We start from the raw sequence: 72089 nt of genomic DNA, 5'->3' as shown, positions 1-72089 counted from the left end.
AAAGCCTGGAATGTCACCAAAATAACAGAGCCGTAGCATCCTACTGTTTTGCTACCCTGCCATGGGGCTGCCAAGCGTACCAATCCGACCTTAAGGGCTGATAACAGACGCAGTGCAGTCTGCTGATTGGTTCAAAGAAGTGTCACTTACCGTGCATCAGGGGCGATAAAGGACAAACACGAGACCCGCCATGTTCAAACATCACGTTGATTAAGGGAGAGTAAATTCAAGGCTGTTTTTGTTTTCTGCTAATGTCAGCGCGTAGCTCCGTCCCATGGAACAGGCACGCGGCAAGAAGTCCATTATTGCTCTTTGTTCTTCTTCAGTCTGAGTGACGTTAATGTGTTCCCACTTCTCTCAGTGATTACTGTGATAATGTGAATATGAAAGCCATGGACTTATAACAAAGTTTTTAAAAATCACAGAATTGTCCTTTAATAAACTCCACTATCCAGTATACGACACGGATATGACCAACCGGCTTACAACGCGCTTACCAAGGAAGGATGTGGTTGGCTGGTGAAATACAAGCAAGATCAGGGTTCTGATCAGTCCGGACTGGACTGAACCAAACCGGAAACAGAGCTTTAGAATCAGAGGCAAGGCATGGCAACTACTTGGGGCCTGTAGGCGAGTAGGGGGCTTTAATTTTAAAGCACAGCAGTGGCTCAAAATGTTCACATTTTGCATTGACAGTCAGTAGGAAACCTCCCCGAGGGGACCTCATAAGACTGTACTCACTGCTGTTGCACTTCTAAGTGTCGCAATATTCCTGAGAAAACTAAAGTTTGTCAATAAGGTCCCCATAGATGTGAAATTATTTATAACATCACAGAGATAAACGATGGTTGGAGGGGCCCACTGTGTGTTCTTGCTTGGGTCCCCAGAAGTAAAACAACACAAGCAACCATTTGTCAACTCATCCCAGAGGAGGCTGTGGCTCAGTGGCAGAGTTAGCTCTCAACCTGAAGGTCAGGGGTTCAATCCCCAGCTCCTGCAGCCACATGATGAAGTGTCCTTGAGTAAGACACTTAACCCCAAGTTGCTCCTGCTGCTTCATCTGCAGCTTATGAATGTGTATGAATGGATGAGTACCTACTGATGGACTCTTTACACAGCAGCCTCTACCATCAGTGTGTGAATGTGTAGGTGTGACCTGCGGAGGAAAAGCATTTTGTGTAGTCAGAAGATTAGAAAGACTCTATACAAGGCAAGCTCAAATTTAGTTACCATTTGCCCCCCAAAAATCTCAAAATAAAGTCTTTGTTTTGTCTTTTAGCAGACATACTCAGTTTGGTCTTCACAGGACAAAAAACACACGATCATTAAACCCAAACAGGTTTGCTGCTCAGAGTCATTTCAAGCATCCCTCTGTTTTTTTTTTCCATCCTCCATGACTTTTGTTGTCTCCCTGGGGCAGGAGATGTCACAGACAGAATAAACACCTGTCAGTCAAACTCGACACTGAGACGAGTGGCTGACATTGAGAGTCCATCGAGTGTCCTCCAAAACTGAGCGAAGCAGGTGGCCCGGCAGCCTGTCCTGTCTGCAGAGCTGACCAGGTGGCTTTGTCATGGGGCTGTCTCCTGTTGCCCCGTCCTCTCAGTACTGTACGGCACGTCGAGTGGCACACTGACATATTGCCGGGCAGTTTGGACATGGAGTGATGTGTTTGTGATGACAGTTCAGGTCGGCTCCAATGTGCCAGCAGTGGTAATTGGCCAGATGGTGACCTCTGGTTGAACCTGTCTGCATGCTCATTAGTCTCACTGAGCCCTCCCCTGTGTTTTAAACACACACTCTCATCCCTGCACTGCTCCCACTCAACCACTAGATGGCAACGTTTACCACTTATAACTGATGAGCTGCGGAAAAGCTTCTTGATATTTCTGCTGCTGGTTTTTAAGTCTTTCATATTTCACAGGCACAATTAGGACACCTTTTTTTCATGCATGTGACATCTTGATATTTAGAGTTTATAACTTTAAATGAAGATGCATAAACCTCCTTGTGTCTCTTCTGTGACATCAGATCAGGCCGCCTCGACGCATGAGAAAGAGTGAATATGAGAAGATTGATAAAGAAAGGATTAAGAATGAACAGAGCACGGAGAGAAAGAAAAGGCTGTGATTGGAAAGGTTGAAAGGGCTGAGTCATTATCTCATTGTTTGACCTCTGTGTACCCTCCGCAGAGAGGGAGACAGGGAGAGAAAGGAGAGAGAAAAGGAGCGAGAAGGAGATCACCATAGATGGAGATAGATGGAGCGACAGCGAGGTGAAAGAGGAGCGGATAGTGCGGCCGTCTCTATGAGCAGATGTCGTTTGAGGGCAGCGAGAGGGCAGCGCGGCCTGCCTTTGTGCCGAGCTTCTCCCTGTAGAGATAATGAAGGGTGGAGCTGAGGGAAGGATGTGCAGTCATCACTCACTGTCTGTGTGCCATCAGAGCTCAGGCCTGTGTCATCCGTCACCATTCAGCTCCTCTGGCCCCCGCCGGCCCCGCCACTGTCATCATGGTCATTATCTCAGCCTGTGACACACACACACACACACACACACACACACACACACACACACACACACACACACACACACACACACACACACACACACAGAGGAATACATGAATGCAGGTGCAAACATATATGTGCACAAGCTTTGCAAATACACTCAGAGTCGGGCAGGATATTGTTTTCATTGTTTATTCTTCAGTTAAGAATTTTCAACACAGAAATAACAAACAACCTCTTTAAGGGTCACTTTGCATCACATATTCTTAAAACCCTTTTTAAATCAAATTCAAGGAATTAGTCTCGACGTGTTTGGTGCAAAAGCTCGTGAACAGCAGTGCATCGACTGATAAGGGAATTCAAACATTTGCACAGGTGCTTTGGCATTTTTGTGCATTTCTCCAGGAGTCAGCTCTCCCAAAAAGTAAAAATAGAAGAAAGTAGGAAAATATTAAAATTGTAATTAGTATGCAAGAAATATAAACTGTACACATTTGTTAAACTCTTGAAGGAGACACTGTGCAATAAATAAAATAAAACGCTTATTGTCCTGCGAGCTTTTCACATCGATTATCGCACACAGATCTTTTCTTTTTTTCAAATTTTATAATTGCACTTTTTAAAAAATGTAAATACTGCACGTTGTTTTTTTTGTTTTTGAGTTGCTGAGGGGTGGGCTGTCGTTATATTTAAAGTTAAAAAAGTAAAAAAAAAAGGTGTAATGGATGCTGTTGTCAGCCTTCTTAAGGGGGCGGGGGGGCTGGGGGGCAGGGTCATGGGCCTGTTGTGGATGACTCTGTGACTTAATGTGACGAGTCGTTTCTCCACTTCAACGAGTCGAAAACAAACGACAGTCCCCACCAAGCCGAACACCAGCTGTTCTGAAATCAGCTGATACTGAGGTTATGAACGGATATCATAGTGTTGTTCTTGATGACGACCTCATGTTGATGCTTCCTCTAAGAAGAAGCAGCAGAGGATTGTTCTTTTTGAGGAAACGAAAATCTTTGAATGTTTCTTCCGTGACAGAAAGCTGCAGGATGATGTATAAACACTCACATTAGACTGAAGAAGAGAGTTTCTTTTCTAAATGAAAACATTTTTCAACATAAATTAAACTTTTGAAAAAGAAATGGAAAAGGCTGATGCACTCGTCTTTATAAGAACGGTTAAAATGCCTTTTATTAAATGGGCATGACCTAAAGATGTCTGTTGTCCTCAACCTCTTCGTAAGAGAACCGTCTTTTTTATACTATTATAGTTCCAAGAAGCCCTCCTGTTCCTCGACTTTTCTTCGTAAGTTCCCTTTTTATGAGTCATTAATAGTGTAGTGGTCAAGACCACAGCAACTGAGACCAAGACCTGCTGTACCTGAGACCAGAGGGCTCCGAGACCGATTCAGAACTCTCACTGGTGGTCTTGATATAAAAATTAGAGGTGGGGAAAAATATAGATTTATGTAAAAAAAAAAAAAAGATATTCTGGGGTGCTGGTGGTGCAGTGGTTAGTGCGCGCGCCCCATGTATGGAGGCTATAGTTCTCCAAGTGGGCAGCCCAGGTTCAAATCCAACCTGTGTCTCCTTTCCTGCATGTAATTCCTCACTCTCTCTCTTACTCTCTCTCTCTGATTTCAATATCTGTTCACTGTCCTGTCTCTCCAATGAAGGCAGAAAATGTCCCAAAAAAATCAAATAGATTTTTTTTGTTTGGGGGGGGGGGGGGGCTAGTCACTCCCTGCTAAGTGCTAAGGCTAGCTCTTCAACTCAGTAGAATGACAAATGGGGCAGAAGTATGAATTAATTCATAAATAGACTTTAAATCCAGAATGGTTTTGATTAGAAAATCGATTCTGAATTGAATCGTGAGACACCCAAAGGTTCCCAGCTCTAATAAAAATGCTTTCAATTCCGAAACGGGACCTTAAAAAAGTGGTCTTGAGCCCAAGACCACTTTCGAGTACTACAACACTAGACATTAAGCGTATCTGACCACGCCCCTTATTCACAATTATGCAGAATAAACTTTCTAGGAGCTACAGAGTTCTAGCTTAGGTCAGGTCCTTTGTTTGACTGATCTAAAGATCGCTCCTGAAAACCTCTAAATATGAACTCTCATGCTCATTGGACGACGTCTATTGACTTCACCGCAATGACAAACAAGGGGTTAATTTTATGCAACGTATGACCACTGACCACGCTGCTGTTTGTGTTGACTTGGAGTCAATTAGGTCGCTGGTTTATTACGTTTAGCTAACGTAAAAACTAACAAGCGTTTAACTAACTCACTGTCATTCAGTGGAGAATTTTCCTATAGCTCCATCTTTCTTCCATTTCCTCCTCCTCAATACTCTGAACAGTTCAGCTCTCTTAACGGCTAATAGCTTTGATCTTGACCGGGATCTGGTCTCAAATTTAAGGGGAAATTCTGAGAAAACCCGTTAGCTTGTATTCAGCCTCTCTCTCTCTATGTTTTTTCTTTTTCAGTCTGAGTGACGTTAATGTGTCCCCACTTCTCTCAGTGATTACTGTGATGACATCAATGTGAATATGAAAGCCATGGATTTATAACAAAGTTTTAAAAAATCACAGAATTGTCCTTTAATAAACTCCAATGTCAGTTTTATTCGGAGCCAAAGTCAGTCATCACTCATTCTTCAACACCACACAATCCCAGCCCTCTCATTTCCTCATTTCCTGTCCATTCCTGTGAAGTCGTGCATCCGTGCATGTGTACATGTATAGAAGTGCGTGTGTGTGTGTGTGTGTGTGTGTGTGTGTGTGTGTGTGTGTGTGTGTGTGTGTGTGTGTGTGTGTGTGTGTGTGTGTGTGTGTGTGTGTGTGTGTGTGTGTGTGTGTGTGTGTGTGCAGCCTCTGAACGGAGGATCATGTGGTGAAGAGATGGATGGCTCGGAGCCCGCTGCTGTCTCCTCTAATTGTAAAATATTAGTTACATTAGACTCTGGCTTGTGATTAATGGAACTTATTTGGAGGTTGCCCTCTCCTGGACCTCCCCTCTCCTCTGGTGGGAGGGAAGAAAGAACAGCAGAAAGAGGGGGGTGGGGGTGGGGGGAGGCGATAAGAGGTGGGGGGGGGGGGGGGGGGGGGGGGGGGGGGGGGGGGGGGGGGGGTGGTTGGGGGGGGGACAAGCAGGGCAACAAGAGTCTGATGTTGACACGAGACCTTTTGGCTTTTTATTAACAGACGTTATGAACGCTGCAGGATTGTTTACATCGTCTGCGTTTACATGGATTTCAGCAGAGGGACGGAAACCTGCTCTGATGGGAGTGTTAAATAAGCACGGCAGTTTGGGTTTAAAGAAAGCTGCAGTCAGTGAAAAATAAAATACAATATTACATACGATGCAATGGCTATGGTACGATATGTGACGGTACAATACGTTCTGATATGATATGATACGATACAAAACAGCACGATGAATGAATGAGACGATATGAAACATGCGCGCGGTAACGTCTTAGGTCGCTGAGGTCAACACGTTTCAAGTTACTGTGCATATCAGTGGCGACCTCAGTGACTATCATAATTAAATCATATGTCCCAATCCTGCACACTGTCTTATGTGAATTATTATTATTATTATTATAATAATAGTTATGCAAATAAATATTTTGTTCTGGAGCACTGTGACAAACAAGACATGTTTCATACAGTCCATGCACCCCAAGCTGCCTCGATAGGATGACTCTCTCTCTCTGTCTCTCCCTCTCACACACACACACACACACACACTCCGTGGCATCCTGATGATACTCAGATGTGCCAGGCCTCTCTTTGACTGGTGTGTGTGTGTGTGTGTGTGTGTGTGTGTGTGTGTGTGTGTGTGTGTGTGTGTGTGTGTGTGTGTGTGTGTGTGTGTGTGTGTCCTTTACGGCCATCAGGTTATTATACAGCGACAGATGGAGCATTACCTTTTATTGCTCACACCTTCTGTGAATTTTCCCACTTTTCCCCCCAAAAAACACCTTTTTTATGTAGATGTGAGAGCGAGTGTTCGGCTGCCTACAGCTGTCTCCACTCTGATGAGGAGCAAACACAGAGGAAGAGACAAGGAGGTGTGTGTGTTGTGTGTGTGTGTGTGTGTGTGTGTGTGTGTGTGTGTGGGGGGGGGGGGGGTGTTTAAGGCAGAGACAGCCCTCCTCAGTTTTTGGGAAGTGATGTTGAATGACATCAGCACATAATGGTTTACTGTAAGCATGAATCACAGACAAACACACAAAGTGTCGGACAGAGGGAAAGAAAGAGACAGTCATTATGAGGTAACATGTCAGAAATAGCAGCAATGAGCGAGGGCACACACACACACACACACACAAACACACACACACACACACACACACACACACACACACACACACAGAAACACACACACACACACACACACACACACACAGAAACACACACACACACACACACACACACACAGAAACACACACACACACACACACACACACACACACACACACACACACACACACACACACACAGAAACACACACAGGTAAATGAGTCAAACAGCGTATTCGGTTTTGATCTTTGAACACCTTCAGGGTTTGTTGTTATAATGATTCCTATTGAGGTCAGATAAACTTGTGGAAATGATTAGCGGTGTGTGTTTGTCTCTTAAAGGTACAGTCTGTGCTGTGTGTCTGTGTGTGTGTGTATGTGTGCCTTTGTGTGTGTGTGTGTGTGTTTGTAGAGGAGTTATGAAGCGGGACAGGCAGGAAGTTTTGGCATGCCTCGCCTCCCAGCTGCAGACGTCTGTCATTCCTCAGCTCAGCACTTGCGTGTGTGTTTATTTGTCTGTGTGTGTGTGTGCGCGCGCGTGTGTGTTATGAGCAGGAAATGTGTTACAATGAATGAGAACTTTCAGGCCTGACACGTTGTTATAGGAAGGCCTGAAGTGTTGCAGTGTTTGTTGAAGGTGGAGTGTTAGAAAGTGTTAAATGTTGTAATGAGGCCACATCAGTGTAAAAGTTTTCATGTTTCATATGAAGGAGAAAAAGGGAACTTGTTTGATTCCCCATGAATGTGCAGTGTGTGTGTGTGTATGTGTGTGTATGTGTGTGTGTGTGTGTGTGTGTGTGTTTTCCTCTCAGGCTCAACTGTAACTCCTCACCTGTGAACATCTGGTCTCAAATCCCGGGAAAGTGAAAAGTTGCACGTCTTCCTCAGAGCTTAAAATAACTCTGCTCTGATTTTAACAAAGCTTTTCATGAACAGAAACTTAAACGGGAACAACTCAGGGAGTTTTTACTTTTAGAGCCAGAGACAGCAACTTTAGACGAGTGCTAAAATACATTTATTAAATCTTTATCACGGAGAGGATTAATGTCTCTTTGAGGATTCAGAAAACCAGATTTCTGAGAGAAGTGAACGTTCTTCTTATGCAGTGCTTTGCAGTTATTAACACCTGTGTGTGTGTGTGTGTGTGTGTGTAGCATGTGTAAAAAAAATTAAAAAAACGGGACTCAAATAAGCTAGAATACCTGATACAGAAAAGTGGATTTCCAAACCTGGATCTTTCTGATCCACATTAAACCGAGGCCTTGGTGTTCAAAGCCTTCAGACTGCACCTTCATCAAGTCTCTCTTCTTCTCTGTCTCCTCTCGTTCTCCAGCTCAGAAGCCCTTCCAGTGCAGGTACTGCCCCTACAGCGCCTCCCAGAAGGGAAACCTGAAGACCCACGTCCTCTGCGTCCACCGTAAGCCCTTCGACAACTCCCTCTACCCCGACCGCCGCCTCCGCCGCTCGCACGCGCCCCCGAGGCCCTCCAGACTGCCTCCGAGCATCACGGGAGATAATCGAGCGGCGACGGCGGCGGTGGGGAGAGACCTGGGGAGAGACCAGATTGGCATGACATCACTCTGCGGGACTTGATGTTGTCATGGCAACAGCAGACACAGACAGTTACGATTATTGTTTTAGCTTGACCTCGACGGGGTTAGGATGATTGAGATTGTTAAAAAGATAAACAAAAAAAAAAAACCTTGATGTACATTCCAGTGTTTACTTGAAGAGCCTCAGTGCGTATTTATCTGTAGCCAAGACGCTGCCTATCATAATAATAAAGTCCATGTGATGTGAAAGTGAAGAGAGGCCGTGCTGCTGCTGTTCATTTGGTCAAACCTTTTCCCTCACGGTGTTTACATGCATCCATCAGAGTGAGCCCCGCCTGCCCACAGCTCTTGTTCTGTCATCCAGTAAACACCCCGTGTTACATTTTTGTAAATATCACTCCCTTTTCCTTCCAGTCCACGAGTCTTGTCTATCTGTCAGGATGCGGTGCCAGATGTTCGGGCTTTAATCGCGGCAGATGTAATGAAGTAGAATGCTGCACATCGGAGCTTCCATTTGTTCTGGATTCCACTCCAGGGAGAAAGGCTCTCTCACATATAATTATTGCCCATTAACTCCTCTGCTTCATGCCCTCGTGCTGGAACAATGCTCAATTAAGGGGAACAGAGGAAATGGAAAAACTGCAGAGATTCATTGATAGTACATTCAAATCCCTTTTTTTTTTTTGCTTTCATGTTTGTAAATTGAGTGCAAACACTCATGTATGCACAAACCGTATCTGCACGCCAGGCCCCGGTCTACGCAGCTATACAGTAGCATGCGTCTGCTGCCATGCTCGGTCGTTTTAGCATGACGTGAGCCTCCCGTGCCAAAAGTCTGCCTGCACACCCAGAGATCACCTTGGGCAGCTGTGTGCCTGTTCAGCCGGGGCCTGGTAGCCACAGTGATGTGACTTTGACTGACAGCCGGCCTGACAACTCCATTCATGCGCCACCTGCTTGCTGTCAATCAGAGCGGCCATCCTGGGGCTATTGACGGAGCTGTCAGCCTGTGTGAGATGTGTCTGTCAAAGCCCACCCACTCTGCCACTCTGTCTCCTGCCTGGGCAGTCTGACATTCGTTTACTGTCCCCCTGCCACCCTCTCTTTCCCCTTCCATCTCCTCCTCTTTCTTCCTCTCGCTGTCTGTCCGTCTCCTGTCTGTTTTCCCTCAGAGGCGCGGCAGCCCCTTAATCCCAGATCCAATCACAGATTCTTTGGGCAAACATTCGTCATCCTCGAACCCTCTGGTTTTAGTGATGGAGTGCTTCACAAACACCTGATATTCATGTGGGTTTTATCTATCGCAGCGTCTTGTTTTTTTTCGTGTAAAGTCGGAGATACACCTGCTGTTTTAACGTTCACAACCTGCTGTGTCATGAACAGAATTCTATATATACCTGACTACGCACTACGCGATCAGCGCCTTTTGCAGCAGCCGAATGTCTGAGATGCATGAAACAAACATGGCGACACTCGAGGAGGTCACTATTAAGTTAATTTTGATCATCATTAACCAACAGTTACATCATATCAGCTCAGGCGACTGATGAGCGGTTGACAGAACACGACCCGAAACCGTCTGCACACTGATTCTCCCAATTTTTTTACTCTGTGCAAAGACGTAAAATTCCCGGTGTTTGGGTTGAACAAGTGACCATGGCAACTGGCAGCCTTCCACGTTGACTTCTAAAATGGAACTCGACAGGCGTGTATGTCGCTGTGAAGTGACAGTGGCACGTCGTACAGATGTGGATATTTGAACGCTGAGCTTGTCTCCAAAACTTTCTTCAATTGCTGCTCCTGCTGCTGCGTCGACTCATCACTGCCCCTACTGGTCATGCGCATACTGCATCATGCGTCCGCGTCGCGTTCATTTTTGAGGGCATGCGCAGCCGACTCGCCAAACAGACTCGTGCACGTGTACGCGTAGTGAAAAGCCGCCGGCGCTAAAATGCCACTGTCACCAATCTTTCCTCTCCTCTCTTTTTTTTCCTCCTCTGCCCACTCACCCTTCATCTCTCTACCTGACAGGTGCCTGCAGCTGACTGGCTAATCAGAGGCCTGTCATACCTGTCAATAGGTTTTCAGAGCCTGTGCCAAGCCAGATCAGGCCGGACCAGACCATCCCGTGACTGGATCAAGGTCAGGACGCGGAGTTTCTTTGAAAAGAGGAAGAAATGCTCAGGAATACTCGCAGCTTTGTGGAAACTCTGTCACTTGTAGCCCTCCACCAGCCCTCTGGATATGGATCATCCCTGGGGCCTCATCCTGTCAAACCTCCTAATTAAGCGCACTTTCCTTTAAAGCAGGGCCCTTAATTAATGCGGGGAAGTTTGTTAATTACGACTAATGGTGATGAATGTTTTAGTTAACGTCTCACTACCAAAGTCAATGTCATATTTCAGATTTCTGCCGCTGTTTTAGGCCTCATCTTTTAGAGTAGCACCCTGTGTCTTTGCACCGTCCCCGGTGTTGTTTGAACTCCTCGTGCCATCGTCTGATCTCAAAAAGAAGTTTGCATGCTATCGAGCTCCGTCATGCCTTCACAGACGGATTGGCCTGACAGGAGAATAAAATACACATAAGCAAAATGTCTGTTTTATCCACCTGAGCGTTGTCTGACCTTGACCTTTTTATGAGAATGACATCCTGTCTACCTGCAGTAAATCAATCCTCATCCTCTGACACCTATAAATAACCTTCCTCTGGAGAAAAGCCAGACATGTCATGTCCAAGATGGTCGGGGCGGGGTTTATTTAACCTCTTTACATTGAGATTACGTCTTTTTTAATGGATTTGAAGAATATGACTCTAGAAGAATGCTAATTGGCTCTTAGCGCTTTTACTCTCCTCCCATCGTAAAAATTCTCTCTGTCATCTTATTTGGCCGTGTTTTCTCTTTCTTCATGCCCCTGCCCTCGTTGTTATCCTCACCATCCTCCCTGTCTTCAGGTGCTTAGCTGCAGACCGTGTTTGAGGTCTCTCTCTCAGCCTCGTTGGGGGAGGCGGGCCATGTACGGCTAATCAGCCTGAATAAGTAAAGGAAACAGTTTGACAGGCCAGGTAATGAGAAGTAATGAATCACTAATCACAGTCTCTCACAACCCTCGGAGCAAAGATGAAAAATTAAAGGTAATTAGCTTGCACAGTTGTGAAAACAATATTTAAGACTGTTGGCATCACATGGCACCGACTTAACAGATTTTCTCCGCCGACAACATACATCAACGCGGCGCTGAAGTCCTAATATCAAGCTGTTATTGGAAAAGCTTTCTGGATGTAATTTTAGTGACTGATCTGATCAGGGTATACAAGTCTGCCTCCTCTTTTTCTCTCGCAGGCAATCTCGCCAGAACGCAGGCATGAGAAATGTTGCACTTAGTTTCTCTCAGAGGATTTCCTTCCACAGAAAAAAAAGGGAACATGCCAGAAACATGCTTCAGAGACTCAGCTTTGAATGTGTGTGAGATAACATTCATTCTCTGCACACAGACACACACACACACACACACACACACACACACACACACACACACACACACACACACAAACACACACACACACAAAATGAGTGTAAATCAGCTCATGGTGGTTTTAACACTCCAAAACTCTCGAAATGATCCGGCTGAGCTGCACATATGAACTCAAACAGATGAATTTTTCCGTCTGAATTTACCTGATATTTTTCTGCCCACCCACAGGTATTTTTTTTTTCGTACAGTCGGAGTGAGCTGATGTGAGAACGGAGCAGGAAATATCCAGGATAATCCCCTGCCAGCATGCAGACAAGGGTGATGCAATTTTATCCTGCACGACCGTTGATCAAATGTACGCGTCACAGGTGTGATCTCTGTGCACACATTGAACCTGCTTCATTATGTTTTTTGGTGTCAAACTCTTGTTGCATGGTCCGCCACTTCCTCGTCGTCGTTTTTATGCCCTGCCTCCTGAGACACCGCCCCCTCCAGTTTTCAGCTGTGAGGTGCATGTGTGCAGGCAACTCAGGAAGATTTCAGAGGCAGTCTGTCCTGAAATGTTCTAACTGAAACGAGTGCATGTGTGAAAAAATCTTCAGTAACTGTATTGATTAGGGCTCACAGCCAAATATATGTTTGCGGTTCAGTATTTGCCTCTGTTACCGTGGAGACCACCTGGGGGGAAGTGCAGTGTCTGTAGTGTGTGGGAGGAGGAATCTTAGATCTTAGATTTCAGTAAAAGTATCAGTTCAATAGTGTAGAAAAATGTAAAGTAAAAGGACAACAGTCTCTATTGGCGGTCTCTAATTACTCATGGAGGCCAGTAAATATATATATACCATTTATCACAGAAAGTCAAAGCTGATTAAAGTGCAATGACTTTAATTAAGGCATGCATCCATGGAAGTCTTTTTTCTGCAGCATCTTTTTTTTTTACCTCATGCCTCCTGAGACCCCCGGGCCTCTGGTGCTAGACATTTTCATGACTTTTTCAAGGAGTGTATTTGTAAAAAACGGCCTCACAGACGTGTGGTCAGAGGTGAGAACCGTCTGCAGCTCTCCGCCTGCTCTCTGAGGCTGACAGCAGAGTGAGGGCTGCTTTGACAGAGCCCGTGTTTGACAAGTCTGCGTGAGACTCAAAGTACAGGATCCAGACATGGGCTGTCAGTCAAAGCCGGCACATCTCCCAGCTGAGACGTGCCAGTTTAGTCACAGTTACAAAGGAACTAATATGCGTTAACTGGAGCAAGGCACACATATGGGCCTGGTAGAGCCCCGTGTCCCGAGGCAGGGATTGAATGGATGCCAAAGAACATAAGCTCAAGATATAAAAAGAATTACAAGGGGACAAATAAAACATGGGGATTATGTCTGTGTGAGAAATGGAGGCATTGTAATTCTGCATGTGTGCCGGCTCGCCTCTCCTGTGTCAGCATCCTGCGCCTGTGGGGGGCGGCCCCGCAGTCCTGCACCTGTGCTGCTGGATCCAGGAGCTTTAGAGGAGGATAGAGAGGAGGCTGTGTACCAGGGAGAGGAAAGTGGGGCAGGACAGACTGATTGAGGGTGTTAGAGACAGAAATCAGGCCTCTGAATGCTGCCAAATCAGAAGCCAGCCCCCGTGCTTTGAGCTTCAGGCGCACACCTAGGAGTGTAACCCCCCCCCCATATCGTACAATACACATGTTTAGTCAAATACCAGGGACAGAAAGTGACTACATCCAAGCCCACAGCTACTCCCCTGCTCAGCCGCTCGTGTCGCGTTATCGCCCAGAGTTCATTTGAGTTTTGAGCCTCCTTTCTCTCTCTCTCTTTCTCTCTCTCTTTCTCTCTCTCTTTCTCTCTCTCTTTTCTCTCTACGTTCCGACCTGTCTCACATAACAAACAATTGCACAAAACTCCATTAAATTCACTTCATGGGGATGTGATGGTGCCTCAAGTTAAAGGCTGTAATTGAAAAGCATTTGACAAACCACGCACTGCAAAGCGACAAAAGACAAGCTGCGATTCTCACTTGAGTTATTCACTGGAAATGATTATCATCATTTTATTATGCGCCCGACACCCTACTCGCTTGAATAGTACGTCTCCTAAACACTGAGTCTGGGATACATGCACGCTAACGATCTGCAGATGGATGGACACACAGATAATGATTTTCTTTTTCACTTCATGAGTCAGAATGTAATGTGACCACTGGAACCTACACCAAGTTAGACCATCAGAATTGGAAAATGTCTCCTTATTGGACAGGTATGTGTAGGAACCATAGACTGTAAAAACATAGACGATCGATCAATGAACAAACAAAGAGGTGGAGCTGAGGGCAGGCCTTAAGCATCATTGCGTGCTTTTTCACTGTACAGTTCATGCACAAGCACAACAGGTGCACAACATGGACAGCCTCCATTATCGAGTCTGTATCTGACTAAAATGACTCAAAAGAAGCCACAAAGTCAGAAATGCAGCTGTCATGTTCTATGTGTTGTTCTCTGATGGGCAGACGCATACTCCACCACCCGTCCCTTTTTTTTTAAGTAAGCATGCTTCATGATAACATAAAGCCATGCACGTCTTGTAGTACAACGTTATTCCAAGAGGTAACCGTGCTCAGGCCCAGTTAGTCCTGGTTAGTTAGTGTGATATCTCCAATATTGATCCTAGTTTGAGCACGTTTCTGCTCGTGGAGCTTATTAGAAACATGCAGAGGCTTTTTAGGTCGGGTACAATCACTTCTATCTGAACCACTTCTCTTGACCGCTTCCATCACTACAACACCTGTTGGTTTGACCTGATAACTGCTCTCATATCTGGCAAACTGAGGGGCATCCAAAACGGCTGTGTGGGGGTGTCTTAAAACCGCCTACCTTCTCTGGTCCAAACAAATCCAGAGCATTCAGGAGCAGAATCTAAAGTTAGAAGGAGGACATACTGACTGCTGTATTGTTGTCAGAGAAGCCAGCACTTCAACACAGCATGTTTCCTTAATGTCTGATCATATAGTAAGGTACCTTTATCATTTCACTCACTACACATCTTACTGATTGGACCTTTAATATTTACAATTTGAACTGTTCTCCTGAGCGGAATGAATCACTCTTAACACATCTCACAGCGCAGGAAAATCTCTCTCATCTTCATGTTAAAAAACATAGAAAAATATGGACTTTGTAGCTTGGTCAGTTTTGGTGCCCCGCTTTAGTTTGCTCCTTTAATACGTACGCCTAGAAGAGGATAACAAGCTCATCAAATGTAAAAGTTTGTGCTGGCCGATAGATATAAATACACGTTGAATATGATATAACAATACATAAAGAACCAAAACACTGACAGACAGGGAGAGAACAGTGCAATGGAGAGGAGTGCAAAGGATAAAAATGGGCTGTCCTGATGAATTAAAAGCTAAAGAAGAGCTACTTTTGGATATTTTTTATATCTGATGACACATAAGCAGAGCTCCCTGAATGCCACTTTGACAACTTACTGTTCTGCACTGAAGCGCGGTGTAACCAGTCAAAGCTCAGAAGTGGAAAGCCTCCCTGGGAAGATGCTCCCGTCCATTGATTTGAAGTGACAGCCACATCCTTGACAAACACACCTGTCATTGTTCAAGTCACATCACATTTTCAGTCTCGGAGACAGTGAAGGTGTGCAGGTGTGTGTGTTTGTGTGCGTTTATGCACATGTGAGCTCCAGTGCCCATCGGAAAGTTTCTTCCTCTTCTTTTATTTTTTGTTTTTCTCGGTGGAGAGATATGCCCACTCTGCTCCAGCTGCTGTGCAGGAACGCAGCCAGATTCTTTCATTGGCTCCTTCAGACGATGTTTATGAAACAAGACATCTGGTGTATTTGTTCCTAAATGCTCGCCACAAACGGATTCAATGTGCCAGAAGCTGCTGACCATCACTCTGTGTGTGTAAGTCAGTGTCGCTGAGCTGGTCAGAGAGTCTGCCTGTGTGTGCAGCGACGGTGTGGTAAGTTTTTTTTGTGAAGAGGGGGGGGGGGGGCTGCTTGTGGGGACGGAGAGAGGGGGAGGGTGATGAGCTGCTGCAATAATAAGCAGATTTTAATGATTTACTATAAATCAGCAGCCGAGGCCTCTGCTTGGGGAGACTGAGGGGGATGACAGCTCCTGACTCACACACCTCGCAAATGCCTTGCTGATGATGTGTGTGCGCTTCAGATCATCAATCACAGAGCACACACACACACACACACACACACACACACACAGACATCATCACACTTTTACAAAAACATGCTTTCAACACACGTAGGCAGGTGCACATGGCACACACACACACACACGTACGGCCACACACATGTTTTGTGTCTCTAACGTCTCCTCTGCGGTGGCAGGGGACAAATCAATCACGGGTACAGAAGTTCAAGGGGGTAAGAGATTGTCTGGTCCGTTTTTCCCTACGCTATTGATCCCATTTTACTGGCATCATCGCCAAGCTGTCTCACAAACCCCCGGCACGGCGATGGATTGAAAGTGGATGATTGAGAGAGGAGGTAGGGTGACATTCACTGTAATCTCAGCCCCCACCCACACCTCCACCTCCACCCCGCCCCTCTCCTAACACACTAATCCAATGACATTGAGAGTTGGTATTGTCGCAGGAGTTTTTTGGAGCAGATAGAATCAGGCCCATCAGCTTAAATCTCTCACAGTGAAGGAAAAACACTTGGCACAGATTAAAAGAGTTTCTTTTTGTTTTCATGTCTCTTTGCATCCCTGCTCCAGCCGTCACACTGTACCTCTGAGTGTCTGAAGGTGTTGTGTCATCTCCTGCTCCATGAATTTGACGGAGAAAGACAACGGAGAGAGAACACGTCCTCCTGACAGCTTGCCCCGCAGTGAGTGGGAGACGAGAAAAGAGAGACACACAGCATTTCTCAAAAATCACAAAACGAGGCTCAAATGGGAAATATTGATGCAAGCTCAATTTCCTCATAAGCACTACAAATGTTTCCTTATCTCTTGTGTATAAACAAACGAGGGGGATGTTTTCCAGAACATGATGGAGAGTCTAAAAAAATAAAAACATAGAAGAGACAGATCCAAAGATAAACACATTTCACATAAATATCATTTCTTCAGAATGCTTTAACAATTTTTTGAGTCTGTTTCCAGAGGAGTATGGTGGCCCAGAAAGTCAACTGCAGGTGTTCAAACAAAGCAGCAACGCCAGCTGTTGAAAAATGAAGCTGATGCTGAAGTATAAAATCCTGCAGTTCCTCGAGTGTCAACTAGAGGCTGCCTGCAGAAGCACAGGAAGTCACATACACACCCGTTCAAAAAAGCCTGTTTTTACAGCAGAGATTAACATGTTTACAGCCTGGTTCAAAAAAACAAACAGGTCTGATTAGCTCATGTCTTGATCGACACACACTGTACAGAGGTGAATGTTTTGATGACTCATCAGTTTTGATTTGATGAAGGATAAGAGTTATTCACAATAAGGCGTGTAGCTGACCTGATTGACAGGTGGGCGTGGTGTAACGGTTTGTCAGGAGTCTTAAAACCCGCCTCAGCTCCAGCTCTCAGCCTGTCGTTAGATTGACTGAAAGTTAGGCTGAGACAGCATTTCCAGCATGGAGACCACCATCGATGGGACTCCAGCGCCCCCTGCAGGAGCAGACGGGTGCCACCGCAGACACCGTAGAACAGTAATGTGTCCAACCTGCCAGCAGATTAAGAGAATTGAGACTCAGATATCTCAGATTCGATATCAGATCTGATTTTCTTCCATGAAACGTTAAAAGTGAGAATCTTTCATTGAACCTGTCAATCATTTTTATTGGAGCTGTTTGCATCGAAAAGTTAATAATCCATTCTGCAACATTAAATTAGAGCGAACATTTCATGCAGCAGGAAGTTTCACAATGTTTTCCCATAATGCCAATCAAGCCGAAATCACTCAGCTTCAGAGTTACAAAGCGGACTTGAAGCTGTGATGAAGCTCGGATCAGTCTCTGCATTATTGGTATCAGTATATCAGCGTCAGGCTGTTTATCACATTATATCTACATTATGATGATGCACAAGTTTAATTACAGACGGATGGATGCTTCATTCATCTCTCCTGCTGCTGACGTCTTGATTAAAAACGTTTAAAGGATTATCTACGAGACTCCTATTTGTGTCCTTGTGTTTGTCTTTTCAACTTTCATCCACTCGCCTGATTTATCCCTCCTGTCTATAAATAAGACGACGGGCTCCATGTGATGGATTAGCCTGTTGACATTGTACCAACTGCAGGTAAACAATTACTATTCATGCTTCATCGTCGCTGAATCTATAGCAGGATGCTGCCACTTAGCACAGGGGCAAAAGGTTAGGGCTAAGCTATTGTTCTGCACCTGGTTCAAATGTCGTTCACTCACGATCTCCTGCAATAACAGAAAAAATGAAGTTTCAGGAGAAAAGCAGCAAAGGATTGAGCTGTGTCTGGAAGTGAGTGTGTTGTTCTTGTGAAAATAATTTTTATCAGGAATTTTATGAAATAGATGAATCATTGAATAAACAGCAGGCTTGAATTACATCAATGCAACATGTGTCTCTTTCTGAATAGCCACAGTTCAGTAGGCAGTACTATTCAGTAGGGAGGTTCAGTATACTGAACTCTTGTGGTCATTCAGTATGCATTTTTTGGGTCCACCTCAGTATACTGAACATTTCAGTATGAATACCAACTTCCGGGTTTTATGCAGTATGGATCGGATGCGTGCTTTCAGGAAATGAATTGTATATTACCACCCACAATGCTGTGCGAAATTAAACGTAAATCGTCACTTCACGTCACTTCTCCAAATCAAAACAAACGAGCGTGGATTAGTTGAATCAATTTTTAATCTAGAGTTAAAGTCCCGTCTGAAATCACTACTTTAAATTAACAACAGAAAATAAAACAAATGTCTGCATTATTATAAAACCTTTCTCCCTCTATTTAAATAATGATTTCACTATTTAAATATGTCTTTATTGGTTTATTTTACTTTATATTCTGTATATTACTGTCCTTCATTTGTACTTTCCTTTATGGAGGCTACTGTATGTTATTTAGTTATTTAATCTGCCTTTTACTTGATTTACATTGTGATATTGTTTTTTGTTTACCTGACTGTATATGCGCATTACTCTTCTTGAATAAAACTAAACAGAAAAACAAACAAAAAAAACAGGTGAATGCGGCCGGTTTGGGAAACGTAAATGACGTCACTTCCATACTTAATGAATCAGACGAAGTAGGAACAAATATCTGCCTACTGTGCGCGCCTACTGAATAGTAGGTACTAAACAGTATACAGCACGGATAGTAGGAACTGACTACTGACAGATTGAGTAGGTACTTGGCAATTCGGATACGGCATGTGTCTGCAGAGACCCTGTTCTCTGACTGGATTTTACTGTTCTGGTTTGTTCTGGTTGACTTGGGACGTTTCTGGGCGGGGAGCTGGTGTGTTTCCTCCAGCCAATGACAGCGTAGCAGGTGAGTTAAGGAGTAAATATGACGGATGTGGACGTAGCAGCAAAGAAGAGAAAATATAATCACAGTGAGGAAAAACACCAAGCGGATAAAGCTCATTCTAAAACGAGGGTGAACCTTGTGTTGGCTTTTACACGTGGACGTGGAGTTGGTCTACTTCCTGTTGGACAGGCAGGTGACTCCTACAGCAAAGACTCAAATGTTCAACATGTCAGCGTCATGCCTTAGCTTTATTTTGGTAATGACCTTTAATGTGGCGGGGAAGGAGGAAGTTTGTTTTTTGGGTTCTGACACACTAGTGCATTAGTGTGACATCTACAGGATCAAAAGTAACATATTATACCTTTAAGATCAACCAAATCAAAGGATTTTAAGGCTTGTTAAATGTAGTCCATATGTAGTCCATGTCTGTGGATGTTACCGTGGTTACTGTGCAAGATCTTTTTTACGCTGTGAAACACACCCGAGGTTTACGACCACATCCAGCCACTCTCACACGTCACTCATTGTTTATTCAGACTTCAGTGTTGCTCCAACCCTCTGCCCCTGTGGGCCGGATCAGTCTGCGGCCATTATGCTGATATGAGCGGTGAGTCACTGGGAAAAGAAAGAGGGGGTTAATGTGTGTGCGTGTGTGTGTGTGTGTGTGTGTTGTGTATATGTAGTAGGCCTACATCTGTCACAGTGTGATTACAGTGCTCTGACTTTATGAAACAGCCTCTGTATCAACAATTATTCTCGTCCCCGAGGCCACAGAGTGAAAGGCCTTTTTCAGACCACGCTGTGGAGAAGAGGATTAGAGAGAGGACTATGAAGACGTGTGTCAGAGGAAAGACGTCGTACACTTCTGCACTCAAACCGTCTCTGCCTCTCAAACACGATCAGTCTGCTCATAAGATGAAAACAAGACTGCTTTTGTTTCTTTTTGTTTCGGCTTCATAAATCAAAGACAAACGTTGTTGTTTGTAGAGTCAAACAAAATGAGGGTGAAACAAACCACGCCCATATTTGGTCATATCCTGACACTGTCTGTTGTCTTTACCATAGAATTTAAATATTAATGGACGAAGCCTGAGTGATGTCAACCGTCTGCTCCTGCAGGGGGCGCTGGAGTCCCATCGATGGCGGTCTCCATGCTGGAAATGCTGACTCAGCCTAACTTTCAGTCAACCTAATGACAGACTGAGAGCTGGAGCTGATGCGGGTTTTAAGCCTCCAGACAAACCGTTACACCGCTAATCAGACCTATTTGGTTTTATTTAACCAGGCAGTAACTTTGTTATTTTTTAATTTCCTGTGCTTCTATCGTCCAGCCTGTAGTGGACACTTTCGCATAAGCTTCATTCTTTAACAACTCTTCACCAATGGAGGTTGCCGCCTTGTATTTACACCTGAATTTTGCTCCTCCTCAAAAGATCAGTCTTTATTTTAACTACTTTTATATTCATGCTAATTCTTTCCATCATTGTACTTCAAATAAAGAAAGTCCAAGAACTCAGACAGAATTACAAAAAACAACTGGTTTAATTGTCAGATTGTAAATAAACTCACGGTTTTACCAGATTATGTTTCATCAGTTATTTCCATGGAAAAGTCTTTTTTTTCCATGGAACCATTGTGTGCATGTTAAGCTGCAGTGAAAAAAGAATTAACCAGGAAATTAGTCATCAGTAACTGTAACAGACTCTGAGTAATAACTAAACATTTTATTTCATTTTCCACATTACTCCCGGGGTAATTCCAAATCTCTCTGACTGCTTTGTCTGCTTGTTTTTCTAACCCCAGTCAACTTCTCTTTTTTCAATCAATCAAACTTTATTTGTGTAGCGCCAATTCATAACAAGTGTTATCTCGAGACACTTTACTAAAAGCAGGTAAAAGACCTTACTCATTGTTATATTACAAAGACCCAGTGTTAATCCATCATGAGCACTGAGCAACAACATTTAGCAAAAGTTACAGTGGCAAGAAAAAATGTCCTTTTCAGAGGCAGACATCTTGGGCAAATCCAGGCTCATGACGAACACCCATATGCTGAAACTTGAAAATGGGATAGGGGGATATGGGATAAGATGCAGGAAGAGGGATAGGGAAACAAGGAGGGGAAGGGGAGGTTGATTTTTCAGGCAGGCCGTCCACCAACGATCCTGAGGAACCTTAGAGAGCTCAGGAGCTCCCAGGTAAAGATGTGGTTAGTAACTGAGATTTACAGAATACATGTTTCTGGTTTAATCCAGCGTTCCTGTTTAAAGTTGTTCTATCTGCCAAATACATTCCAATTAAACAACATCTGAGTATGTTTAAATCTTAATATCTGTATTTTCTCTTGCTATAAAACGTTTGAAATGTCTTATGACTCATCCTGCACTCAGTGACGATCCAATCAAATTAATCCCAGCGTTATGTCCCGCCTTCTGTCTTGTGATTGGTTCCAGGGTTTCCTCTTGTGTCTGAACAAACTAACGGCTGAAAATAACTTCTGTTCACTGTCCACAAACACAAACTCTAATGTTTGTACAATATGACAAAGCATCATGATAAGGTGATATTGTTTGTATAATTTTGTGTTTTTTATACTAATTGTATAAGTGGTATATAAATGAAATGATATGAGTAGAGTACCCAGGCGTACCTCAAAATCTTAAGAAAAGTAAGGAGTGAGAAATAAGAAAAGGAAAATGTAATTATTTGAATTCCCCTGGTTGAGTAAAATATGTTTTATGGAGTCTTCCTTTAAGCTGATTTATTCAAATTGACATTATATAATCCTGGACCTAAAAATGATGATTTGTCATCATAAAGAAATCATTTCATCTTCTCCACGGACCTGAAACAATCTCAAACATTCCCGTTTAAACCGACCATCTCAAATCAGAGCCTGCAGTGAGCTGGAACAAAGCGTCAAAGATGGCGGCTCAGATGAGAGTGAAGCCTGGACGCCGTCCATGCAGGTGTTTGTGTGCAGACATGTTAACAGACAGTGACAGCAGCAGGCTGCTGTTTGGACTCAGCTGTGATGGAGGGACAAGCTGCGGCCCGTGGTTCATCTGCTGAGACATTACTGGGACATCTCAGTGTGAGGAGGCGTGAGGCCGTGTCACCTGACACTGCTCTGCTGTGACAGGCTGCAGCACCTTCACCGAGGAGCTGTGTAGACCTCAAGTACAAACACCATCAGTGTCTCTGACTCCGGTTTCCTGCAGCTTCATGTGTGTCTCTATGTCTGAAATTATAGAGAATATCTATGGCTCTTTTAAACACTTAGAAATTCAATGTCCAGTTTTTATCTGTGTTCCAAGAGCTGGAGCTGAGGCGGGTTTTAGGCCTCTTGACAAACCGTTACACCGCGCCCGCCTGTCAATCACATCAGCTACACGCCTTATTGTGAATAACTCTTCATCAAATCAAAACGGATGAGTCATCAAAAAATTCACAGTGTGAACTGTTCGAGACATGAAGCTAATCAGACCTGTTTGTTTTTTTGAACCAGGCTGTAAACATGTTAATCTCTGCTGTAAAAACAAGCTTTTTTGAATGGGTGTATATTTGACTTCCTGTTCTTCTGCAGCCAGCCTCTAGTGGACACTTGAGGAACTGCAGGATTTTTTCGCACTTCTGCATCGGCTTCCTAACTCACCACCAGAGGTTTCCGCTTGGGACTTACCTGTTTGCTGGCAGTCAGGTCCACATGAAAGGTCAGAAGCAGGATTTGTGAGACAGCTGTTCATGCTGTAAATATTGATTGTGGTGTAGTAGACCACAGGGACAACATGTGATTGTTAAAGTGAGCTGTAAACCCTTTAAGAGTTGTGTTTGCTTTAAACATTAACCTGCAGCAGCCTGCATGTATGTATAGAGTTTGGTGCTTCCAGGTATTGTACATCTGTTTCCTTTCGTCATGAAAGACGAATGAGCTGATTTACTGTATGTGCATTGTTACCTTCTGACAGCTTCTCTGCATGTTTTTGTGTGTCACAGTACAGTATGAACCCAGAGTGTGTGTATCGACACGTGTCTATAAACACAATAGATTGTCCAGAGAGTCTCACGAGGGATCAGTTTCACGCTCCTCCTCTTCCTCCTCCTCTAACCCTCAGGAATGGAAGACATTTCTTGAGAGAACAAACCTTTAATTGTCTGCCCTGTCGACATGTAAGGGAAGTGATGCGTTATATTATATCATCACTCTGCCTGACGTCCCCTGAATGACCCCAGAATCAACGGTTCACTAAATGGACCTTTTGTTGCTCACATTTTAATCTCCGTCTTCAGACTAAATATGGACGTGAAGACCTCTGAAATACCGTCTGTTTAAGTCTCTTCCTGTGGCTTTTAAAGTGACACCACAGCTATCTGATGAGGATTGACACAGACTCCAGCAGCAGTCTGCTCCGGAGGGCCCGGTCGATAGAGAACATCCACCATTGGGGTCGAGCCTTAAACTCTCTGTGCTTTATCTCTATTGTTCCTCCTCTCTGCAGCAGCACCAGAGGGGGGAGCTGAGAGGGACTGCAGCTGAGTGTCCATACTGACTGAATTACCCTTCACCCTGTGAGGGTGCATGTTTGGGTCAGTTACTATCGACAGGCCTCTGCCAAGCTCTGGAGTAGCTGCAGGGAAGAAGGGAGGTATTGTTGTCTTTTTTGTGTGCAGCTATTATCGGGGTAAATGTTTCTGCAGTCAAACAAAACACACAAAAACTACAACTGAGAGACAAAGGAGGTTAAGTTAACTGACAAATAAAAGAGCTTTCATTTTAAGTTTCTTTATTCATGTTCTGTGTTTAACTAGTTCTCAACTATATGGCTTGAAATTGAGTAACGAACAGTGGTAGACAGTCATGAAGTAAATTTATGGCCCGATCGATATGGATTTTTTGGGGCCAATACCGATTTCACGATACCGATATATCGGCCAATATCTTTCTTCAATCTATGTTCAAGCTGTAGAGATAGATATACACATGTATTACACATTTGTGGAAAAGATATATTATGAAGACAAGATGGTCTCTCAACTGGAAAGTAAGTTAGCATGCACGTGCGTCATCTCCTGACACTCTGGAGAGTGATAATGCTTGTTGTAATCCATATAGCGCCCTCTGCTGGTGAAAGAGAGCTGCTAGTGTTATACAATGAAAATCAAATGAAATGATATTTGACTAGTGAATTAATCTAGCAATATCTGCAATAAAAAATAACCGATAGCAATAGTTATTTGATACGCTAATATCAGACGACACCATTGGCTGGTCGATTCATCGGTCAGGTTTTAGTTTACAAGAGTTCTGCACCTACATGTTTTGAGTATCTGTTCTTGAGGGAACTTATGACTCTGTCTCTGAATAACAGAGTGTAAAACCAGAACTTCCCCACATCTCTCAAATCAGGACGTTCATTCAGTGGTGGTTATGATGGATACGATTCTTTACCTGAGTACTCGAGGTTGTATCTTCAGCCCAAGTTTGAAATGTGAATGTTTTCTCCCTCTGTGTCATCAGCTCATTTGGTATTTTTGGTTTTCCTGTTTTTGTTCTTTTTGTTTTGAAGCAGCAGATCTGTGAATCTTTAACATGTAAATAATGTTTTCTAAATCAACATAATGTGGCAGAATGTACTGTATGTGTGTTCTTGACTGCACTCATGCTTTTTGGAAAAACAACAGGTAGCTTAAATACTTCAGTATTTCTAAAAGCAAACTTTCAACTATCTCTCTTTTTTTTTACCTCGCCTATGAACTCACAAGAACGCGTCTCTGCATACGTTTGAATCTAGACATTAAAGGGGGATGGTTCCTGTTCATACTATGAAATATGATCCCTCAGGCGCCACTGGCTGTGTGCACAGCCAAGACATTCATCGACCTCCTACCGACACATCTCCCATGCTAAATAGTAGCATAGATTTTTAAACAAAAATTAGAGCTGTGCAGGAGCAGGACATGAATGAACCCAAAAACAATGTCTGCATGAGCCTATTCTCTGGTGGTGTTGATGGTGTAGGGGGGGAGGTACCCATTCTACCCAGTGACTGACAACTAAATAAGCTGTGGAATTACTGTTTCTCCTTTGAACATGTTTCCTTACTCAAGCTGGGCCCGTATTGGATAACTAATTAGGCAAAGAAAGTAAAGTGTGAAATCCTGCATCTCTGAAAGGTTTGGGGGGGGGGGGGACAATGCATTCTCAGACAAGCGGCTGTTTGGTGGACCTTATTGATTCTGAGCAGAGGCAGAGATCAATGAAAAGAAACAGACTGAGACAAAGAGTGGCATTTAAGGGTGGAAAAAGCTGACATTTTCTCCATCACTGTCACAGCCGCGGCCATAAAGCAGCTGCAAATATTAAAACATTTCTCATCCGTGCGGGAGTATTGGCAGCAGAAATTGTTTTCTCCGCGGTGTGATACTCAGGCTGAACTCCCAGTAGATTCCCCGGGGACTGCAGATTGGTGCCGGTGACATATCGGCACCAGCGTTTACACACACCTGCCACTCATTCCCAAACAGCCCGGGAGCAGGGCTGCAGAGGGCAGATAGCAGACGAGGAGGCTGACGCTTGGACCGCTGTCAAGGTGGGTAGGTGTGGTGGAATTCATCACTGATAACACACTTATGTTTGCAGGCCGCATAGAGAGCCTCTATTAGTCATCACTGCCCCCCCCCCATCCAGGGGCGTTGCCATGATTTCTGGGCCAAATTAAAAGATCTCACTGGCCTCCTTCACCGCATCCTCAGCCATCCACTCCGTCGTTGCACAAATGACCTATCATGCTAAATCCTCTTCACCATGTTTCGCTAACTCTAATATGTATCCCTAGTCTGTCTACAAAACCCCCAATGATGAGAAAAGTTCATCCTCTCCGTCTTTTATCCTACTGCATGTTTCAGAAAATGTGTGCTCAAACAGGCCGTTTGGAGATTTTCCCTTCATGACATCACAGAGGGCAGTAACCCCTCCCCCAGGTGGGTGACACTCCCACAGCTAGGTGTTTGTTCTGCCCTCTGAGTCTGTCTTCCGTAAACAATAGGGCATGGAGCGAGAAAGACCGAGACACCCAAGAGAGAAACAAAAACCACATATATTGATACACACACACACACACACACACACACACACACACACACACACACACACACACACACACACACACACACACACACACACACTATAAAGCCCATGTTCCACTCGGTGTACTGGTTCTACAGAACATGTGTAATAATAAGCACATCACATTTCTTATCCGTGTTTATGTGCACTTGCGCCCATGCAGCAGCATCAGAGCACAGCACAGGCATTTGTGCAAAATATAATGTGTGTTTATGCGTTTGCTGTAACCACATTGTGTGTAATTATGAGTGTGTGTCCCGTCCTTCGAGTGCACTCCCCGAGTCTGAACTCTGAGTGACACGGGTACTGCAGGGTCATGTGTCTATTTGTGGGATAAATGATATTATGCTGCACTAAGAGAATTACAAAGAGGATGTCCCTTGGAGTCACCAGCTCAGCCATCAGTCATAGTTACTTTGTGTGTCTCCGAAGCCCCTCTGTCTGCACTCATGCACTGGTCTGGAACGGGTGTTTAATGGATCCTCGACCACATCCCGTCATTATGAGCTCATGATGTGAGTCTCATGACAGAGAGAGAGGGAGCGAGAGAACAATGCAGAGTGTAATTAAGAGAAAGAGATAGAGAAAAAGCACTGTACCTTTGTTTTTCTTCTTCGTCTGTTTGCAGCATCACCTCCACCTTATCTCCCTTTTTATCTTTTTCTATATGCATCCCTCTAAATCATCTCCTTTCTGTCTTAAGCCTCCCTGACTTGAAACTTTTCCTTCACCTCCCTCCCTCCCTGCCTCCCTCCCTCCTCGGCGCTCCCTTGGTGGTATTTGATAGCAGTAAAGCAGGAAGCAGGAGAGCAAACAGCAGGTGAACCCACTCTAATACTCAGCTGTGCCATCTGCTGCAGTCACATGACTGAGCTGCGAACCCGCTCGAACGCCGTGATGCCCCATCATACCTGACACATCGATCAATCACCACGAAAAGAGCGAGAGCAAGAGAACGAGGGAGGTAGAGTGAGAATAAATAGGAAACAAAAGCCACAAACACTGAACGTGAACAAAACGCAGCCAATTATGACTCAATACATTACACCGTTTGACTTGTAATTTTTGCATTTATCCAGAGATCATTGAGAACAGGTCGTGTCTGCTGCATCAGTTGTTCTCAGTATTTGATCAGGTGTTTCTGAGATAGATCTCAGGACTAGGAAGCACCAGTGTTTAAGCAGATGAGAAGTGCATAAAACTGCAGTTCCTTGAGTGTCCACTAGAGGCTGGTTCTTATAGCGAGTCAATCCCAATAGAGCCCCATATTCAAGTGTCCAACTTTACAGCAAAAAGGAAACATGTCTGGTACAAAAACAATTTAAGTTTCTAAATAGTTTCTCCAGCGCCCCCTGCAGGAACAGACGGGTGACGTCACTCAGGCTTTGTCCAGTCTATGTCATTAACAGAATCTGGTACATTTACTTGTTAATGTATTGTGCACAGGTGTTTTTAGCTTTTGCTGACCCCTCACTCCCCTCCAGCTCCATCCTCCTCCACATATGGTCACTACTGGCTTCAGAAAACCAACATGGCGGCAGAATGTCAAACTCAAAAGCCTCATATACACAGTCAAGACGCCAATTGTTGACATCATCCTGGCTACTTCTTACTGATAAATTAGACTTACACAGCTACCACTCCTACTGCTACTTCTGTAACTTATAAAGTCTGTTATTCGACCAGTGCTTCACCTCTGTACTCTGCTTGTCAGCATGTGTGTCCAATAGGACTTCAAGCGGTTTGTTGGCCGTTACCAATGTTGTTTCCTCCTGCCTTGATCCTTGCCTCTGTTGTACTCACTCCCAGACATCGCTTTGGACAAAAGTGTCTGCTTAATGAAATTGCTGCAATGTGCCGATGCAACACATGGACAATAAAAGTAGCAACGATAAAACCACAAGTCTTTTTATTTCCCTCAATAAGAAAACAAATGAAGAGAAAACCAACAAACGTCTGTTTTAATCCAGAGGTCTCAGATCGGGTGTGAAGAACACATTCAATTACAGCAACAGCGGCCAAAGGAAATGATTTGAGTCAAAACCGTCCCTACCACAATTAAGCTGTGTTAATTATGTATTTCATTAAGTAAGTGAATTAGAAGCAATGCTGATGAAATCATAGCGGGGTTTGCCGGAGGCCAGGCTGCAGAGAACAGACTGATATCTCTGTGTCATTCTTACTCTGCTCCATTCTACCTGAAATAACCCCATAAATACTGAACACCTTTAGTGGCATATCTACGCCGTCCTCATTCACACAATCACCTGGCCTGTGTATCTGCATAGCGCCTCAGTGTAGGATCATACAGAGTAATTGTGCCATAGATACTCCTGACATCCACATGCTGTTTGCAGGTCGTCCTGAACCGACGAAGTCTCCCCGTTTCATCTGAGCCGGTTCATTACCATTCAGGTGCAAAAAGGAGATAAAGCAAAATGCAGATCGCTTTTTCTGTCTCCCCCTCTCTCTCTCTCTCACTCACATGCACTCTTTCATTCTGTCTCTCTCTTCGGCTCTCTGTGTTCTCTGATGTTTTATTTGATATCCCACAATAAAGCCTCTCTTTGAACTGCCATCAATTGTGTATGGATTTTTCCTCTGAGGAGAAACAGAGAGCTGTCTGAAAGGGCTCCAGTCCCGCAGGCTGCCTTCATATTGATGCAGAGGAGTATTGCCATCTTCATTGCTGGATCAATCACTCACGTCACTGTTGTTTTATGGCTGGGGCCACTTCACAGAAAGAAGCCTGACAACATCACCGCAGAGGTTTGCAAAACGATACAGCTCTGATAGTTGAGGAGGGTGGAGGGGGGGGGGGGGGGGGGGGGGGGGGGGCTGAGGAGGCAGGAGGGGTTGAATTTAGATTCAGTAACTGTCACACACATGCTCCTGCACATATCTCTCCTCCCCACAGCTGTGGGAGCCTCTGGTTTGGTGCTCAGTGTGGGTAAGTCAAACAGAAAGCATTGACGAGACCGCGGGACGCCATCAGAGCTTTTGTGTCACCCTGCGGATGTGAGAGCTCAGAGATGTCCCTCCACTTCCACTTCTGGTCTCTGTGTTCACTCGCAGCACATTTTTGTGGCAACTGCTCAACTCCATCATTTAACATTTACGTCCTTGTAGCTACAAAGTCTGAAATTACCAACACGTGAAGATGCTCACGGGAAAATGAGGACTCCACCATTTGATCTCTACATTAATCCTTATTTCTATTCAAAGATTCTTCTTTTTACACAGTTTATGATCCCAGCACCACTTAAAGGTCCAATCAGTAAGATGTGTAGTGAGTGAAATGATAAAGTGACCTTACTATATAATCAGACATTAAGGAAACATGCTATGTTGAAGTGCTGGCTTCTCTGACAAAAATGCAGCAGTCAGTATGTCCTCCTTCTAACTTTAGATTCTGCTCCTGAATGCTCTGGATTTGTTTGGACCAGAGGATCAAACTAGGATCAATATTGGAGATGCTTTTGAAAAATGGAGAGAGGTAAGAATGAGAAACACAAGATGCAGAGATACAAAGAAAAGTGTCCGATGTTGAGGCTAACTCCCTACCTTCCTTGGTTAGCAAACCCAGTCTGGATTCTGCCATGATACAAGTTTTTAGTAACTTGCTACAGCCTTTTCCCTGCAATGCACGTCACTGGATGTTGGAGGCGGGGCTTGTGAGAACGGCATTTAAGGAGGGGTGTGGTTTGTTGGGTGGTATAAATTAATTAAAACTGGACTAAACCAATGTTATATGTATTTTTGTTGAGTACTTGCATTACTGCAAATATTTCCAACAGTTATCAAAGCCAGAGAAATCTGTAATTTTAGAGTTGTAACGGGACGTGTCTTGTCGTGGAGGCTTCTATGACAGCTACGACATGGAAACACCGGATGTTATGTCAAAGACCGCTGCATAAAGAAGCGTGAGCTGCTCCTGAAAGCTGCCGTATTGTTGCTGAATGTGCTGCTGTGATAAAAACATCATTATACTCTGATACATTAGATTGTCTGTAAACATATTCTCTTCCTCAGGTCGGGTTCACCCGGTCGTCATGACTACAGTCAACTCAGAGTAAGATTTCTTCAAGGGAGGGGAGTAGGCAGAAAGAATAACTTCCATGATTCCCCGCTATAGCACCGGCGTCATCTTTTGTTATTATTTTGATTGAGAGCCCCATGGTGGCCGAATTTATGTACGTTTAAGTCAATTTTTAAATCCAACAGGCCACCTGAAGATAACATCTTAAAAACAGGCCTTTTACAAGTTATTGATCCAGTTAATGTCGGTCTCAACAAATTGTGACGAGCTCTGGTTGTCCTTGGTTCTGTCCCGGCTCTGCCCGGCTCGGCTCTGCCCGGCCTCTTTCTGCAGGTGAAGTCTGGTGTCGGAGCAGCGGCAGAGTTCAGGGTCCCTCCATCCGTCATCGCACTCCCTCTGAACTCTGCCTGACCTTCCCCTCTGCTCTGGAGGACAAGTTGGCCGTGTGCACTCTGGCATCTCCATGTTCACCTTAAAGAGACAGAGCACGGGTTTTCTTTTTCTGAATGAACCTCAGGCGGAAAGTTCTTCTTTCAGCACCTGTTCGGTATCAGATCTGACCCTGAGAGGAAAAAGAAGGCTGCGAGGGGTTGGATTAGACGTAAAGTCAGAAAAGAAGTGGATGTGTTCATGTGTGGTGAATGGCCCTTTAATTCCCTCCCATGACAGAAGGCAATGGCAGCCTGGAGGAGGGTCAGGACACCAGTTGGCATGAATAGACACATTTTTGTCTCGTCTCCAACTTTCTCTGCTCCATGCCTCCACTGACTGTAACATCTCATTTTTTCCCCCCAAAGCTGAAAGTCTCAACAGCCTCTCTCTTGTCATGGGGAGGCGGGCGGGCAGCTCTCTGTCTCTTCACTCACAGATGAATAGAAAACATTGTGCCAAAAGCCTCCGAACGCCAAGCTGTTTTCGATTGCATATAAAACAGAGAATTTGAGAACATGTTTGAAAATGACAGGCTGATTGGCTGTGGTCATTTCAGGCTGTGTGGGCCTCGTTTTTTCCTGTGTTTCATCAGTGGGTGCATTCATCCATTCAGGATAGATTGAAGCAGTAGCCTTTAATAAAGTCACCAGGCTTGAAAATATATGAATAAAATGACATCCACTGCCTTGGATGGATCAAATTGACTTATCCTGGTAATAGCCCAAGGATAATGTGTGTGTGTGTGTGCGAGGGAGAGTGAGTGTGTGTGTGTGTTTGGAGAGAGAGAGAGAGAGAGCAGAAGCAGAGATGGATATAGTGGTAAGACAGAGGCTGGAAAGACAAGAATATCAGGGAAATAAAACAAAGCTGACCTGCGGGGACAGAATTCGATGAAAACCTGGCGCTGGACACACGACTTTGAATCTTATTTGTATCGGTGGAAGTGACCCGTCTCTGGCGCGAGTGTTATTAGTGATGCTGGGAAGGAGAAAAACAAAGCCATTAAAGGAGAGAGCAGGGGAAGAAGAGTGACAAACTTGATCCTAACAAAGTTAAAGGGTTATTCAACACAAAACATCAAAATTATGAGTCCAATTTCTCCAATTTCGCAGCAATTTGATGGTGCTGAGCCCCCAGAGGACGACCAAATCCAATGACACACTGGAGGAGGCGTAAAGAGTTGAACAAAGGGAGCAATGATAGCAAAGAAACTTTTATTTTTCAGTCAATTGCTAGAAAAAAAATCGCTCTGCCCCTTTTTCCACACTTGTCTGGCAGATGAGCGTTGAATCAGGACGTTGACGGAGTGGTCGTGAACCACGATAATGACAGTCAGAAGCGATGGCCGTACAAGGAGACACATGTCTGTTCCCTGCTCTTCAAACGTCGGGCTTAAACTCCTGCTATGTGTGAATAAAGAGGACAGGAAGTGGCAGTTTGGCAGCTCCAACCAGGAGTGTCACTCTCAATTGCGTCCCCTGCCAGCTTCAGACACATCGCACGGCCGGAGAGGTCACGGGTCTGACTCCTCTTTTCTCTCTCTCTCCCTCTCTTGCCCTCACCCCTCTTTGCTCTGTTTTGCAGGACATTTCATTTCAATGCCACCTACGCAACGCACAACAGTCAAGGAGAAGACAGAATGATGTACGGAAGACACAAGCCGGAGCGACGGCGCCACATTTTTTCGAGCGCTCCGATAAAACATGAGGCTTGTCTTGTCAGATTACCCTGACACCCTGTGTCAAACTGGCTGCCACGTCTGTGTGAAGCAGAGAAGCAGATGTCCTGAGTTTGCCTTCCTCCTCTGGACAGAGCTGTCAAGATCCTCGGGTGAAGGACGCCGAAGACAGCAGCGACAGAAAGAATGAGTTGTCCGAGCTTGAGCTTGTTTCTCTGTCAGACACAAGTTCTGTGGTGACAAACGGTACGCTCTGAGTTGGATTTTTTGAGACAGGATTTATTCATCTTAACAAACAGCTCAGTGCTCCGGTTTTAAAAACAGGCCGATGTAAGGAATCTGCTCATAGTTACTACCAACTCATTGACTTGTATTAAAATCCTTAAACATCAGCAAAACACCGTTGATGTTATTGGAATAATAGGGCTGCACCGTGCGGTTCCAGAGGCAAAAACCCTGTTCATTTTCTCCATGGATTCAATTATTAGCCATGATGTCATAACCATCACAGACAGAGGTGCTGATAGTCAACAAGGCAGGCAACTGCAGGCCTGTAGGGGGTCCTCGAAGGCCGACAAACTTTACACCACAGCAGTGGCTCAAAATGTGCAAATTTTCCAATGACAGTAGGAACCTCCCTATGGGGGCCCCATCTGACAGCACTCACTCGCATTGCTCTGCTTAGCATAGCATGCATTGCTGTTTTTGAAAAAACCAAAGACCAAAGAAAGAGTAACAAAAAGGAAGAGGAGTAAGCGTTGGAACACTTGTGGTGATAAACGCTGTTTGGAGGGCCCCCCAAAGAGTCTTTGCCTAGGGCCCCAATAGGCTGTAGAATCGCCACTGGCTCCCTGAGTGTGAAATGATGGTTTGTGTCCTTTAGGAGACACAAGTTCGTCTGATATCAACCTCATTTTAAGAAAAGCATTTCTTCTCGATTTAGGGGGAAAGAACTACACTACCCAAGCTCACAGCGTTTCACAGCATTACATTCACCTGTGTCTCGTTACCTCCTGATTGTCTGTCCTCCAGGTCGTTGCATGTTCCCTTTAGTCGCCTCGCTCCAGCTTTTTTCTTCTCGTGAGTGTTTTTTTTTTTTTTTTTGGGGGGCGTTTTGTGCCTTTATTGGAGTGATCAGATCCGATATCAGGGAGAAAGAAAATAGGGAATGACATGCGGGAAAGGAGCCACAGGTTGAATTCGAACCTGGGCTGCCTGCAAGGAGGACTATAGCCTCCATAAATGGGGCGTGCGCTCTAACCACTGCGCCACCAACGTCGCCCGTCTTTCAGTGTTTTGTGACCATTTCCAGCCTTCTCCATTTTTGCCTCTTGTCACCCCGTTTGGATTTGTTTGCACTGCTGACTACTTACCATTGTACCGACCCGGACTGTTTCTTAAAACGAGGGTTACGGATTCTGGATGACAGCCACTGTCTCTGTCACACGGTTTGTATTTCAAATCGAGAAGATTCTTTAGGGACGACTCTGGTGATGACGCAGGATATTTAAGCTACATAAATGCGTCACTTTGTTGAAATACTCGACCTGCGAGTGCACAAGACAGAGACTATCCAGTGTTAAGAACGGCCTCTGGTTAAGAGAAATGAAATAGAACTTCCTACACACCTAAAGAAAAAGTTTTTTTTTTAACAGTTCTGCACTTCCTGTTATACCTTCGATCATTATAATCCTGGAGATTGTAAACACCTGGTGTGAAAAAGAATCTACTTCTCTGACTGAGGTAAAAAAATAAAAACATCCCAATATTTCTGCTTGTGCTCACATTAAACTTTTTTCAGTTTCAGCCTTTGGAAAAGTCAAACTCGTTGTTGTCTGCTTCAAGTGTTCAGTTGGTGTACTCTCTGCTGATAAAACAGAGCCCTACAGTTAGAGCATTTGAAGTATTAACTGCAGGAACTCGGCTAAACGCTCTCATAAATGTCATTTGTTTCTGATAAAGAGCGCTTCTGATGATAATAAGCCCTTGCCAAACAGAAGGGAAGTCAAATGGATTTTGATTTCTCTCCAAATCATTCAGTAGCTTCTCTCTAATGTAACTTGATCAGAGCACTCTCAAAGCAGAGCTCTATGAAACGACAGCTCAGATTAATTTTGTCAGCCCTGTAATCGCGCCTTATTGATGTGTTTCCTGTGAAATGGCACATTGGAAAGAGCAGCTTCAGCCACGGGGCAACTGTGTTTCCTACAGTCGTCACAGATGGACATTTGATGTTGACCTCCTGATCACACACACACACACCTTCATACTGCCGGGCACGCACACACACACTCACAGGTAATGCTCTATTATGCTGATTTATTGAAGGTTAATTTAATCACTCTTGTAATACCTGACCAGAGGCTGTTCTTACCCGTGAAAAACCCAAGAAGCAGGAAAAAAAAAAGGAGAAAAACATGACAACAAATCAAAAAGTGATTTCATGAAGGTGGCACAGGAGACAGGCCCATCCATCAGAGCGGCTGCAGAGTGTGGACGTGTCGCCACGCGTGGTGCCAGGCGAGGTGCCAGGCGGTCCAAGGCACATCCTCCATGCCAGCGCCCCGAGGCTGTGTGTCCTCGTCACAAGGACAGAGAGGTCGTTAGGACCAACTGCACTAAATCACACACACCTCCTCCCACCCACTGTCATGGCCGACAAAGCAGGTTGATGCAGAGACAGTGGGAGAGGCGCCGCAGCTACTGGTCGATCCTACTGGTTTGTTCCATGTAACAGTCGTCACATCGTCTTCTTCCAATTGATTCAGTGATATATGATGTTGTTATGACACTTCCTCTGCCTTTGAGAGCACCCGAATGTCAACAAGGCTTTACACGCAGTGAATGATTCCTCCTAAATGCATTTTGGAGTTTTGCACGAATACATTTCCAGAGCTAAGTAAACAATGCAGCCCATTATCCAGATGTATTGTTTATGCATTTTTTGCTCCGTGGCCGGGGATGAGCAAGTGAGCGAGAGAGAGCAGCGAAAAGAGACACAGAAAGACAAAGAAGCAGAGAGAGAGAGAGAGAGAGAGAGAGAGAGAGAGAGAGAGAGAGTGAGAGAGAGAGAGAGAGACGTCTACCTGCTCCAAAAGACATCGTCTCAGTGAGCAGCACGGCACACTTTCCATTCCGTCAGCATTTTCCTCTACGTGCCGAACAGATCGCTAAAGGTACCACTTAATGTGATGGGAGACAGGATCTAATGGATTGATACACAGGTTTTGACATGCTATTTGAGCATGTAGCTCGCTATAATTGGTCTTGTCATTGTGCATTAAACTAACGATATATAGAGTAGTGCCCTGAGACGAGTGTCTTTAGCAAATCTGTCAGATATCAAACCAAAATACCTCTGACAGCAATCTCAGGCGGCGCGGCGCTCGGCAACACAGCAGCATGAAAAACCTGCATCCACGAGTGAAGGCGAATTTAAAAATCAGACCATCTTAAACTCTCTGTCTCTTCCTCTCTCCATCACTCGCTCTCTTCTAAATATCTGCACGTTATTATGAGCAGAAATGTTTTGAGCCTGCCACAGAAATCATATTATGGTCGATTTTTTTTTATTTAGAAAGTAGTGGGAATATTTTTGTTAAGGAATAGATGGAAACAGGCAAACAACCTTTCGATTGAGAGTCATAAACAGGGGCGTCTCCAGGATGGGCTCCATGAAAAGATCTCACATTGGGCCCCCTCTACCACAGCTTCAGTCAACTGAGGTATTCCCATAACTGTGCCTCCGTTACACACCTTTAGAATGAGGTCATCAAAAATATGACTCCTTGCTTTTAAATACCATGCATATTTAAAAAGACCTTTACTTCTTTATTTCAGATGACAGTTTACTGGCTAGGGAATCATGGAGAGAGAGAGTCGGGAATGACAGAACCCGAACCCTGACCGTCCACTTGGGTGACTCACCAGCGCCCCCCAAGATACCACACATTTTAAAAGGATACAATAAGGAAGCTTTAAATATAGCTTCAGTAAAATCCACTCACCATGTTTTTCTAATTCTAATATGTGTCCCTAGTCTGTCTACAAACCCCCCAATGATGAGAAAAGTCCATCCTCTCCGTCTTTTGCCTGCTCCACTTTTCAGAAAATGTGTCATCAAACTGGCCGTTTGGAGATTTTCCCTTCATGACATCACAAAGGGCAGTAACCCCTCCCTCAGGTGGGTGACACTCCTACAGCTAGGTGTTTGTTCTGCCCTCTGAGTCTACCTTCTCACCTTAAACAATAGGACATGAAGCGGGAAAGACCGAGATACCCGAGCCCTTCCAGAGAGGGCCCGTGGTCAGACACAGCTCATTTACATATTTAAAGGTACAGACACAGAAACAGCCTGTTCTGAGCAGGGCTGAAATAGAGGGGTTTATAGACATGATCAAATACAGGATCAGAGTGGATTTAGAATGACGTTCACTTTGAAACATTACAGACAGGTTGTCTAATTTAAACCTTGTGCAGGAGAAATGACCCAGTACTGAGCGCCTAGGACTTCTATTTATGTTACCATGGTAACAAAAGAGCTATACATGTAATTTGTATGTATAAATATGTTACAACTTTAAAAACTTCAAGTTTAGCATTGTGTTCATTTGTTTGACCAGTTTTACCTTAATGACAGTTTTGACTTACAGGGAAACAAATCCAAATGAAAACTTTATATTTATCCATTAATCCGGGCCCTGGTTAGTCAGTCCTCCCCCCTAACCCCTTGACACCCGTGGTAAGAGCTGTGTGTGACTCCTCCCTTACATTAGAGACACGGCTGGTCAAAGGTGAAGCTAACTTGGCTCTCCCTTCGCTGATGTCAAAAGATATCAAGTCAACTTTTCCACGCCGGTTGTGTGAATGAATATCGTCTTCCCTCTTGGCACGCAAGGATTCAATGAGACTCTGAGCTTGTCGGTGCCAACGCCGTGGTTGTTTATCAAATGAAGACGTCAAATCGGCGGAGGAACGTTTGATTTATGATTAACCCATTTTATCCTCTTAACCTGTTGATTTGTAAAGACATTCTCTGATGAACACGAGGCATTAAAACTCAGGAGAGAGCTGGCTGCTATAAATCTAACGGAAATCAGGTTTTATTTATTTACAGATCACCCGGTGTGTGTGTGTGTGTGTGTGTGTGTGTGTGTGTGTGTGTGTGTGTGTGTGTGTGTGTGTGTGTGTGTGGTCACAGCGGCCTGCTGTATCCGTTTGCACGACTGTGCAAGCACACAAAGACAGGACAGATATATATCAACGTGCTCTAAAGACGATCCTCCACTGTTTTGGCAGCCATTTTGTTTCCTAAATACATAGCCTCTCCTCCTCAGCTGTCTGACTGTCGGTGCTGTCAGCCTCTCTCGTGTGATTGGTCTGATGGGTTTGATGCTCATCACTCTGTCAGGCCGGGCTCGCCTTTCATTAGTCTGGGCCCCTCCATCCGCCACACTCACACAAATCACATTGACATCCAAACTCCTCAGATCCACAGAGCAATTTAACTGATATTCATTAGAGGGATGACAAGAGCTGATGGGAGATCTGTGGAGTGGAGGAGTGGGGGGACTCATTCTCCTCCTCTCCTATCCCTGTCCTGTCCGCCTCCTTTCTTCCCCCTTCACTGCTGACTTTGTTTTAGGAGCATTGAGGCGCATCGGCGTCTATAACTACCCAGCCCTCAAGGATATTCAAGACAAAAGAACAATGGATAACACATCTAATCTCCTCTTTATTATCACAGAAAAATACAACTGAGAGGAGTTTTGTGTCTTTCATGCTAAATAATTGGCTACAGCCGATCCACAGCGTCTACATTGCTCTCCTCCAGCAGCGTCTATAAAGCTCATCCAAGCAGAAGTCCAATCATTTAGCCCTCTCCCTCCAGCCCCTCATTAACCCCCAAAGTGTCAACTATCTCATTAACGCCCCCAACCATCCTCACCCCGAGTCCATCACTAAGCGTAAAGCATTCATCAACACATGCAGTGTTAAAAAGAAGATGGTTTTATATCTGCGAGGACTGTGTGAGCTCGGAAAACTCGCACGATATTCAATAAGGCAGCTCAGCCTTTTTCATTTGCATTATCAATGGCTACCGGTCTGAATCCCATCTTTCAATTATCATCCTTTGTTAAAGGCTTTATTCTGCTTGTCAGATGTGAGTCATCACTGGGTTCTCCCACAACGTTACACCAATGTATCCTAAACGTCGGAGGGCCGGGAGCGAGTCTGAGGCGGTAATGAGTTTGTGTGAGAAGACGGGGTCAGGACACAGTGTGTGTGTGTTAATTAATCTGTTCCCGGGTGGGAGGAACTGAAGCGAGATGATGAGATTTAAGAGAGTAAATGGGTGTGCTGCACTCGAGCTGTCCTCTGTTGAGTGAGCGAGCAGGGTTAGAGGCTGGGCAAATGGCCGTCACCATGGTAACCAGATAACTTCCCCCGGCCCCGAGTCACTCAGTCAGTCAGTCATGACAAGCAGAGCCTGGGAACATCAAACAGAGAGAACATGGTGTCCCCAGGGGTCTTCAACGAGACAAAGGTAGATGGAGAAAATCAGAGAAGTATATGTGTGACCGTGTGTGTGTGTGTTTGTTACGCAAACTCTACAACATAAAAAAAAACTTTCTCATTACATGGCGCTGTGCCTGAATTGTGACTACTCTGATAGCGTCAACACCTGCCAGTAATATTGTTAGATCCAAAAGCCTGCTTTGAGGGAATAGCACCTGTCTGTGCATCCTGCACCACTGTCAGCTCGTCTCAGCGCGCCTATATAGGATCCGCTTTATTTTTTCCAAGGGACAGTCTTGGCGTCCAGGTGTGTGCCAGATCTGCTGTCTGTGCCCAGGGCTCCTGATGGCATCCAAGCCCCCGTGGTAATCAGCCCGCTCTGCCTGCTGTTGCAGCCCGCCTGCCTCCTCCTCCTCCAGTGGCTCGTTTCAGAAACATCTGGTGGTTTACATGCAGCACACACCACCTGCCAGACGCCTCGCAGGCAGTGGCACCGCTCGCACCTCAACAACAAGACGACACAGAAATCACCGGGAATATCGAGACAAATTGCGGATGGGAAGACAACTGCGGAAGGCTTTTCTAACTTCTGCTCAGGGTTTCTGCAGATGTAGCCCTGTGAGCAATCTGTCAGCTGATTTGTAAAAGCTTAGTCAGTACATTTTGGGGACAACAATTGCAGGACTGTTTTTTTTTTTTCAAAGATGCAAGGAGGGTGAAGAAATTAGTGCTGTCAATAGATTACAAATATTTAAATGAGATTTAACACACTATAAGCTGTGATTAATCACATCAATCACAATTTTGAAATACTTGTATTTACTTTATAAAATGTTGAAGTACACCAAATGTGCCTGCCAAATCCTTATTTAGGATTCTGGGATGGCCGGAGCCACCGAAATTGTAACTGTCAGATGTGTTTCAGGTGTCAAGCTCACCTGTACAGGTTGCATCTTTCCTCGGGTCACCATTACTGTTCACTTATTACTGTCAAGACTTCCTCCAGACATTTTCATGACTTAATGGTCAAGATTTTAAATCCTAAACATCAAACATGTTTGATATAAATCAGAGCGCCCCCGACAATTTCTGAGCACATCGGGGACGATAAGATCGGATCTTTTTAAGACTCACACGACAAGATCATCTGTGCAGATAATCGGCTGAGAGCAGCCTCGAGTCGGGAACATCCTCGCGATTGTCAGGAAGGAATCGCACTTCAAACCGGCCTGATTATCCTGCAGTCTGAGGCTTTAAGGTCTCTTGATTAATCACGTTCGACTACATCAGAAATGTGATGTGGATACTGTGTCTCATAAGTAAAGTGCTCAGACATGTCACTTGTTGAATCGATGCCGTTTAATTCACCTTTATCTAAAATGACTGAATGTGAAATAAAACACGTTTTATGCAGCAGTTAATTCAATTTAATCATAGAAGCACAAGGCATTAACATATTTGTATTGATTTTTTTTTTATCAAATAACATTTATAAAACTATTGTGCAAAACAATGTCCTTTTAATCTTCTTCAAAGGCTCTGCACCAGTGGATAGTCATAGTCCTCTTAAATTAGGAAATATAACAAGTATGCATAATTTAAACAGCGAGTGGTAAGCTTATACACTATATTTACATTTGTACACAGACCTGGATTTGAAACGCCCCTCACTCAGTGATCAAGAACAAGGCAGCTTTTACAATCAGCATGAACATGATTAGGCTGTACAGAGGAAAACATAAAAACAAGCAGTGAACGTTTGCTGTTTGGCAGATTCTTTAAGGAGCTCTCTCAGGCATTTGGCTGTTTTAGAATATTCAGAAATGACCAGTGTGAGAGGGAGCATTAAAAACCTGACAGGACAGGACTGTACACACGGGAACACATGCAGTCTATCAGCAAAATCAAAACCAAACTCACAGAAACACAAAATAAATACAATAAAGTTAATACACTTCAAGTTGTCAGCTGACCTTCTCGTCAAAGATTCACCGTCATCTTTATGTAATCTGTCCTCTGTTGTCTCACAGTGAGGGAGACAACCAAGCGGACTCCAAACTGGCTGGATTTCTTTGACCTCGAGTATATTTGAAAGTTAAATAAAAAGAAATCAGAAATGTTTACAGGCCCAACAGATGTAAACACCTTGTGCTGACATTAGAAACGTAGTTCATGGCATCTTTATGCATAACTACACTTTTTTTGACAGTCATCCTGCATGTGTGTGTTTTTTTTCCCCAGTATGTCTGCAGCTGGGAGCCATTTAATGTTTCTCTAGTTCACACACATACAGCAGATGGTCCTCTGGAGACTTCCCATGGCTCTTGCTCAGGTGAAGCTTGATGGCATGCTTAGTGGCAAATTTACGGACACAGAGCTGGCAGCGGTACACTGCCCCGTTACTACTGCAGTCGTCTTGTGATTGTGCAGAAAGGAAGGACTCCTGGGGCACCAGTTTCTCAGTGAGACTGTTGGAGTCCCTCACAGTCTGTTTGGGGGACAGCTTGGCCAGGTCTCTGATTCTGAAGCCTAGGTGGGCTTCCAGGTGGCATACGTACGCTGCTGGGGTTCGGATCTGGGAGGCACAGTCACTACAGAAGAATATAGGCTGACCAGAGTCCAGGTTTTTTAGGAACTTTGTTCTGCCAGTCCTCCTCAGCTGGTACTTGACGTTAGCCAGCCAGTGGCTGATGGTGGTCATAGAGAGTCCTGTGAAACGGGATACATGCATCCTTTCCTGGGGGCTGAGGTCATGGATTATGAACTTCCCCTCTGACGTCGGCCTCAGGCTTGAGGCAAACTGAGCCTGCAGGAGAAGAAGGTGCTGTGGGTTCCAGTTGGAGTGACGCCCTTTCCGTTTGTTTCCATGCAAGGATGTGTCATCATCGTCATGAGTTGAGCCAACGATATCGACTTTATCTGTGACCCGGGACCTTGAGGGGGGCTTTGGGACATGATGGGACTGTGTCAGGTTCCTCAGCATGTCTGAGATATCTGACAATGCGTTTTCATGCAGCGGGCTGCTTGATGTGTAGGGTGAGACCACTGTTAGCTTAGCAGGAGTAATGAGGGAGGAAGGGGAGATGGAAGAAGCTGTGGATGAAGGGGTGAGGGGAGCTGAGCCAACGGAGCCTCCTCTATCGCTTTTCCCTTTTGTGAGGTCCATAGGCTGGTCATCGCTGGGCTGGCAAAAGCTATTATCAACCACACCTTCCTGCTTTTTGGTCTGTGAGGGAGGGGCGGCCACAGCAGCCCGCTCAGCCATGCTCTGACTGAGTCTGGAGAGCAGGCTCAGGGGATCTTGGTTTGGCAAGGAGGGCTTGGCTGCTTTCCCCAAATGAATGTTCATTACTGACTGAAGAGCACTTAGAGGGTTGACAAAGGGCTGCTCTGGAGGAGTATGGCCAGTAATAATGGCAGTGCTGCCTCTTAGTGTGGAGGCGAGAGGGGACCTGACTGCTGCCTCTCTCCTGGGTTCTGTTGCCGGGGAAGCTCTGTCGCTATGGCTTCCCTTGTCGCTATTGGCCGGGGTGACGGCCCTCCATTCCCGTGGTGAGTCAGCCTCTCCTCCCTTGAGCGACTCTCCAGTCTCGCTACCACACGGTGAGAGATGGCTCTCCATCTTAGGAGACATCTGCTTCACCCTCCGCTCTACTTTCGCTACTTTCTCAGTCACTTTTTTCACCAAATCCTCCATTGCCTGGAAGTTGTTGCTGGGGAAGGGGGAGGAATGACTAAGCGGTGGTGAAATAAGGGGCTGGTTCTTTGGAAGGGAAGATAATGCTATGTCCCCTCCGTTGAACAAGAACTTCATTGGGGAGTTCTTTTCCATGCTGCCCTGTTGGAGCTTGAGGGCACTGGGGAATTGGTAGGCTGCGTGGATGCTGGGGTAGCCGCCCCAGCTTGGATTCCCACTCTGTGCCTTATTGATGGCTGATGTCACAGTGTTTTCCAGTGATTTGAGGATATCAAAGCCCCCTTTAGGGCTCTCCTTCAGGTCCTCTTCCGTCAGATAGTTGTACAATGAGATGTCATATTTTACCTCCTTCTCTGCATCCTCCTCCTTCCCAACTGACGCTACAACTTGCCTCTCCTCTCCAACCAGCTCTGTCTGAGTGCACTCCTCCTCGACCTCCTCCTTTTTGATCTCTTTAAGGGGAGGGGTGGTAGCAGGGGGAGTCGGGGTACTTTGAAGAGGTGGAGGAGAGAAGGTGGAGGGTGCGAGTGGAACCGACTGGACCCTCTGTTCAGTAGGTGTGGCAACCCGGCCGGGGTTTGGGGACGTGGCTTCAGGAAGTGTTTTGATTTTCTTTCCCACAGAGCTGGTCACCCTCAGGAAATGTCCCGTCACCATCATGTGGGATCTCAGCTCTTGCAGTGTATTATGGGAGCTACCACACTCCATACACTTGAGGATCTGGAATTTGTTGGACTCAAACTGCCAAGCGTAGCTAGCACCGTTCTGGTGTCCGTAGCGGTTGCTGGAGGTGGTGTAGGGGCTGGAGGAAGGTCTTTGTGGGGGTTCACTCATGTCTGCAGGTGGATGCTTCGTTTTGGGGGTTGCTTCTCTAGAACGTGGCAAGGCAGTGAAGTCCAACCCTACAAGACCTCTTTTCTTTGAAGACAGGATTTTGGCTGCCACGGGGGCCATCGGCTCCTTCAGAGGCACTTTCTGGTAATGTTTGGTCTTGATCATGTGGACACTGAGGTCCTGCAGAGATTCAAAGGAGTGGCCACAGTACATGCACTTTAAAACTTTCTGAGCATCCTCCTTCCCCTCCATCTCTAACAGGGATCGCTTCCGTGGCTTGGACCAGCGCTTCCCCCCACTGCCTGCCCTGTCGTGGTTGTCATCGCGGTAGTGGCCTGTATCATTCATGTGAACTGTCAGCTCCACTAGGGTGTCATAAGCAGCACTACAGCCCTTACAGCGGAATTTACTGGCCCCGGTAAAGATGGAGCCAAACAGCTTTGGGTTTTGTCTGTGGAGCTGGACTGTGCTGAAGAGGCTGGGCTCAGACTGAGTGTGATGACGGCTCTGGGGAGGGTGCTGTTGTAGAGTCTTTGCCACTGCAGACTGGTGCCAGTCATAGCTACCACTGCTGCAGCTGCTACTGCTACTGGTGCTGTTGCTGCGAGCTGGCTTCTCTGTCGAGACTGTTGATGGCACCTGTGGCGGGGTGGAATTAAAGTTCAGTGGAGACCACAGAGGGCTGCTCATGAAGCTGGAGTAGATGGCCTTCATTTGTTCTAAGGTGTCCACGCCTATGGGAGGTGTTTTAGTGCCACCATTCAGAGGTGCAGTGACCAAACTGCCCTCAGCCTTCCCAGAGGGGCTCTCAAAGTCTGAGAGGCGGTCACTGGTCTCGCTCACATGTGACTCACTGTCCATCTCTTGGCCTGAGAGCTCTGGGGCCCCTGCTGATTCCTGGTCGCATGCTTGCTCCTTGGCAGGCCCCACGCTCTGCTCCTCCAACTCATCTTTCATGGGAAGGTCATCCTGAGGGGCTGAGGGCAGGTCATCTGCTTCTGCCTCCTCTTCCTCCACGACGGGCTCTGTCAGGTCCTCGGGAGAATAGGCTGCGAGGAGAACGGAGACAAAGAGAGACAGAACGAGATGAGTTAAATTGCAGGGAGTGAACACGCTATGTTAGAATAACTGGAGAAAAAGTTTCCCTGCTATGTGTGCCCGAGGACTCCCAGGGATAAATGAGCCATCTGTGTGGGAGCCTTTAAAGCTGAGCTGAGAAATTACAGTCATCCCATTTCACCTCATCAACCGTTGAGGTGTTATTTTCCTCTAGGCGAGCCTGTATTTATATACTACCCCAGCCACACGGAACTTATGCCTCCCCTCTTTTCACTCCTTCTATTGGAGGAAAACAAAAAAGAAATATCTTGGCAAAAACATAATGCGCCATTTTATTTATCTCAGGGCGCAACAGCTTGAAATGAAAACTAAATCTGAAATTAATGAAGCCCAATCTCACTGTGGCATTCTCCTCTGGGGTAATAAATGAGTTGGATCAACCTCCATCTGTCAGTTAATATGTCTGACGCCTCTTCATCTGCCTCTTCTCTGATTACACACACACATGCAGACACAGAGACTACCACACACACAAGCGCAGACAAAGAGCATATCTGGAAGATTTTACAGAAAGGGATGTCAGAATTTTGTTGCTGAGCTGAACGTCCTACGGTGTCGTCTGGACTGAAAAGAGTTCATTAGTTTCTTAATTTGATGAAGAGAGTCATTTTCGAGATGCACTTCTAAAAGCAATTCTCAACAGTGGAAACAGGTGGCAACCACAATACAAAGACAGCTTAAAAAAAAACTAAAACAGAAGGGAGGAGGAGAATGAGAGTGTAGGCAGAGGGAGGTAAGAAAGAGTAGCATCAAAATGAAGGCAAAAAATGTTTTTTGTATGTTACTGCCTACAAGGAGAGGGATGTGTGTGTGTGTGTGTGTGTGTGTGTGTGTGTGTGTGTGTGTGTGTGTGTGTGTGTGCACGCATGAGTTTATATATGATGAACCTGCCCTTTCTAATACACACAAACCGGTGTCTCCAGTGGTGGTGAGCCAACACACCAAGTCATCCACCACTCACCCCTTTCTGCAATGTCACCCTCCCTCATTTCCTGTCCACCTCGCTCATAAAAACCGCTTGACTTAAGAACAAAATCCTGAAAGAAGCGAACGCATGGAGACAAATCTGAGGCCATTTGGACAATACTGTAAACTGAGACAAACTGCAAAGAAAAAGCTATAGGTGAAGCTATAGTTTTAGAGCACACACACAGACACACACACGTACACAAATACACACACTGTGACTAAATCCTTCATTCCCCTCTCCGCCCCACGCACACACACGTCCAGTCTAAACAAAAATGTCATAGCTGAAATAACTCTCATTTCCAGTGCTAACAGCCAATCTCTCTGCAGCCATGCGGCTGGCGCTGGTCTGATTTGGGCCCTGGGGGCACAGTCAGCAGGCAGCCCTACTGAGAGGCCAGCCTAATGGAGACCTGGCAGGTGCGGCCCACTCTCCGTCCTCCCGGAGATTTGGTTTGTCACTGGGTATCCATTACCTGCCATTCTCCGCTGATAGGCCCCGACAGCCCTGATCAAAAGATGTCGTCGGGCCCCAGTCCGCTTGGCAGTCAGTGGCATGTCGTTTGTAAAAAGGGCCAAGCAGGGTGTAAATAAAATGACATGATCACTTCCCCGGCCCCTCATGTTCTGGACACAATTATGATAATGTGGACGTGGAGGGGAAGGAGGGAGGGAGGGGTGTGTGAGGATGAAGAAGTGGGCGAGGAGGTAAATCGCTTACGCTCCGGCAAACACGCAAAGGAGATATCTGACTGCTAGCAGAGCTCATACGACCGTTCGACCCTCTTTCTTCTCTCCTTCTCTGCAGTGCTTGAAGGTTTCCGTGTCAGATTCTCATTTGAAGAAAGGGAACGCATCGAGAACGAGGTAGTTCAAGTGTTTGCATCCTCACGAGCTGGTCACAGATGTCAGCCTGCATCAGGGAAATCATGCACAGCGCTTGACCAAGCTGTCAGGTCACCTTCCTCTGCCTCATCAAGAAAATATTTCTTCACAATGTCCAGATATCTCATCAAACAAGGGACATCAGAACATGACACTCGTAAAAATTAAAACTACATCAATCACTGTTTTGAAAACACAGAAAGGAAAATAAAAGTCTGACCTAAATGTTGGGTCACTTCTTGTTCAATAACCAAAAATGACAGGCATCATCGTGCACAATGTCTGAATACTTTGGGGACACTGTGCTCTCTCTCTTTCTCTCGCTGCAGCTTTAGGTCGAAAATGCGACTGAAGACCGGAAGTTTCTTCAAAGTGTCTGTTTTTTGGGGAATCTGATCATCCGTTTAATAAAGGCAGGACTTTTTAAATCAGGTGATCAGACAAATAATGAAGCTTCCATCTAACTATCGTCTATCATGTCATGTTATCACACCGACATGCGTGCAGAGGCCTCTCTGAGTGCGCCTGAACGTGCTGGTAAATGTTTTACATTTCATACTAATAGAGCTGCAGCCTCTTACCTTAGTGTTCATTCGTCATTACGCTCAGATAGAGGTCCAAAAGGACTCGCTATAAAAACCTACACAGCCTAGCTTTGCTCCCTGGCAATTTAAAATGCAAAACAAAAACCATTATGTCTGAGCACTATCTGTTAATTTAATCCCCAATGACTGATAATCCATCACACAGGGCGACAACCACATCCAATTATTCTCCCTGGCTTGACTGACAACAGAGGTGATTTATCAAGCTAATAAAAGGTGATGGGAGTATAGAGGCTCCCTTAGAACGGAAAGAAGAAGAAGAAGGGTTATGAATACAACAATGCTCTTGGATGCAGTCTTAACTAATATGTAGGCATATGGTGTGGGCTAATGTGTTAGTGTGTGTGCGTGTGTGTGTAGTGATAAAGGGGGAGGATGCCATGTGGAGGAAAGACAAGAATCATTACGCTCATTGAATGATTCCTTTTTTTTTTCCCTCACAAATGTTAGGAGGTGCACTTTCACACAATCAACATCTCAGTCACGGCTAACCTGAAAGTAGCAACAACACGTTCCCACAAATGCAAAGAAAAACACACATTTCACCTCAAGAAACCGCCGCAAACACGCCCACATTTAATTATAAATAAAGATAGTCAGTCAGTTGTGACACCAGTACACACACACACACACACACACACACACACACACACACACACACACACACACACACTCACACTCACACTCACACTCGTACACACACGCAGATGCAAGCGATGAGGAAAGACAGTGACATCTTGGCATGCAGGAGGCATTCCTGTGGAGTGTCATTTTCATAAACATAAGGGCTGCAGACGAGGAGGGAGAGATCATCTGATAGAAATACTGCAGTGCTGCTCTGACGATCAGGAACAACACACACAGGGCAGGGACACGGGGGCGATTAAGCAGGAAGGTGCTCTCACTGTCTCTCTGTCTCCGTCTCGGGGGGTTGTTCCTCCTCGAGTGCTGCTCAAAGCACGGTCTGTTTTCGACGCTGCATTTAAAATGGGCCAAGTGTGCAACGGTGATAAAACACGAGGACTAAAGAAAAATCAATGTGTGTTTACCGTTTAGGAGTCTTTGTGCTGCTTTTTATTTTTGCAGGATTATCAATTATAATCAGGAGTGAATTATTAAAAGCACTAAGCCCCTCTCCCTTTTCCTAAATCTGTCCCCTGATGACCACAGAAAATAATTTGGTCGGCGCTCCACAGCTGGGAAAACAGTCTGCACGCCGGCTCACACCCACAGCAGCGAGTAAACAGGATGTGTCATTAAACCCTCTACCTGTGTCTGACCCTCAGAAGCTCTGAGAAATAAAGACAACCTCGCCAAAGGTGCAGTGATATTAAAAAAAGAAGTGGAGCCATATGTGCGCTCATCCTGAGTGCAGCACTTCCTCTGTTTTTTTTCTTTTCTTTTAAAAGCATGCATGGACGGTACACGTTTGTGTTCTCTCATCAAAAGGAGAAAAAGTGATTCTTTTAATGAAAGTGTTAGACTGTGATGGCTCGTTTTTAGTCTCATTTAAATCTGACCAGCTATAAAATATAAATTCATCTTAATGGGAGGAGATGCACAGCAGGAGATTTTGCTGATTTAGCTAAAATACACAAGAAATACTTATAAAATCAAGAAGATTTTATTGATCAGCTCTCAGTGAATTATTTATTTTAGTATTTATTTTAAGTGTTTGATTTCCTCCATTTTATTATTGTGTTAATTCTAGCATTTTATCGTCCCGTGTTTCCTCATTAAGAACTCACACACACACACACACACACACACACACACACACACACACACACACACACACACACACACACACACACACACACACACACACACACACACACACACACACACACACACACACACACACACACACACACACACACACACACACACACACACACACACACACACACACACACACACACACACACACGAAATAAAGTCCAACGTGTAAGAAAAAGGCAGAGGCAGACGGACGGTTTTAAATAAATATTGACATCAAAGAGGAGAGTACAGACGTGTGTAAAGGACGTAAACCTTTATCCATCCAGTCGTTCAATCAGTGAGAAGAATTACAAGATCAAATCATCACAACCTGATTTCTACCAGGAATAAATGAAAGAGCTGTAAGTACGATTATTTAGTTCATCTGTCAGAATGAATCCTTCAAAATAATGTGGGGAAAACTTTTTATTTTAGTGAATAATAAACGTTAAACTTGTGGCGATGCTGCAGATGATTAAGTCAGGTGTTTTTAAAATATAAATACGACGGTAGAGGAAAAGAGAATTCCTCCGACTCATCTTTATGAAGTTAAAATAAAAAAAACAGACGTAACTGAAGCGTGTAGAGACTTTATCATTCAGCATATAATATCTGAAATCACCCTAAAACATTTCAAGTAAGGGTTTTGATTTGTGCATTTAATGTTTTTTTATTTTTAAAGATAAAAGAGACATAAGGACGTCTTATTTCCGTCCTATAAAATCGTTTTAAAGGATCAAACAGAAGCTAATGTTAATGTAATGAAGCGGTCGGCTTTATGACATCATCCCATATTTATTCATAACTGCCTGCAGAAAGACCCCGTGAACCTGGATCTGATTTAAATCAACACATGCACATTTGATCAGTAGTATTAGTGTTAGCCTCCTGGCTAACATTAGCTCCCTCTGGGCCTGCTTATGTCCGTTACAAAGATGGCTAATAATTAGGGCTAAATGGGCAATTCATCAAAACCGACATTCAGAACATCTAAATCGATGAAATCTTACCCATGCCGATTATTTTTATTATTTTCAGGACAGTCACAGGAAGCAATGTCCGTCCTTTGGACACATTTTGTCTTTAGGGAAGACGACACCGAACAAAAAGAAGTCACTGCAGAAAAACTGTTTGCAAGAAATCCAAGTTATTTATTTTCTAAGTTCATTTCTACTTTAAAACTAAAATGTGTCATTTTCATTTCAAGGGATTCTTTAAAATCAGTTTGAAATATTCAATAAATAAACACAAAATAGTTCATCAGATTTATGAACTGAGGGCAAAAAACAAAAAGGAAATAATTGTTAATTAATCGTAATCGAGGTAAAATGTTCAATTCATCATGTATTGATTTGAGGTCATACCGCCCAGCTCTACTTATATTATTTGAAGATTTTTGAAACAGGGTACATGTTACTGAAGCAGTGAAAAATTAGGATGGACCATGTTTTGTTTTTTTTAAATGGTTTATTTTGTGGATTTGTACGTCTTTATTTTGAGACAGGACAGTGGATAGAGTCAGGGACAGAGAGAGATGGGGGGGGGAACGACACGTTAGGCAGGAAGTCACAGGCCGGATTTGGCCGGTGTCTGCTTAGAGTACTGCAGCCTCCATACACGGGGCACACTCACTAAGCACTTCTCCTTCTACATAGAGTTCTGATCTGTCACGTCAATAAACTTGATTTGAATTGGTCCCTTCAAAGACAAAGCTATACTCCAGGGACAGCAGAGGTCCCTCATAGCATTGGTGTGTGTGTGTAGACCGATTCAACAACAACAATTCAAATGAATGATCATCCTCGACAGCAGGGTGTCACTTTTTCTGGTGTGGGTCCTCTACAGATTGTGCTTCTGCAACAGTGGCGTAAAAACGTTTCACTATCACTATCCTTTGTGCTCACACTTCTGATACACACACACTTACACACACACACACACACACGTCTCCAGCATTACACTTTGCAACAGGCTCTCCCCCTCTCCCCATTACGGTTCTGTTACGACCTCTGATTGTGGATCAGGGAAGAAACGACTTTGTAACCGTGGGTTACAGATTGCACGGCCTGTTAGCACCATTAGGTACACGCAGGGGGCACCCCTAGAAAAAAAGGTTGAGAACCGCAGCCTCATAGCTTACTGTAAATCAAAAAAAAAAAAAAAAAAGGTTTGTTGCGTTTTAAGAACACAAAAATCAAGCATCAGGAGAAAGTGTGTTCTAATGTGGTTCAATAAAACCTACTTTCATGCATTTCTCTGTCTACAGGACAGCTGATGGAGGTGGGGAAAAAATAGTTTCATCTAAAAATCAAGATTCTTAGACTCCTTCGGGCTAAACAGTCACTCCCTGCTAAGTGCTAAAGCTAGCTCTTTAACTCAGTAGAATGCCAAATGGAGCAACAAGAAATTCAGCCAGTCTCACAGATGACTGGAGTAGATCCTGAAGTATAATTCATAAATAGTCTTTGAATCCATGGATCCAGAATCATTTTGAATCAAAAATCGATTTTGGATCGAATTGAAATCAAATCGAGACACCCAAAGATTCCCAGCCCTAACATTTTCTTTTGTACCTACCCTGTATTATACTGTTTTTATATTTTCACTCGTTCTCTTGAAGCTCCTCGACAGTAGGAGTGCTGCTTTCTTCTTCTTTACTCTACTTCTGTGTTCGTTTTTTTTTGCACCATTCACACATTCCTTGTTTGTGTAAGCCTCCTTGGCTGTAAATAATATAATTATGAATATTAACCATTTAAAGAAAAGAGGAGAAGGAGATGGACAGAGTCGCAGAGACCTTTGCTCACATGAGAAAAAAAGTGAAGTCAGTTGGAGATCTGCTGGGAGGGCTCGGAGCGGAGAGAGTTAAACCGGGTCTGAACATGACGAGTGCTCCTTGACATGTGTACAGTATTTGAACTGGACCCTGACGCCCTTAAACCAACACGGCCCCTCAGCGGGGGGCTTTCACTGACAGGAAACAGCCTCAGAACACTACAGGACAGGAAGTCACCTCAGCCTCAAAAAGACACAAACCGCAGACTTCCACTCCCTCCTCAAGTTTCCCAGCAGCCCCCAAAATTCTTTAAATAGATTAGAATAATTCAGCCCAAAACAGCCCCATTCTGTCAAAACAGCAGCAGATCAGTAACATACCTAAAATGCCTTTCTGTTGTACACATTTGTCAAAGCAGCACACTCAATCTAACTTAGCGCGCTCCCTCATCTCCCTTTGATCCTTACAGGCTGCCTCGGAGTCCCACGAGAAAATATGGAACAGGTGATCTGTGGTCATCTGAAATATGAATAAGTCCTGACATAATACGGTAGGCCGTGCCGCGCTGCTCCTTTTCCACCTTTTTAATTCATACCTCTGCCTCCACATTACCGCTCGAACAGGCCGTCGTGTTCCGAGCGACCATGGGTGTCTTTGTCAGTTTGTATTTGTGTGTGTGTTCTCTACCCCCTGATGGGTTTGTGAATACATTGTGTCCGCCGATTGTAGTGCAGGATGTGTGATATGGGAGATGGGAAAAACAGAGAGATCATTCTGGCCCCAGGCAAAGCTTAGGGCTGAACCTTGTCAATGCACAGAGGAAGAGGGAGAGGGAGAGAGAGAGAGAGAGAGAGAGAGAGAGAGAGAGAGAGAAGGAAAGAGAGAGAGAGAGAAGGAAAGAGAGAGAGAGAAAGAGAAGGAAAGAGAGAGAGAGAAAGAGAGAGACAGAGAGAGACTGAGAGAGAGAGAGAGAGAGAGAGAATAGGGACACACACGAGTAGATTCAACCCTCAGATTATTTCTGTTATAAGTGGCTGCACACACCGACCTTCAAGACCCGAGCGTTTGTTTCATTTATCCGACATGAGACGAGTAACAAACACCTTAAGCTCCCCTCTCTCTTAACTCCCAAACAGGGAGAGAACGAGGTGACCGCACTCATAGCTGGAAAGCTCCTGCAGCCACAACACGTGCTGATCAAAATGGAAACACACAATGAGGCGACACAAACCGCTTCACAGCCTCCACAGGTGCAGAAAGAAGAAGAGCAGCAATACAGATCGAGATCCTGCAGGAGGCCGAGCATCCAGTCCAACCTGCAGCCTCGGATCATCGGCACCGTCCACATGAGGGTCTCAACATGTTTGAGTCTTCACTACTTTTCAAAACCACATGTTCAAAAATGAGGAAACGTACCGAAGCTTTAAAAATGATTCAGATCAAAAGTCCAAATTTTTTGCTTCAAAAGAAAAAAAAAAGAGAGTACATTTCAGTACCGAAACATTGCCAACGTATTAGTGCAATTTAGACATGTGCATTGGCTGCCTTGGAAACAGATATTAATGTTGTTGTTGTTTTACTAGTATAGTATCGTACATGTTTTTGACATCCCATGATCTTTCAGTTGCTCTCTTTTTCTTTTCGATTCCACATTTTTTAAATAATTGTCTCCTCATATTTGAAAACGGACGGAAACTTAAAAAAAAAAGACGGATCTTTAGTCGTACTATGAAACAAAAGCTGCTGTGAGAGAGAGAGAGAGAGAGAGAGAGAGAGAGAGAGAGAGAGAGCTCTACATCACACAAACAAATTGGCATTGCAGCATTGCCAACGTACTAATGTTGCAATTCAGAGAAATAGCAATTCAAAATAAGAAATGATCCAAAACAAGATGCCTTGTAATTCTATTTTTGTTTCTGTGGTATTGAACCAGGTATAAATGTTTTGTTTTTTTAGTGTCCACGTTTAAAATTCAGGTATCGTGACAACAACCCTCTTTCACCACAATGCACTCTGCTCCTGAAAATGTCCTGACATTACCCGATTGTGTTGCATGATGTAATCAGAGTCCTTTGAGTTGTGAGATCGTTATCAACCCCCCCCCCCCGTGAGGTGCATGTGTGGAAGGTAAGTTCCTAAAGATATCAGGGCCTCAAACTATCCCACATCTCTTCCTGCGTCTGTCCGTCACTGTTCCTCTCAGCTGTACTCGGGCAGATCTCATGAGAGGCTGCGTGCCGCTGTAGTGCTGTTTATTTCCTCATTCCTTCCACTGTTTAGGTATCATACCAAAGGCTGTTAAAAGGTCACTCAGTGCTGCGTCGTGTGAGGCTAATCACTCAGAGTTGAGTTGTGCACGGTTGAAACTATGAAGCTCATGTTGTACTTGTACTGCTCCTTAGATGTGCACCACAACACACAGGATTTAGACACGTCCATTTTCCTGTCTGCACTGAAGAGTTCAAGAGTGTAACATTCAAACAGTTCAGTGTGTCTGTAATCATCTTCATCTGCCCTGCAAACCTCCTGTGCTCAAACTCTGCAGATGACAGAGACTCACAGTCACACACTCGTTCACAATAATCACTTTGATTGAAGGTTTGTATTTTTTATGTTTTCTGAACCTGGATTAAAGTGAATCTGTGTAGATCGTCTGTTCTTCTCACCAGCTGTTTTAATTCACAATGTGGTTCAGGTTCAGACGACTTTATTTCTCCCAGAAGGTTAAATTCAGAAATTGTCACAGGAAATCGAGACAAACACAGTCGCAGCATTCAGACGATGACATTCACATGCCGAGAACAACAGACCTGCAGACGAACAGGTCGCCAAAATTTAGACACACACACACACACACACACACACACACACACACACACACACACACACACACACACACACACACACACACACACACACACACACACACACACACACACACACACACACACACACACACACACACACACACACACACACACACACACACACACACACACACACACACACACACACACACACACACACACACACACACACACACACACACACACACACACACACACACACACAAAATGGAGGCGGCAGTAGCTCAGTCCGTAGGGACTTGGGTTGGGAACCAGAGGGTTGCCGATTAAGTCCCGATGGAGACCATGATATGGAAGTTGGTCTGGTAGCTGGAGAGGTGCCCTTGAGCAAGGCACCGAACCCCAACGCGCTCGTGTGCGCTCCCTGTGCAGCAGCCCCACATCTCTCCACTAATGCATGTCCACGGGTCCTGTTTGTGTGTGTGTGTGTGTGATTCGCAGTGAGCATTTCTCCCAATAACAGAGTGTAAAACCAGATTTTTCCACTCGGGAATTTATAAAGAAAAAAAAATACATTGCCAGACAAAAATTGATAACAGATAAATGAATGACTCTAACTTATACGTTACTGAAATGCACAGGAAGTGATCTTAAACCAGTCACAGCTGTGCAGGATTCAACAGCCTGACAGCTGACGGAATAAAAGAGTTAAAGGGGGGCAAGATAGCGCCACCCAGAGGGCAGTAGAGAGAAGCTACTGACGTCGTCATGTCATTTTATTTTCTTAAATATTGAGGTAAAGTGTTTTCATGAGGAGTAGGAAAGTCTGAATGGTTCAGATTGCTGCAGAGATAAATGACTTCCTGAAGGTTTTGTGCTATAAGCTGCGTTACTGAAACAGTCTCAAGTCAAGTTTGGGGGTTCGAGTGGAACTGTGGCTCTGCAGGTCCAGAATCAGGGCCCACTGAGAAGTGAAGATCTGACATCATGTAACCAGCTCCCACAGGGTCAAAGGAGAAGAAATTGTGTTTTCACACATGCATATCGCTCCGGTTGAGCTGCATGTGTGAATGCAAACAGACTCATTTTTTTCATTGTGATAATGCAGCAGGAAATATTCAGGAAATTCACCCTGAGGGAGTGCACGACCGATGTGACTGCAGTGCATACAATAAAGCAGCTTAATGCTCAAGTAAACATAGTACTGGTATAAAGGCAAAGTCTGTCTTCATAGTCTCAGAATCTGTCTCATACTTTTTTATGCTTTGCCCCCTCCTCCCGTCCGACAGGGAAACCGTGATGCTGTGAATAGACAATTCAGGAAGATTTCAGGAGCATGCTTCCATGAATTTTTTTTAGAAATGTTCAGCAGTGCACGTTTGAAAACAGCTACAGAGAGAGACTGTTTCTGAAACTGGGATAAAGTTTGTGTTTGGTAACTTGGACGCTGTTTAAAAGTAAGATCTCAGGGTGTAGACAGGGGACTGAAGGGGATAAAGTCGGGTCTTGGGAGCGGGACAACCAAACCCTGCTCACAACGCACAGCTGCTGCCATGATCGCCTAGCAACGAGGAGGTGATGGACGCAGCCCCAAGATGGATGGCCTCCATAAATCACAGTGTGTGTAGGAGGAGGAGGAGGTATGAGATGGGAGAGAGAGGGAGAGCAAGAGGAGGACAAAAAAAACAAAACAACTGTTTTCTTTCACTTTTCTGCAGCAGCAGCAAACTGGCCTCGCCTTGACCTCGCGCTGCACGCTCTGCACGCTGGCTGTTGGGCTCGGGAATCTTCTGGAAAGAAGCGGAATGGAAACTTGTAGGTAATCATTAGCGTCAGTTAGATTGGATCCAGTAGATCATGGTTTAATGTATGATTGCATGCCCTTCAGTGTCTGGAGGTTCTTTTTTCATCACTCCACAAACTTTTTAAAGATAATAATGATAGACTACACCTTTCATAAAGCAACCCTCCAGGCTAAGGCAATCTGGGTAGTGTAGTTGCGGGATAAACATCCCTGGGCTATCTGATTATGGCCTACTGCTGCGGCGCTGGTGTCTAGTAACACTCAGAGAGCGCTCAGCCATCCATCACACAGTGAGTGTCTGTCTCAGGCTTTCCACCCTGCTTCTCCTCGTCCTGGCTCTCCAGTTACAGCCATACACGACCGGCCTAAATAATATTCTTCATGATAAATGGCACTATAAGCCTGGTATCCATCATTAATCTGATTTTTAAAGAAGCATCCATCTTGGAGAGAGCCTGTTAGGGCCACGGGAGAGCAGAGCAGCTCGGGTTCATTTAAAGGCCAGGCTGCTGCGTGAGTGATACCTGTCAGCCCCGCTCATCAGGGAGCAGCACACACACACACATACACACACACACACGTACGCCATTAAACATTGACGCCATATGGCCACACACACACACACACACACACACACACACACACACACACACACACACACACACACACACACACACACACACACACACACACACACACACACACACACACACACACACACACACACACACACACACACACACACACACACACACACACACACACACACACACACACACACACACACACACACACACACACACACACAAACACAGGTCCTCTTCAGAGCTTCTATGTGTGTTTCTTGTGCATTGATTACATGCTCATAACAGGAGCATCCACGTCCGCTCTCTAAGTGTATTTCTTCCTTCATTTAGATGTCTAGAAAGATGTCATGGAACATTCTGTCACTCATCAATACACAACTCAGAGTAACTCAATCCTCTCTGTCATCTCCAAAAAATCTCCCCTCAAAGAACCCTTCTCCTCGAGGCTTTCAGGAAAACTCTGTCCTGGAAAAGCTCTCTCACGCAGACGTCTTCTCCTCCTCGCTCTTTATTCCTCTGCACCTCATTCCTCTCCTTTTCTTTGTCTCTCAGCGTCCACTCTCTGTCTTTTTCCCCTCTTTCACTCTCTCTTTCTCTTCCTCTGAGCCCCCCCTCCTCCTCCCCTCCCTCTCTGTGTGTCTGGTAAAGCCTGTTTGATAAATGACACACGTCACCGTGTCAGAAGCGAAGGGTGGGTCAGTGATAAATGACTCTGTTGAAAAGGAAATCGGCTCTCTGGCATGGCCGGGCTATTCTCCTCCTGGATTGGGTTTCAGGACCCCTGAAGACCGGAGCAGCTCAGTTTCCCCGAAAAAGAGAACACATCCAACCGGGCTGTGACGCTCGCTACCTCTGGGAGGGGCGGGAGACGGAGAGAGAGAGAGAGAGAGAGATAGAGAGAGAAGGTGGGTGGGTGGGAGGTGGAGTTGGAGGGATCCAGCCTGTCCCAATTGTCGCCACAGTGCAGCTGCATCTATCACAACAGCGGTGGGACTATTTTTACAAAGCCTCTGCCTCAGACAGCAGTCTGGGCTGAAAACCTGAGAGCTGAAAGGAAACAGTTTCCTATTTTGTGACACAACTCCAGCACTTCCAGTCCTCTCTCTCTCTCTCTCTCTCTCTCTCCCACAGCCTGACATCTGCCAAGTGTGTGTTCAAAAGAGGAGAAGGCCCATTTCCTCGCCCCCTCTATTTTTCTCTTCATCACCCCCTCCTCCTCCTCCTCCTCCTCCCCTCTCTCTCTCTCTCTCTCTCTCTCATTCACTCACTCTCTGGCAGGGTGGCACTGTTATCATTACACAGGCAGGATTTATGGAGTCAGGGCCTATGGCAAAAACAAAAAGGCATCTGTCAATACCTGTGGGAAACACTCCGTCAGTCCCCCTCCTCCTTCCACTGGTGCTCACAGCCTCATTAGGTATGCACTTATCAGACACATAGATCACAGACGTGACTCAACCTCACCGGAATCCAGCAACAGGACTTTCATTAGCAACGGGGCCTGCAAGGCCAAAACATTTGCCGAGCTCACACCTGCAAACAACGCCAGCGGAGGCGTAGTGTTGTTGAAGCTCACTAACGCTGTCAGTTCGTCTGTCGGTTAAACAATTACGTCCCAGATCTCTCCCCGCTGCTTCCACGAGGACGAGCTTTTCACACATAAAAAAACAACAGGAAGGAGGTAGGAGGAAAACAGCTTTCTACATTTTCACTCGCTGCTTTTATATCTGCAGTGTGCTGTAAAGGTTTGTATCCTTACAAACGTCAACAAACCAGGTTTGTGCATAACGCTGTTGTCTTTTTAAGCTTGAATATGCTGCAAAGGTGACGTGCAAACCCTGAGAGGAGCGAAGGGAGGAAGACGTCGACGAGTAACGAAGAAGGCCTAAAGAGCTCAGAGAATTACGGCCTGACCCCTGCAGGTAGTCTACAGTTACAATTCCTGTCACCAGCAGCCAAACCACAACTTCTACACACATTTAAACCCAGTGAATCCAAAAGTGTATGCTCACTGATTTTAGTGCACACACACACACACCCACACACTTAGTGATAGATGTGAGTGATGTCTGCCAGTCTGGCAGCTTTAATCCTGAGCGGGCAGAAAGAAGAGACTGTTGCTGTGGAGTCCGGTCCAAATCAGACTGTGTTGGACTCTTCTCTCTTACACACTTGACACAGGTTACGACAGACAACGGGGGAGTCTGACAGCGTGCTCACACAGGCAACAGTCTGGACGACGTAATCAAGCTGCAGATTTCTGCAGACAAACTGTACAGGTGAGACATTCCTGTTGAATTGAGGCATCGTTGCCCTCATGTTGTTAGGCTGGTGTCCTGTTAGGAGGATTTCTGCAGCCGTTTAAACCTCTTCAGGGCCCTGGTCTGTGGCAGAGGTAATCAGCAGCCACAGAGGAAGCAGGTCTGTATTTCCACAGCTGGGGGACCAGTCTCTTTCTCATGTTTGCTGGGCTGTTTACGTGGCCAGCTGCCCTCGGTTGTTAAGAGCACTCAGACCTGACCCAGGTAGGCAGGCCCATTTGTCACCTGCAGCGGAAAATTGAGTTACAGCACAACCAAAGGCGAGCGGCTCTGTGTAATATCAAGTTGATTACATCAAAGTGGTGGCAAACCTCATTGGGCTGGGCACCCCGAGCTTGTCATCTCCAATCACAGGGCCTGTCAGGACTCCATCAGCCTCACGGCTAATTGGAGCAACGCTAATGAAGCAGGCAAAACAAGTTTTCTACTGTGGAGAGAGAAACCCTCTCAGACGGAGGAAGGAAGGAGAGAGAGTGTGTGGTGGAGAGACAATGAGAAAGCAAAGCAGAGTGCGTGTGTGTGTATGTGTATAAATGTGTTTGTGTGTGTGTGTGTGCGTGGAGGGGCGGGAGGGGGATTTTTCATGCAAGTCTCAAGGTTGCAGTGGGCTGACTCTCCCCCTAAGTCCCTAATCAAGGCCCATCATCTGTCATCCTTTTCTTTGCTCTCTCTATCACCATGCTCTGTGCTGCAATCAATTCATCATCACCCTTTGTGTGCCACTGAACAGTTGACAACTTTATAACTTGCAGCTGCACGGGCTGACTGACAGGGGTGGAAGGGGAGCATGAAAAAAAAAAATGAAGAAATGAACAGATGAATGAATGAACAAAGGAGCGTGGTTTCAGGGAGAAAAAGTTGTTTTCTAAAAACACTAAACGATCCACATTACGGCCTTTATTTGCTCTCGACAGCAGAGCAACAGCCGTGTGGAGGAGAGAGAGAGAGAGAGAGAGAGAGAGAGAGGCGAGGAGGAGAGAGAAAAACATCCTTCTCACTGATCTGAAATCAGAAAGCTTTCAGTCATTCTTTATGTGCTCCCCGCGGCCACTCTGAGCCAGTGAGCATGTACATTAGGCTGGGGCATTTTGATGAAATAAAAGCCCAGGCCAGCTTATGGCTAAACAGAATGGGAGCACTCACTCAGCCTGTCTCTGATTGACCATTAAAGCCATTGATGAATGGGCCTGTCAGGGGAGAGACAATTAAATCAAACATGAAACAAAGCCGTTGTGACGGCCCGGTCTGACAGAGCAAACCCATTCCTCCCCTCCATTACATAGCACACGGCTCCTTTTACAACCTCTAACCCACTCCTCCCGCCCCCTCTGCCCACTCTGTGTGTGTGTGTGTGTGTGTGTGTGTGTGTGTGTGTGTGTGTGTGTGTGTGTGAACAAGTGAGCATGTGCACATGGGAGTGTGATGTTCTCTGCTTAAAGTGTGTGTGTGCGTGTCTCACAGTGAAACCACTTTGTCCCCCCTTCTTTTACTTTTTAGTGAGTCAGTTGACCATCACAGAGAGAGGGAGAGAGAGAGAGAGGGAAAGAGGGAGAGAGAGAGAGAGAGAGAGAGAGGGAAAGAGGGAGAGAGAGAGAGAGAGGGTAAAAAGTACACAGGGCCTTTCAAAGTGGTTTAAACGTGACGTCAGGGGTCTGTAGCACATGGTGGGAAGTGATTTTCTGATGCAAATCGGGAAGGATCAGATCAAAGCCGCATGACAGCCAATCAATCAACCGTCAAATCAGACATGGCAACTGTCGATTATGGCTCCTTCCAGCCCACGAAACCCCATTGTCTGCTCTCAAATTGTTTATCTTATCCCAAGAAAAAAGAGAAAAGCTCAGAGGTAGGGTTTTCACCCCCCCTGCTTGTGTTAAAAAAAAAGAGAAAAGAAGTTATGTGCTCGGATCAAATGCGCACAAAGCCCGAATGTCCCGTTCATGGCACGCCTCGGTCACTCAGCATCAGGAACACTGATTATTCACGGAAAGAGATTCAGCTGAGAGTAGGTAAACTTCAGGGAATCACGCTAGGGTAAAAAAAAAAAAAAAAAAAGGAAGCGAAAGTTTACAGCAGTCTAGTCATCCAATGGGACTACAGGAGCTGAGCGGCGTGCAGAGCCGAACCCACCGATTCACGCGTTGTTGTATACAAAGTGTACATCTTTACAAAGAGCACACTTTGTAAGAGCCCTCAGAGTGTCCCACAGTGACAAAGCATCGTCAGAGAACACGGAGTGGAAACGGAACTGCAGTGACTGTGAAGTGAGCTTTACACAACAAAGGTAACATCCGCAGTTTGACAAACAGCAAAGAGCCTTTTTTATTATTTTTACGCACGTTAAGAGTTGGATACACGTACCTGCCGCGCGCTTCGGCGCTTCTTGTTTCCTCCTCGGCATTTCTGTTCGTGGGGATTTCCGTGAAAGTCTTCTCTTTTTCTCGGGATTTGATATGCTCCCCTCGCCGTATCCGGGAAGATCCACCTCTACTCAGAAAGATTCACGCCTCCGTGTAGTTCACCGCACAACATCGGGGAGTCCGATGGGAAGAGAAACTAGGAAACATCGCGGCCGAGTGTCAGCACAGCCAGCCGGAGGGATAAATTTAAAAAAAACGTGTGTGAGCTGAAGGTGTTGTTGTGGTGAGGTCGCGATCAGAGAGAGAGAGAGAGAGTTAGCGGGGACAGCAGCGTCCGGCTCGGCTGCCTGCTCTGGCAACAGGCAAAGTTGAGGGATAAGAGAGATGATCGCGTCACTCTCAGCAGGAGAATGGGCAAACCCACCGCTCCCTCCGTTAACTCTTTACTTCTCAGGCAGAGAGAGAGAGGGGCGGGCACCGCGCGCGACCCTCCTCCTACCACTAACTCCACTGGCTGTGCGCGTGAATCACAGCTCACGAGCTATTAGTTGATTATTACACACAGTGGGCGGATAATGAGCAACCACAACACACACACACACACACACACACACACACACACACACACACACACACACACACACACACACACACACACACACACACACACACACATTAGAATAATACTCCACTAATGTCACCAGATGTGTGTCTCATCTGGACTCATCCTCTCTGGTTTGAACCGTTATCGCACTTAAACGTGTCTCTGTCATATTTCTGTAAATGTGGGGACACTCTGCTGTTTAATATCTCATTATTATTTTATTGGCCCGTCATTGTTTAGGTTTTCTAAGTGTCTGTAATTGACATTCGAGTGAGAAAAAAACACACACACGTTGATTATAAGATTTTTCCTAATAAACACAATCAGCCGCTAATAATATTATATTTAATCCCACACAATTACAAAGCTGCTGTTGACATTCATGGGAGGGGAGACCGGGGTAAGTTGTTACACACGCCCATCCTCCACCCCCCCCCCCCCCACACACACACACACACACATTAAACAGTTTAATAACACTAAATGCCTCATTTTACTTTATTCAAGAAGATAATTCAAACAAATAGACAAATACAATACTGAGGATTATTATAGAGATGGTTTTGATTTTAAAACTGATTCAGTGGCTCTATAGCTTAAAAAATAAAAAAGTCGGGGAGCAGTGCGGGTAACCAGGCTAAAGACATTATTTGTTGATTTATGTATTTGAGTTTTTATTGACCTTTATTGGTCGAGACTTCTCTCTCCTCTTGTTATCTGTTTTGTAATCTGTGTGTCATGATGGATGTCAATCTCACCGGCTATAAAACAAATCTACCTACAGGTACAAAGTAAGTCACAGAAGATAAATAGAAACTTTAATCTTATCAAGATAAACAAGATGTTAGGTGTGACCATTGATCATAAACTTTGTGAGAAGCTGCATTTTATTTCTTTTTTGTATGCTGATTTTATCCAGCGTCGTTTTTTTTTTTTAATGTTGATTGTTGTACAGTGTCCTTGTGTTTCCAGAAAGGTGCTTATAAATACAATTTGAAGTCATTATTCACAATTTATTGGTATCTTTTAGTTCTGTTTAAGACCGACTGAGAGGAGGTATGGTGTTACTACGGGGGCCGATCTGCAACAGCTGAAGCATCTGACATAAATTTAGGTATAGATATTAGTTCAAAAGCTGTTAGAAATATTTGAGGTGATGTCATACACAACAACAAATATATATAATAGGTTGAGTCCATTTTTAATAAATATTTGAGTGCAAAAAATCAACATTTTTATCCCTTTAACCGTCGGTTGGTAGGGATGCATTTTCATAACAAAGTAAACACAATATATACAAAATGTGCAATTTGAAGCTCTGATTTCTCACTTATCTATAATTCATATGACAATTTAAAAATCGACACAATGAGTCTGATAACACTGTAAATATATTTTTTTGGCTCCACTTTAACTTCACAAAAATGTAAAGGCACACTGTGTAGATTCCACCACCAGGGGGCTATCAATCAATACAATAACAAAAGATGACGCCAAAGCTGGCGGGGAATTACAGGAGTGATTCTCTCTGCTAACCCTCCCAACCGGGGGCGATCCGACCTGAGGAAGGGAATATGTTTACAGACGAGCTAATGTATCAGAGTATAATTTACATGACGTTTTTATCACAGCAGCACATACAGCAACAATATGGTAGCTTTTATGTTAGCGGTCTTTGATGTAACAGCCGTTGTTTCCACGGCAACCATAAACATGTCGTGTCTGTCTTGACGGCTCTGTCATAGTGGCTGCCTCTAAAGACACGTCCCGTTACAACTCTAAAAATACGGATTTCTCTGGCTTTGATAACTGTTGGAATATTTGAGGTAATGTAAGAACTCAACAACAAAATAAATATATAACGTAGTTTTAGTCCATTTTTAATATCTTAGATATTTCAGTGTAAACATTCTAATTCAATTCTACGTGTATGTTTAAGCTTATTACTAAAATTATTATATTTTCAATCATGTGTTGCAAGTAAACCTTTATTATAGACCACATTAAGTCTCTTTCATGTATATTCTTGTGGACAGAGGGAAAAAAGCCGGGATGAGATTTGTGCACAAAGTGAAGATGTTATTGTTCTCAGTGTACGATGTGTACAGCGCGGTGAGCCTTAAGTAACCAGGCTGTGAATGATTGATGGACTCATGAGGCATAGATGAGACACACAGAGATACTGCTAGTTTGTTAGCATAGGCTACGGCTCACAGTGTAGCCCATGTTAATCAGGATAACATCTTGTAGCTTAAATCAGGCAGAATGCTACCATATATTATTTAATAATCGATAATTACAAATTTCAGGGGACTCCATTTGAATTTTGTGCGACCTCCATATGAGGCCTGGGGCCCGCGGTTGGGACTGTAAAGATTAAGAACAGTCGTTGATTTTTTATTAAAGTGTAAAAATAAAATGCTCACATATTCTTTGTATTTTGCAACAAATGCAAAAAAATGTGTTAATAAAGCTCGCCATCACTGGCCCAAAATGTAAACACACTCGAGGCCTTTTTCTCGCCTCTTTAACGCGCGCGGTTAAATGTTTGCTTTCATCCCCGTAAAAGCACCACCTCTCCCGTGTATCCACATCAGGCCGAGATCAAAGGCGGTTCAAGGAAGCAGCGTTAAGTCTTAGTGCCAAGGTAATGACTTTTTCTTTTTTTTTCCACCGCTCGGCTCGCTTTTTTCTCGAGCCAGCAGTATCTCTGCAGAGTATAGGGGAGGGTCCCGGGTCTCCCCCTGTGCTGTGCCTCTGATGTGAGCTGACCCCTGCCAGCAGAAAGACACAAACAAACACAAGAACATGCTGCGTGTGGGTGCTCAATGCTACAGAGAACAGAGAGAGCTCAGAGTCCAGGATCTGCTCTCTCTACAAATCTCCAACATGATGCTCACATAAATGGCTGCAAACACACATCCAATCTCTCTTCCCTTCTCTTGCTCCCCTTCTCTCTCTCTCTCACACACACACACACACACACACACACACACACACACACACACACACACACACACACACACAAGCATCCTCACTAAGAGAAGAAGAATTAAAGGCCTTCCTGACCAGCTCTGCCTCCCCGTCTCTAAGAGCTCAGTGCCGGGGTCCTTGTCAGTTTAACTACGTGAAATTACAGCCCAAACGGGATGTCAGGGGTTAGCAGCGTCTCTGAGAGAACTATGTGAATATATTTCCTCCTATGGACTTGCCCCCATCATGACCTCACCCAGGAACAAGAAGTAACCAGGTGATTGGCGGTTTTACGGCCAAATTAAACCGTCTTGCAGGCTTGCTGCAGGCTGGAGGAGAAAGCAGCCGTTCCAAAATTAGTGAGCCATCATCATGACAGAAAGTAGCGGGGACATGGTGTCATCCAGCTACTGTATCGATTAACCCATAAATAGTATACGGCCTCTACACCAAGGCTCACGCTGTAAATGGAAGTTATCTCAGCTGTCTCTCTTTGCTCTTTGTTAAAACCCTGAAGTCTGCAGACTGCAACCTGGTCTGGTTTTATCACAGGAAGAACAAGAAGACATCATGCTTTAAATGAGAGAAATGCTAATCGTATAGTTTGTAGTTATATGAGTTCAAAGCATGCAGAGTGGATATTGCATTTTTACAGGAAGTGTTCAGGCTTTTAGAAATATTTTGAGAATTCGGTGTGATTCTCCTTGATGTCAGGTAGCCTGCTGCTTTATTCCCCTCGTCTTGCTCTTGACATCGGGATTATCATAAAAGAGGAACGTCTGTCGAGCCTGCATTGATTTGCACACAAGTTCGCCCGATCAATCTCAAAGTTGTGATTAAAAAGCTCGAGCTGCTTCTATTTTTCTTTTGAAATATTTCTGCAAAAAAAAAAAAAAGAGGCCGTGGTCTTTTCAATTTCATAGCCTCCAGAACACTCAAGTATTCATTGCGCTCTATTTTTCGCTTTCAACCTCTCTGCAGGAGGCAGGACGCATGACATCTATGTATGCTGCTCTCTTTCACAATGCTATTCAGCCTTCTGATGTGAGCTGCGAGCGATCCCTCAAACCCATCGGATCACTCTTTAGTGGCGTGCTCCCGGTTATAGGCCTTACTGACACTTCTCATGAGGAGAGGCATTCAGCTTCACTTTGTCCAAACTGAGGAGTTGATCTGTTTTACTTTTGTGGCTGTTTTCACACGTGCAAAGTGTGAACATTTCCAGAAAATGTCAGGACAATCTGAGCCTAAAGTCATCCTGAGCTGCTTGTTCACACACGGCCCTCACAGTGTGACCTTTCGGACGAGGGGAGGGGTCACAGGAAGCAAGAAAATGACGTTTAAAAATATGCTGCAGAGATACAAAATGGAACACAGCGACAGAGATTGACACTTTAATCACAATTTTTGGCCTTTACATCAATGGACATGTTCACAGTATCAACAAGAGTACTTGGGAAAGATCATGATTGTACCGGCTGCATGATATTAGTGCCATCACCCCCCTCACACTCACTTGCGGGAGCAGCATGAGCACATCAGCTCACTGGGACTCAAGTTAGATGGACGTCATAAATTCAGGACTAACTTGTTGATTTGTGTTTTTACAACGTGTATTGTAAAACTAAACAAAATCCATCCGACGGAAAGGAGCTGGACCGAAATGTTTTGCATGTACCAGCTAACAGCTAGCCACATTTAGCTCGACCATCATGTTTGACCACATGAGATTACACGTTCTGAGGGTGGAGACTCAAGTTGTTGGTGAATGAATCTGTCAGTGTGTGGTGTGCTGAGTTGGTCGTCTTGTTGCTCTCCACACACTTTGAGAACTGAACTGTTTGTCTCTCATGATTTGCCGTCATGTGTGGGGTCTCTCACATTTTCATATCTTTTAGTGTGTGCCAGTCTTTACTCTGTTACTCGACTTACCTCTATTTATCCTATTTGTCCTTTTTGGCAAGAGAATTCATAAAATTCTATCCTCTCTTATCTTTAAAACATTCTGCTGTTGGTGTTCACACGTGCAGTTCAAGCAGAAAATGTCAGAAGTTAAGTGCATGTGTGAAAGCAACATGAAGGGAAGTTAAAAAGGCAGAACACACACAAAGTAGTGCTTCCATCCATTCCCCACAAACACACACAAGTGTTTGGCTTTGTTGGCTTATCTGTGTATTCATGTGGGTATGTTCATGTGTGGGAGTGGGTGTGTAATGCATGGCCCTGTTGAGAAGAGTGATTGCTTTATTCCTGCCTTGTAGGTGCTGTGGGGGCCGGGCTGTGTCTTTGGGCAGCTGTATGGATGGCTTGAGGAGGTCTCCATCATTCATAAAGCGCACTCCTACATGTAGAATTGATCTTGCAAAGAAACCGGGTGGCAATAGCAGTTCATCAGTCTTCCACCGCCACAAATCACTCGGAGGTGTCCCCCCCGGGGGAGACGTGACACCATTGTCAGTGCGGAGGTCCCCTCGGACAACAGGAGGGGCAGGGTAGGGACCCTCGCTCAAACCGAGGGGCTGCACAGTGACCACTGAAATGTTTAAAGCATCAATAACAGGAGCAGCGACATGCAGGAAAGAGTGGGTGTGAATGTTTGTATGTTGTGTGAGCCTCTAAACAAAGGGAACTATCTGTCATTATGTGATGGACAGTAACGTTTTCTAAACATTAAAAGTCGACCTGCTGCCACGGACGTACAGCACTTTCATTCTTCTCCGTATGATTGTGCACTTTCTTACCTCTCTGCTTAATATCTTTGTTAAGATTTATCAGAACGAACAAGACGAGGAACAATATCACCTCCCATTTTTCACAGATTGGATTAATTTTGAACAGCACCTGCACGCCAGGCGCCCAAGTCAAACAGGTTTTATAAAGGATGCATAATTAAAGCTACCTTTACTCATTGTGTTTAATATATGCATCTCTGACTATTAATAACCCGGCTCATTAATTTGTATAAATCTGTTATGTACGGCACCAAGTCATTTCCACTCCTGTAAAGAGAATTGGTGAGATGAAGCTCTCGCCTTTGGCCTTGGGTTGTGCATTAAACTCGTCTTACATTAGGGCACATGTTCTCCTCCCCCTCCCCCCTCCTCCTCCTCCTTCTGCTCCTCACACAGTTTGGACTTTGCCATTGATCTTCATTCTAAAATAATCTCTTATCATTTCTCATTGTAAGCCTGCAGAAAAACCTTTTCCAGATCCCAATTCATTAGCTTCACTCTGAAAATAGAAAAGCTCAGGGAAAGGTGGGCATGTGATGAAAGCTCATCGTATAAGCACCTTTTAAATATGTCCACCCTGCGACCTTTCAGCGGGGTAATGCACGCTACGAGGTAATCAGGCCCCCTCTCGGACGAGGCCGGACGAAGTCCAGATGTTTTGATGCTTCTTCTGATTATCTTGCCAGACCATCTTGTGGTGTTAGGTGCGTCAAGAGTGACTCGATCTGGGGCGCTGGTGGCGCAGTGGTTAGTGCACGCACCCGATGTATGGAGGCTAAAGTCCTCAAAGTGGGCAGCCCAGGTTTGAATCCAGCCTGTGGTTCCTTTCCCTGATTTCCAGCTCTATCCACTGTCCTATGTCTAAATTAAAGGCCCAAAAAGCCCAAAAATAAATCTTGAAACAAAAAAGAGTGACCTGTTTTCCTCAATGTCAGGACACAACGATTTCAAATTATAAACATTAAACATGATTAATGTTTATAATCCCAAATTCTGTCATGTGGGCGCTCAAGCTCTCTCTCTCTGTGGATTGTCAGGTTAAACGAAACACTGTAACGCGTTCAGCACACGTTCACACCGTCTTCATGACTTCATCCTAGGAATGTGCGCATTTAGTCGACTTCGGCCCGGTGTCCACCTAGCGGTTTTTTACCGGGCAGAAAAGCGCTGGCTGTGCGCTCGGGAGTGTTTGCATGAAACGTTTGTGCGCTAAATAGAAAAGGGTTGCACGTCTGTCCTGTCTCCATGACAACAGTCTGTTGACAACGGCCGCAGTATGACCGACACTGCTCCGTTACTTTTTACTGCATGTTTTATATTTGAAATCGTTTACTTCCCCATCAGACCAGGAGCGAGGAGGATGAGGGTACACGATCTGTAGGAGGCTAAACCATGGGGAATATCGTACATTTGGAAAATAGCGGCGGTAACGTCAGAAACAACACCTTTCTGGAAAGATTTTCAACTTGAGCGCTTGGAGCAGCCGCATAAAAAATTAAATTAAATTTCACTTTCAACAACTTTGAAATGAGTGGCAGAGAAACATCCCTAGGTTATCCATAGATTTAATTTGTTGCAAAACTATTCTCAAGTCGTCCTGTCTGTCGCTGGCCATGTTTGTTTACTTTAAAGACGTGTTTCTAAAATCTTTATGATGGTCCAGGTTTAAATCTCTCCAGATCTTTCTGTAAACCTTTGACTTGCTACTCGTTTCTCTTCGATTCTCTTCAGCAGAAACGACTCCCTTTAAAAAGACCTTTTCTTCAGTCCCTCCCCGCTCGTTTTCTCAAGTCATTCCCTTGTTATCAAGCTGTTTGGTTGAGTTTTCAGTGCATGTCTTCATTAAAAAACATTAACATTCACAAACTGAAGGGGTCAGGCGCTGAAAAGGTCTCCTTAACATTTCCCTCCGCTTCTCTGCAGACAGCCGACAAGCTGCTCATTCTCACTCACCGTCCAGGCAGGCCGGGGAGAAACGGCACATTTTTATAATTTTGTGGTAAATGATAATGAAGGATCTGAACAGTCTCATCCTTTAGGGGAGGTAGATGACTCCACAGCGTTTCAATTAGCACACTTCTGATTGTAGAGGCAGAACTCAGACAATTGATCAAACCCCTCTCTCTCTCTTTCTCTCTCTCTCTCTCTCTCTCTCTGCCTCATTGCCCAAAAGACCCTTTTAAAATATTCAGGTAGATTATGAATGGTTACACCCCTATCTATTTATATCTCCTTTATTGACAGTATTACATTTATATGGAGTCAAGGTGAGGGATTTAATTTAAGACTCTTGCAGAATATTTAGCCAAAGACTGATGATGGAACAATGATTTATCTGATTAACACTTTTCTGAGGAATAAGTTCGCACAGGATCAGACGTAACGCTCTAACAGAGCTTCACTCTTTGCAAAAATGCAGGAAGATTTCCATACGTTTTAGGAGCTGTATGGTCTAACAGAGTGACTAATAATTGTGTTGTTACCTTGTTATGGAAATTCAAAGCTACGTCTACCTCCTCTGATGTCACGTCAGTCTGCTTGGTGCTGTCAGCTCGTGTTTGAGCGAGGGGCTGATTCCTCTCTTTCTCCTTCCTTCTCAGGCGGGGAACATAAAAGGGAGGATGTTTATGATGGACGGGCAGCTTTTTAAAGTGAAGCATCACAGGGTGTCGGATGGGAGGGATCCGAATCAGGACGGCTGTGATGTGACGAGACAGACAGGAACATCCTTCTCCTCGTGTCGAGATGTCAGGCAGAGGGAGTCTTAGCAGAGCAGACAGTATCATCACTCTCCAGAGTGAAGCCAGAATCCACAGGGGAGGAGACGAGTGGAGGGACAGTGGTGCAGAGCGGGCGGCGTCTCTGCTCTGCTGGACTGACTTTGGTGTCAGTTTGGGCTTTTCTCTCTGCCATTGCACATTTGCTTATTTCTAAATCTCTTGCTTCAGGAAAATGCACGCACACATAATTTTTGATTTTTAAAGACAGTTCCACATCTAATCTAACCATTAATCTAAAACTGTAGAGCCGGTTTTAATTGTAAAAACAGTTATGGAGCTAATTGGCTATTATGGTGACTATTTGTTCAATTGTTTTCCTTTGATTTCATTTGATAGATCAGGGGATCGAGTCTGGACACATGGTAGAGAGTAGGGATGATAGTCGCAAAGGGTCTGAGGGCTGCACTCGGGGCTGGACTTAACCCTCATACTGAGAATGAAAAATAAACCTGTGCATCAAGGGGTCACCTTACCTTGAAGGTCCAATATGGAAATCTGACACCTTAACATTTAAAATGGGTACTGCAGTCCAAATTCTAAACATTGTAGAGAGCTGTCTCCCCCCGCCCCCCCTCCTCTCTAGAGTCGATGCTCACTCAGGTCACCATGTGGTGGACACTGAAGCTTCAGTGTTTATCCAGCTCTGCATCGGTCTGTAAACCTTTCTGTGTTCTAACCTCTCTCCATTTTTCAAAAGCATCTCCAATATTGATCCTAGTTTGAGCACGTTTCTGCTCGTGGAGCTTATTAGAAACATGCAGAGGCTTTTTAGGTCGGGTACAATCACTTCTATCTGAACCAGTTCTCTTGACCGCTTCCATCACTGCAACACCTGTTGACCTGATAACTGCTCTCATATCTGACAAACCGAGGGGCGTCCAAAACGGCTGTATGGGGAGGATTTAAAACCGCTTACCTTCTCTGGCTACAAACTATTTTTAATAACCTGGGATACCACAGACTGGCCTCGAATCTTGTGTTGTGAAGCCAGCTGTAGTAAGACAGCTGGAGTTTGAATAAATCAATGAGCCTATCCTATCAAAATACACGAAACACACTGTCACTCACACTCTTTGCCTATTTAGCAAAGAGTGTGAGTGACAGTGTGTTAACCTTTGATTATCTGCAAGAACAGAATAGCAACTTGAAACTGCAACATGAAGCGTCACCATTTTAAAGATGTAACAACAGTCGCTGCTTTGAACTGATTTAAAAAATAATCCTGACTCCTTGAAAATGACCAGCTCCTAAAGAAGATGAAAACCATCGTTTACATCGTTTTGATTTAAACTTCAGCCCTGTGATTATATCAGTCACTAGCTTGTCTTGTTCTGTGCTGCAGATCTTCTCAGTCTGGGGTTCAGCTC

The 72089-nt window shown here is 44.8% G+C and overlaps 2 protein-coding genes across 5 annotated transcripts in view; one reads left to right on the top strand and one right to left on the bottom strand.

Annotated features, from left to right (window-relative positions):
- LOC109988336 (zinc finger protein 536-like) overlaps window positions 1-14413 on the top strand; it is a 42430-nt gene extending 28017 nt beyond the window's left edge. For 2 of the 4 annotated variants that reach the window (XM_065956595.1, XM_029278433.2), the window contains exon 4: window positions 8144-8617. In XM_065956595.1, the coding sequence (XP_065812667.1) occupies window positions 8144-8403 (260 nt within the window). In that variant the 3' untranslated portion in view covers window positions 8404-8617. Of the gene's footprint in view, window positions 1-8143; window positions 8618-10394 lie in introns of those variants that run through there. The other 2 variants (XM_065956596.1, XM_065956597.1) reach the window with 2 other exon arrangements.
- Window positions 14414-40445: 26032 nt separating this feature from the next.
- tshz3a (teashirt zinc finger homeobox 3a) lies at window positions 40446-62123 on the bottom strand. The gene is made up of 2 exons (XM_020639769.3): window positions 61635-62123; window positions 40446-44688 (listed from the first exon to the last, which is right to left on the bottom strand). The coding sequence occupies exons 1-2, from the start codon at window positions 61672-61674 to the stop codon at window positions 41372-41374; spliced, it is 3357 nt and encodes a 1118-aa protein (XP_020495425.2). The 5' UTR covers window positions 61675-62123; the 3' UTR covers window positions 40446-41371.
- Window positions 62124-72089: the final 9966 nt, after the last annotated feature.

The sequence above is a fragment of the Labrus bergylta genome, chromosome 7 (genome assembly GCF_963930695.1).
Source record: "Labrus bergylta chromosome 7, fLabBer1.1, whole genome shotgun sequence".
NCBI classification, from domain to species: domain Eukaryota; kingdom Metazoa; phylum Chordata; class Actinopteri; order Labriformes; family Labridae; genus Labrus; species Labrus bergylta.
The sequence above is the reverse complement of the archived record's forward strand: the minus strand, read 5'-3'. Positions and strand labels throughout refer to the sequence as shown.

What these genes read in the sequence shown, in the direction of transcription:
- tshz3a (XM_020639769.3), bottom strand. Translation starts at nt 61,674, where the DNA reads ATGCCGAGGAGGAAACAAGAAGCGCCGAAGCGCGCGGCAG. An exon ending in AGCGCCGAAGCGCGCGGCAG is followed by an intron (nt 44,689 to 61,634) that starts GTACGTGTATCC and finishes TTCTCCTCGCAG; the next exon opens with CCTATTCTCCCGAGGACCTG.